This window comes from Salvelinus alpinus, chromosome 7, assembly GCF_045679555.1.
Source record: "Salvelinus alpinus chromosome 7, SLU_Salpinus.1, whole genome shotgun sequence".
NCBI classification, from domain to species: domain Eukaryota; kingdom Metazoa; phylum Chordata; class Actinopteri; order Salmoniformes; family Salmonidae; genus Salvelinus; species Salvelinus alpinus.
In genome coordinates this window covers 86,736,696-86,808,784 of record NC_092092.1, presented here as the reverse complement: position 1 = coordinate 86,808,784, position 72,089 = coordinate 86,736,696, and the positions used below count along the sequence as shown (strand labels likewise).

The 72,089-nt window shown below is 47.7% G+C and overlaps 1 protein-coding gene across 2 annotated transcripts; it reads left to right on the top strand.

Annotated features, from left to right (window-relative positions):
• The first annotated feature begins 21,313 nt into the window (after nucleotides 1-21,313).
• LOC139581804 (calnexin) lies at nucleotides 21,314-65,819 on the top strand. Of its 2 annotated transcripts, none has more exons than XM_071411985.1 (12): nucleotides 21,314-21,440; nucleotides 21,769-21,830; nucleotides 22,437-22,489; nucleotides 23,631-23,689; nucleotides 50,305-50,446; nucleotides 51,670-51,751; nucleotides 52,035-52,227; nucleotides 61,712-61,977; nucleotides 62,505-62,624; nucleotides 62,743-62,935; nucleotides 63,019-63,092; nucleotides 63,180-65,819. In XM_071411985.1, the coding sequence occupies exons 2-12, from the start codon at nucleotides 21,771-21,773 to the stop codon at nucleotides 63,186-63,188; spliced, it is 1,251 nt and encodes a 416-aa protein (XP_071268086.1). In that variant the 5' UTR covers nucleotides 21,314-21,440; nucleotides 21,769-21,770; the 3' UTR covers nucleotides 63,189-65,819. The 2 variants fall into 2 exon arrangements, with proteins under 2 accessions (XP_071268086.1, XP_071268085.1); XM_071411984.1 differs by having other exon boundaries at nucleotides 22,416-22,489.
• The last annotated feature ends 6,270 nt before the right edge of the window (nucleotides 65,820-72,089 follow it).

The window sequence follows — 72,089 nt, the reverse complement described above, 5'->3', positions numbered from 1 at the left end:
ATGCACCTGTACTGACCTCGCCTTCTGGATGATAGCGGGGTGAACAGGCAGTGGCTCGGGTGGTTGTTATCCTTGATGATCTTTATGGCCTTCCTGTGACATCGGGTGGTGTAGGTGTCCTGGAGGGCAGGTAGTTTGCCCCCAGTGATGCGTTGTGCAGACCTGTTAGGTGAGAATTATCTGTTAATTGAATGATTAGAATATTCCGCCCTGAAACATATAATTGTATGGATTAGAATGTATAAATCATAATCAATAAATGTGTAGTCAGAATTAGGGTAAAGACAACATGTCTTTATGGTATTTTAAACACAGACTCTCTGAGCCGACCTGACTAGAGAGAGAACGGGGACAAGGTCACTGGCGGCTGGGTAGCAGGACATGTGTGTGCGTCTGTTTGTATGCATTTGTGTGTGTGTGTGTGTGTGTGTGTGTGTGTGTGTGTGTGTGTGTGTGTGTGTGTGTGTGTGTGTGTGTGTGTGTGTGTGTGTGTGTGTGTGTGTGTGTGTGTGCGTATGGTTGTGTGAATGGTTGTGTGAATGTGTGGGCGTGAGAAGGCAGTATAAAATGAATTGTTTTGTATTCCTGACTTTAGAACGTTCCGTGAATAAACCTTTTTGACTATTTTAGCTGGGCCTCCGTCTGTTTCATTCAACCAGGATCTTACAAATTCTGGTTTGCAGACTGAGGAATATAATTAAATTGGGTTATGTACCTGGAGAACATAATTCTCGTATAAAGACCCCCCCGGTGACGCGTTGTGCAGACCTCACTACCCTCTGGAGAGCCTTCCGGTTGTGGGCGGAGCAGTTGCCGTACCAGGCGGTGATACAGCCCGACAGGATGCTCTCGATTGTGCATCTGTAGAAGTTTGTGAGTGCTTTTGGTGACAAGCCTAATTTCTTCAGCCTCCTGAGGTTGAAGAGGCGCTGCTGCGCCTTCTTCACAACGCTGTCTGTGTGGGTGGACCAATTCAGTTTGTCCGTGATGTGTACACCGAGGAACTTAAAACTTTCCACCTTCTCCACTACTGTCCCGTCGATGTGGATAGGGGGGTGCTCCCTCTGCTGTTTCCTGAAGTCCACAATCATCTCCTTTGTTTTGTTGATGTTGAGTGTGAGGTTATTTTCCTGACACCACACTCCGAGGGCCCTCACCTCCTCCCTGTAGGCCGTCTCGTTGTTGTTGGTAATCAAGCCTACCACTGTAGTGTCGTCCGCAAACTTGATGATTGAGTTGGAGACGTGCATGGCCACGCAGTTGTGGGTGAACAGGGAGTACAGGAGAGGGCTCAGAACGCACTCTTGTGGGGCCCCAGTGTTGAGGATCAGCGGAGCGGAGATGTTGTTACCTACCCTCACCACCTGGGGGCGGCCCGTCAGGAAGTCCAGTACCCAGTTGCACAGGGCGGGGTCGAGACCCAGGGTCTCGAGCTTGATGACGAGTTTGGAGGGTACTATGGTGTTAAATGCTGAGCTGTAGTCGATGAACAGCATTCTCACATAGGTATTCCTCTTGTCCAGATGGGTTAGGGCAGTGTGCAGTGTGGTTGCGATTGCGTCGTCTGTGGACCTATTGGGTCGGTAAGCAAATTGGAGTGGGTCTAGGGTGTCAGGTAGGGTGGAGGTGATATGGTCCTTGACTAGTCTCTCAAAGCACTTCATGATGACGGAAGTGAGTGCTACGGGGCAGTAGTCGTTTAGCTCAGTTACCTTAGCTTTCTTGGGAACAGGAACAATGGTGGCCCTCTGGACTGGGATAAGGATTGATTGAATATGTCCGTAAACACACCAGCCAGCTGGTCTGCGCATGCTCTGAGGACGCGACTGGGGATGCCGTCTGGGCCTGCAGCCTTGCGAGGGTTAACACATTTAAATGTTTTACTCACGTCGGCTGCAGTGAAGGAGAGTCCGCAGGTTTTGGTAGCGGGCCGTGTCAGTGGCACTGTATTGTCCTCAAAGCGAGCAAAGAAGTTATTTAGTCTGTCTGGGAGCAAGACATCCTGGTCCGCGACGGGGCTGGTTTTCTTTTTGTAATCCGTGATTGACTGTAGACCCTGCCACATACCTCTTGTGTCTGAGCCGTTGAATTGCGACTCTACTTTGTCTCTATACTGACGCTTAGCTTGTTTGATTGCCTTTCGGAGGGAATTTTATTATTTATTTTTATTTCACCTTTATTTAACCAGGTAGGCTAGTTGAGAACAAGTTCTCATTTGCAACTGCGACCTGGCCAAGATAAAGCATAGCAGTGTGAACAGACAACACAGAGTTACACATGGAGTAAACAATAAACAAGTCAATAACATTTCATAATAACATCGGACGACATCCGATCCTCGTTTGCTAAGTCAAACGACACCGCTGGTTCTGCTCACACTGCCCTACCCTGTGCTTTGACCTCTTTCTCCCCTCTCTCTCCAGATGAAATCTCGCGTCTTGTGATGGCCGGCCGCCCAACAACCTGCCCGCTTGACCCTATCCCCTCCTCTCTTCTCCAGACCATTTCCGGAGACCTTCTCCCTTACCTCACCTCGCTCATCAACTCATCCTTGACCGCTGGCTACGTCCCTTCCGTCTTCAAGAGAGCGAGAGTTGCACCCCTTCTGAAAAAACCTACACTCGATCCCTCCGATGTCAACAACTACAGACCAGTATCCCTTCTTTCTTTTCTCTCCAAAACTCTTGAACGTGCCGTCCTTGGCCAGCTCTCCTGCTATCTCTCTCAGAATGACCTTCTTGATCCAAATCAGTCAGGTTTCAAGACTAGTCATTCAACTGAGACTGCTCTTCTCTGTGTCACGGAGGCGCTCCGCACTGCTAAAGCTAACTCTCTCTCCTCTGCTCTCATCCTTCTAGACCTATCGGCTGCCTTTGATACTGTGAACCATCAGATCCTCCTCTCCACCCTCTCCGAGCTGGGCATCTCCGGCGCGGCCCACGCTTGGATTGCGTCCTACCTGACAGGTCGCTCCTACCAGGTGGCGTGGCGAGAATCTGTCTCCGCACCACGTGCTCTCACCACTGGTGTCCCCCAGGGCTCTGTTCTAGGCCCTCTCCTATTCTCGCTATACACCAAGTCACTTGGCTCTGTCATATCCTCACATGGTCTCTCCTATCATTGCTATGCAGACGACACACAATTAATCTTCTCCTTTCCCCCCTCTGATAACCAGGTGGTGAATCGCATCTCTGCATGTCTGGCAGACATATCAGTGTGGATGACGGATCACCACCTCAAGCTGAACCTCGGCAAGACGGAGCTGCTCTTCCTCCCGGGGAAGGACTGCCCGTTCCATGATCTCGCCATCACGGTTGACAACTCCATTGTGTCCTCCTCCCAGAGTGCTAAGAACCTTGGCGTGATCCTGGACAACACCCTGTCGTTCTCAACTAACATCAAGGCGGTGACCCGTTCCTGTAGGTTCATGCTCTACAACATTCGCAGAGTACGACCCTGCCTCACGCAGGAAGCGGCGCAGGTCCTAATCCAGGCACTTGTCATCTCCCGTCTGGATTACTGCAACTCGCTGTTGGCTGGGCTCCCTGCCTGTGCCATTAAACCCCTACAACTCATCCAGAACGCCGCAGCCCGTCTGGTGTTCAACTTTCCCAAGTTCTCTCACGTCACCCCGCTCCTCCGCTCTCTCCACTGGCTTCCAGTTGAAGCTCGCATCCGCTACAAGACCATGGTGCTTGCCTACGGAGCTGTGAGGGGAACGGCACCTCCGTACCTTCAGGCTCTGATCAGGCCCTACACCCAAACAAGGGCACTGCGTTCATCCACCTCTGGCCTGCTCGCCTCCCTACCTCTGAGGAAGTACAGTTCCCGCTCAGCCCAGTCAAAACTGTTCGCTGCTCTGGCACCCCAATGGTGGAACAAACTCCCTCACGACGCCAGGTCAGCGGAGTCAATCACCACCTTCCGGAGACACCTGAAACCCCACCTCTTTAAGGAATACCTAGGATAGGATAAAGTAATCCTTCTAACCCCCCCCCCCCTTAAAAGAGTTAGATGCACTATTGTAAAGTGGTTGTTCCACTGGATATCATAAGGTGAATGCACCAATTTGTAAGTCGCTCTGGATAAGAGCGTCTGCTAAATGACTTAAATGTAAATGTAAATAACATGGTAGAAAAAAAAGAGAATCTATATACAATGTGTGCAAAAGGCATGAGGTAGGCAATAAATCGAATAATTACAATTTAGCAGATTAACACTGGAGTGATAAATCATCAGATGATCATGTGCAAGAAGAGATACTGGTGTGCAAAAGAGCAGAAAAGTAAATAAATAAAAGCAGTATGGGGGGTGAGGTAGGTAAATTGGGTGGGTAGTTTACAGATGGACTATGTACAGCTGCAGCGATCGGTTAGCTGCTCGGATAGCAGATTTTTAAAGTTGTTGAGGGAGATAAAAATACGACATCGCCGATGCACTTTCTAATGAACTCGCTCACTGAATCAGCGTATTCGTCAATGTTGTTGTTGGACGCAATACGGAACATATCCCAATCCACGTGATCGAAGCAGTCTTGAAGCGTGGAATCTGATTGGTCGGACCAGCGTTGAACAGACCTGAGCTCGAGAGCTTCTTGTTTTAGTTTCTGTCTGTAGGCTGGAAGCAACAAAATGGAGTCGTGGTCAGCTTCTCCGAAAGGAGGGCGGGGGAGGGCCTTATATGCGTCGCGGAAGTTAGAATAACAATGATCCAAGGTTTTACCAGCCCTGGTAGCACAATCGATATGCTGATAGAATTTAGGGAGTCTTGTTTTCTGATTAGCCTTGTTAAAATCCCCAGCTACAATGAATGCAGCCTCAGGATATGTGGTTTCCAGTTTACATAGAGTCAAATAAAGTTCGTTCAGGGCCATCGATGTGTCTGCTTGGGGGGGAATTTATACGGCTGTGATTATAATCGAAGAGAATTCCCTTGGTAGATAATGCGGTCGACATTTGATTGTGAGGAATTCTAAGTCAGGTGAACAGAAGGACTTGAGTTCCTGTATGTTGTTATGATCACACCACGTCTCGTTAATCATAAGGCATACCCCCCCCGCCCCTCTTCTTACCAGAAAGATGCTCGTTTCTGTCGGCACGATGCGTGAAGAAACCAGCTGGCTGCACCGACTCCGATAGCGTCTCTCGAGTGAGCCATGTTTCCGTGAAGCAAAGAACGTTACAGTCTCTGATGTCTCTCTGGAAGGCAAACCTTGCTCGGATTTCATCAATCTTGTTGTCAAGAGACTGGACATTGGCGAGTAGTATGCTAGGGAGTGGAGTGCGATGTGCCCGTCTCCGAAGCCTGACCAGAAGACCGCTTCGTTTGCCCCTTTTACGGCGACGTTGGTTAGGTTCGCCAGCTGGGATCAGATCCATTGTCCTGGGTGCAAGGCAAAACACAGGATCCGCTTCGGGAAAGTCATATTCCTGGTTGTAACGATGGTGAGTTGACGTTGCTCTTATATTCAGTAGTTCCTCCCGACTGTATGTAATAAAACCTAAGATTACCTGGGGTACCAATGTAAGAAATAATAGTTTCCTAGGAACGCGAAGCGAGGCGTCCATCTCTTCCGGCGCCAGAAGAGCTCTCTACTAGGTGGTTGAGAAGTCAACAGGAAATAACAGAGCTCTCTCTACCAGGCGGTTGAGAAGTCAACAGGAAATAACAGCTCTCTCTACCAGGCGGTTGAAAAGTCAACAGGAAATAACAGATCTCTCTACCAGGCGGTTGAGAAGTCTAAAGAGGGTCATACCAGCAATGCCATATTAGGATGTCAATTTGCATACCATTTTACTAATTTCAACAATATAGTTTTTAAATACTTTAGATCTGCTATGGGTCAAATAAGGACTGATGTCAAATAAGGACTGATGTCAAATAAGGACTGATGTCACATAAGGACTGATGTCAAATAACGACTGATGTCAAATAACGACTGATGTCAAATAAGGACGGATGTCAAATAACGACTGATGTCAAATAAGGACTGATGTCAAATAAGGACTGATGTCAAATAACGACTGATGTCAAATAAGGACTGATGTCAAATAAGGACTGATGTCAAATAACGACTGATGTCACATAAGGACTGATGTCACATAACGACTGATGTCAAATAACGACTGATGTCAAATAAGGACTGATGTCACATAACGACTGATGTCAAATAACGACTGATGTTAATAAAATATGGTCATCTTATATGTCTAAACATGAATATTCAATTACATTAAAATGTGTGTTTTCAAGTGGTGTCTAGTGCAATGTCCCTCAAAATGGTTTTCTTAAATTTGAAATGATCCAGGTTTCCCAGGTGATTTGATTTATTAGGATCCCCATTAGCCAATGCCAATGGTGACAGCGAGTCTTACTAGGGTCTTACACATAACGAAAAAGTACAGTACAGTACAGACTAAATAATGTATGATTTACATATAGTGTATGCATCTATCAGTTACACATTTATTTGTATTTAACCTTTATTTAACTAGGCAAGTCAGTCGACAGCCAAACCAGGATGACGCTGGGCCAATTGTGCGCCGCCCTATGGGACTCCCAATCACAGCTGGATGTGATACAGCCTGGATTTGAACTGAGATGCAGTGGCTTAGACCGCCGTGCCACTCGGGAGCCACATACATGTCAGTACATACACACAACAAGTAGGTCACATGGAGGAGAGGCGTTGTGCCATGAGGGAAAGGGAAAGGGGGATACCTTGTCAGTTGTACAACTGAATGCATTCAACTGAAATTAGTTGTTGCTTTATTCGTTTTTGAAACCAGGTATGCTGTTCACTATATAAGATGGAAGGGAGTCCCATGTACTCATGGCTCTGTATAATACTGTGAAAGGACCCCTGGTGGCATGTCTGGTGGGGTAAGTGTGTGTGTCAGAGCTGTGTGGAAGTTGACTATGCAAACCATTTTGAATTTCCTTCACATGAATGTTTCTTATACAAAGAAGAAGAGACGCAGGCAGTCATCCTCGACTCTTAGCCAAGAGAGACTGGCATGCACGGTGTTGATACAATATAGCCCTCTGATTACCATGAAGAGCAAGACGTGCGGCTCTGTTCTGGGCCATTTGCAGCTTAACTAGGTCTTTCCTTGCAGCACTTGACCATATGACTGGACAATAATCAAGATTAGACAAAACTAGAGCCTGCAGGACTTGCTTTGTGGAGTGTGGTGTCAAAAAAGCAAAGCATATCTTTATTACGGCCAGACCTCTCCCCATCTGTACAACCATTTAAACTATATGTTTTGACCATGACGGTTTACAATCTAAGGTAATATCAAGTAATTTAGTCTTCTCAACTTGTTCAACAGCCATTCATTACCAGATTCAGCTGAGGTCAAATAGCTCTTAGTTTTAGAGATGTTCAGGACCAGTTCATTCCAAAACAGACTGTAACTCTTTGTTAAGGGTTTCAGTGACTTCATCTGTGGTTGCTGATGGTTGAATTACCAGTATACATGGACACACATGCTTTGTTTAATGCCAAAGGCAGGTCATTGGTAAAAATAGAAAAGAGTAGAGGGCCTAGAGAGCTGCTCTGCGGTACACCACACTTTACATGTTTGACATTAGAGAAGCTTCCATGAATGAAAACCCTCTGTTCTATTAGATAGATGGCTCTCAATCCACGATATGGCAGAGGTTGAAAACCCATAACACACGTTTTCTCAACAACAGGTTATGGTCAATAATAACAAAGGTTGCAATGAAATCTAACAGTACAGCTGTTAGAACAACAACAACAGCTCCTACAACCTTCCTATTATCAATTTTCTTTCAAGAACAATGGCTAACCGTTTTGTGGGCTGCGTTTAAGCTCTCAAGAAAACCCTGCTAGCTTGATAGGCAGCTAGCTGGCAGCTAGTCTAGCTACTATGCCACGCAGCTCCTCAGACCTGGTCGGCAGGATCACTGGACAGATAGTAGCTGTCCCAGCAACTGATGCCAACCTGGATCCAAACTCAAAAGGTAGCTAGCTAGTAACCAAACTTTTTCAAAAGACTTTCAAAACTTTCCAGAACAACAAACTTTCCAAAGCAACAAACCGAGTTCTCCCTCATCCCACATTCCGTGTCCAACAGCATTAACTTTTGAGATAATATAAAGTTCCATCTTTTATTACAATTATAGTCATTATTGTATAGGTGACCTTATTAAGTCCTTATTGTATAGGTGACCTTAAGTCTGAATATTTACTAATTGACCCCATTGGTCAGGAAATGTGGTTTAACCAATTGATGTGTTCTAATATAGTATGTTGTCGACAATTAAATAATAATTTTCACCAAAAATAAGTATATAAAAAAATGAAAGTACCTTATTCTTAGTCTACCTTGTTTGAGCACAGATTATGTTTTATCTAGCTTTTTAGCCTTTTAAATTTTAACTATTTATTTTAATATTCCTACTCTTCAAGGTCTCTACTAACAGGAATGGTTTTGCTAGCACAGACTGGAATATGTTCCGGGATTCTTCAAATGGCATTGAGGAGCACATCACATCAAACACTGGCTTCATCAATAAGTGCATCGACAACTTTGCACACAGTGACTGTACGTATATACCCCAACCAGAAGCCATGGATTACAGGCAACATTCGCACTGAGCTAAAGGGTAGAGCTGCCGCTTTCAAGGAGCGGGACTCTAACCTGGAAGATTATAAGAAATCCCGCTATGCCCACCGACAAACCATCAAACAGACAAAGTGTCAATACAGAACTAAGATCGAATCGTACTACACCGGCTCCTACTCTCGTTGGATGTGGCAGGGCTTGCAAACCATTACAGACTACAAAGGGAAGCACAGACGAGAGCTGCCCAGTGACACGAGCCTACCAGACGAGCTAAATAACTTCTATGCTCGCTTCGAGGCAAGTAACACTGAAACATGCATGAGAGCATCAGCTGTTCCGGATGACTGTGTGATCCTGCTCACCGCAGCCGATGTGAGTAAGACCTTTCTCTTTTTCTCTTCTTAAGATTAGGGGGCGATATTTTCGTTTTTGGCTAAAAAACGTACCCATTTGAAACTGCCTATTTCTCAGCCCTCGAAACTAGAATATGGATATGGCCAGATGGATTACCAGGACGTGTACTCCGAGAATGCGCTGACCAACTGGGAAGTGTCTTCACTGACTGAGTCTGTAATACCAACATGCTTCAAGTAGACCATCATAGTATTCTTTGGCACAGGGACTAAGGTACCCTGCCTAAATGACTACCGACCCATAGCCATGAAATGCTTTGAAAGGCTGGTCATGGCTCACATCAACACCATTATCCCAGAAACCCTAGACTCGCCCCAACAGATCCACAGATTATGCATTCTCTATTGCGCTCCACACTGCCCTTTCACACCTGAGAATGCTATTAATTGACTACAGCTCAGCGTTCAAAACCATAGTGCCCTCAAAGCTCATCACTAAGCTAAGGACCCTGGGACTAAACACCTCCCTCTGCAACTGGATCCTGGACTTCCTGACGGACCGCCCCCCCAGGTGGTAAGGGTAGGGAACAACACGTCCGCCACGCTGATCCTCAACACGGGGGCCCCTCAGGGGTGCGTGCTCAGTCCCCTCCTGTACTCCCTGTTCACTCATGACTGTATGGCCAAGCACGACTCCAACACCCTCATTAAGTTTGCCAATGACACAATAGTGGTAGGACTGATCACCGACAATGATGAGACAGCCTATAGGGAGGAGGTCAGAGACCTGACCATGTGGTGCAAGGACAACTACCTCTCCCTCAACGTGATCAAGACAAAGGAGATGATTTTGGACTACAGGAAGAAGTTCATAGTTATATAAAAACAATTGAGTTTACATTGACGCGTTAGATTCACTAGTTGCAAAAACATCAAGTGACTTTGCATAGCCACATCGTTTCAACAGAAATACTCATCATAAATATAGATGACAATACAAGTTATACACATGGAATTATAGATATACCTCTCCTTAATGCAACCGCTGTGTCAGATTTCAAAAGAACTTTACGGAAAAATAAACCATGCAATAATCTGAGACGGAGCTCAGAACAATAGCCAAATTAGCCGCCATGTTGGACTCAACAGAAACCAGAAAATACATGCTAAATGTTTCCTTACCTTTGATGAATTCATCAGAATGCAGTCCTAGGAATCCCAGGTCCACAATAAATGCTTGATTTGTTCGTTAATGTCTGTTATTTATGTCAAATTAGCTACTTTGGTTCGCGCCTTCGGTAAACAATTCCAAAGTCAGAAAGCGCCTCCACTATAACGTGACGAAATGTCCAAAAGTTCCGTAACAGTCAGTAGAAACATGTCAAACGATGTATTGAATCAATCTTTAGAATGTTGTTAACATACATCTTGAATAACGTTCCAACCGGAAAATTAAATTGACTTCAGAAGAGCGGTGGAACGGAGGTCCTCCTCATGTGAAGGCGCATGGTGAATGCGTGATCAGCTCGTGGAAGTGATTACTCATTCCTGTCTCCTTCGGCCCCCCTTCACATTAGAGTCATCAGACAAAGTTCTATTGACTGCTGACATCTAGTGGAAGCCGTAGGAAGAGAAAATTCATCAATATCTCTCTGTGATTTCAATGAGAGCTTGGTTGAAAATTGGCACCCCCAGAAAAAATACAAACAGGAAGTGGAACTTCTCAGGTTTTTGCCTGCCATGTGAGTTCTGTTATAATCACAGACATAATTCAAACAGTTTTAGAAACTTCATAGTGTTTTCTATCCAATATGAATAATAATATGCATATATTAGCAACTGGGAATGAGGAGCAGGCTGTTTAATATGGGCACCTCTGTGCACCTTTCATCCAAGCTACTCAATACTGTCCCTTCAGCCATAAGAAGTTAAGTCACGTTCATTGAAAGGATCGGACCAAGGTGCAGCATGCATAGAGTTCCACATTCTTTATTAGTGAAACTTACAACAAAAACAACAAAGAATATAAAAAATGTTGCACAAGGCAACTATACAAAAACAAGATCCCACAACACAAATGAGGAAAATGGCTACCTAAATATGATCCCCAATCAGAGACAACGATAAACAGCTGTCTCTGAATGGGGCCCATATCAGGCCACCATAGACATACAAAAACCCCTAGACATACCAAAACCCCTAGACATACAAAAAACCCTAGACATACCAAAACCCCATGACATACAAAAACCCCTAGACATACAAAACCCCCTAGACATACCAAAACCCCTAGACATACCAAAACCCCTAGACATACCAAAACCTCTAGACATACAAAAAACCCTAGACATACCAAAACCCCTAGACATACCAAAACCCCTAGACATACCAAAACCCCTAGACATACAAAAACTCTAGACATACAAAAACTAGCGTACCCTAGTCACACCAAAATATATAAAAAAACAGAGATATCTAAGGTCATGGCGTGACAGCTTGTAAGGAAGCATTTCACTGTTGTATTCAGCGCATGTGACAAATACAATTTGATTTGATTTGATTAATCCCTCAACAACTGAAAAGCCTTTTATGTGATTTAGAGTTTTCTTGCCCTCTGAGTGGGCTTAGAGTGCCACAATACTGAACTGCAGCAACCCAAAAGGATACCAATTATGTCAATTGCAGCAGGAGGGCTGGGGGAGTTGACCAATCAGTTCAACTGAAGATTATTTTCATATCCACTTCTTTTGTCAAACCTCTACCAGACGGTTGAGAATGGGGTTAAAGCACTGGTCACATCACGATCCACTGGTTGATCTTCAAGGCCTTCCTAGTCCATCACGACCCACTGGTTGATCTCCAAGGCCTTCCTAGTCCATCACGACCCACTGGTTGATCTCCAAGGCATTCCTAGTCCATCACGACCCACTGGTTGATCTCCAAGGCCTTCCTAGTCCATCACGACCCACTGGTTGATCTTCAAGGCCTTCCTAGTCCATCACGATCCACTGGTTGATCTCCAAGGCCTTCCTAGTCCATCACGACCCACTGGTTGATCTCCAAGGCCTTCCTAGTCCATCACGACCCACTGGTTGATCTCCAAGGCCTTCCTAGTCCATCACGACCCACTGGTTGATCTCCAAGGCCTTCCTAGTCCATCACGACCCACTGGTTGATCTCCAAGGCCTTCCTAGTCCATCACGACCCACTGGTTGATCTCCAAGGCATTCCTAGTCCATCACGACCCACTGGTTGATCTCCAAAGCCTTCCTAGTCCATCACGACCCACTGGTTGATCTCCAAGGCCTTCCTAGTCCATCACGACCCACTGGTTGATCTCCAAGGCCTTCCTAGTCCATCACGATCCACTGGTTGATCTCCAAGGCCTTCCTAGTCCATCACGACCCACTGGTTGATCTCCAAGGCCTTCCTAGTCCATCACGACCCACTGGTTGATCTCCAAGGCATTCCTAGTCCATCACGACCCACTGGTTGATCTCCAAGGCCTTCCTAGTCCATCACGACCCACTGGTTGATCTCCAAGGCATTCCTAGTCCATCACGACCCACTGGTTGATCTCCAAGGCCTTCCTAGTCCATCACGACCCACTGGTTGATCTCCAAGGCCTTCCTAGTCCATCACGACCCACTGGTTGATCTCCAAGGCCTTCCTAGTCCATCACGACCCACTGGTTGATCTCCAAGGCCTTCCTAGTCCATCACGACCCACTGATTGATCTCCAAGGCCTTCCTAGTCCATCACGACCCACTGGTTGATCTCCAAGGCATTCCTAGTCCATCACGACCCACTGGTTGATCTCCAAGGCCTTCCTAGTCCATCACGACCCACTGGTTGATCTCCAAGGCCTTCCTAGTCCATCACGACCCACTGGTTGATCTCCAAGGCATTCCTAGTCCATCACGACCCACTGGTTGATCTCCAAGGCCTTCCTAGTCCATCACGACCCACTGGTTGATCTCCAAGGCCTTCCTAGTCCATCACGACCCACTGGTTGATCTCCAAGGCCTTCCTAGTCCATCACGACCCACTGGTTGATCTCCAAGGCCTTCCTAGTCCATCACGATCCACTGGTTGATCTCCAAGGCCTTCCTAGTCCATCACGACCCACTGGTTGATCTCCAAGGCCTTCCTAGTCCATCACGACCCACTGGTTGATCTCCAAGGCATTCCTAGTCCATCACGACCCACTGGTTGATCTCCAAGGCCTTCCTAGTCCATCACGACCCACTGGTTGATCTCCAAGGCCTTCCTAGTCCATCACGACCCACTGGTTGATCTCCAAGGCATTCCTAGTCCATCACGACCCACTGGTTGATCTCCAAGGCCTTCCTAGTCCATCACGACCCACTGGTTGATCTCCAAGGCCTTCCTAGTCCATCACGACCCACTGGTTGATCTCCAAGGCCTTCCTAGTCCATCACGATCCACTGGTCGATCACCAAACATTTCAGTAAAAAAAATAAAACGATAAAGCCTTGCGTTCGTATTTTTTATTTGTCTCGGGCTGGTGGCGGTAGGTGCACCCGATTCAGCTGCCCTGCTGGCCGAATAGGCAAACTGTTCCCATTTTGAACCATTTCAAGTGTCTGGAGGTACAAATTCTGCCTTCCCTGTGGGCCCGGAGAGCAAATCAAGTGCACTATAGGCCTACCGCTGGCCAATCAGATGGCTCAGATTATTGTGTCTGCTGTAACCTAGCAGGCTTAAAAGAAAGCTACAGCCAATTTGATACTGTGAGATTTGTAAAACAAAAAACTTGTAAAACAATGATTAGAGACTGTCCACAAATACAGAAAATATTTTACAATGCATCTGAAAAGTATTCAGACCCCTTGACTTTTATACATTTTGTTACGTTGCAGCCTTATTCTAAAATATATGTTTTTAAATCCTCGTCAATCTACAGTGGGGAGAACAAGTATTTGATACACTGCCGATTTTGCAGGTTTTCCTACTTACAAAGCATGTAGAGGTCTGTAATTTTTATCATAGGTACACTTCAACTGTGAGAGAAGGAATCTAAAACAAAAATCCAGAAAATCACATTGTATGATTTTTAAGTAATTAATTTGCATTTTATTGCATGACATAAGTATTTGATACATCAGAAAAGCAGAACTGAATATTTGGTACAGAAACCTTAGTTTGCAATTACAGAGATCATACGTTTCCTGTAGTTCTTGACCAGGTTTGCACACACTGCAGCAGGGATTTTGGCCCACTCCTCCATACAGACCTTCTCCAGATCCTTCAGGTTTCGGGGCTGTCGCTGGGCAATACGGACTTTCGGCTCCCTCCAAAGATTTTCTATTGGGTTCAGGTCTGGAGACTGGCTAGGCCACTCCAGGACCTTGAGATGCTTCTTACGGAGCCACTCCTTAGTTGCCCTGGCTGTGTGTTTCGGGTCGTTGTCATGCTGGAAGACCCAGCCACGACCCATCTTCAATGCTCTTACTGAGGGAAGGAGGTTGTTGGTCAAGATCTCGCGATACATGGCCCCATCCATCCTCCCCTCAATACGGTGCAGTCGTCCTGTCCCCTTTGCAGAAAAGCATCCCCAAAGAATGATGTTTCCACCTCCATGCTTCACGGTTGGGATGGTGTTCTTGGGGTTGTACTCATCCTTCTATTCCTCCAAACACGGCGAGTGGAGTTTAGAGCAAAAAGCTCTATTTTTGTCTCATCAGACCACATGACCTTCTCCCATTCCTCCTCTGGATCATCCAGATGGTCATTGGCAAACTTCAGACGGGCCTGGACATGCGCTGGCTTGAGCAGGGGGACCTTGCGTGCGCTGCAGGATTTTAATCCATGACGGCGTAGTGTGTTACTAATGGTTTTCTTTGAGACTGTGGTCCCAGCTCTCTTCAGGTCATTGACCAGGTCCTGCCGTGTAGTTCTGGGCTGATCCCTCACATTCCTCATGATCATTGATGCCCCACGAGGTGAGATCTTGCATGGAGCCCCAGACCGAGGGTGATTGACCGTCATCTTGAACTTCTTCCATTTTCTAATAATTGTGCCAACAGTTGTTGCCTTCTCACCAAGCTGCTTGGCTATTGTCCTGTAGGCCATCCCAGCCTTGTACAGGTCTACAATTTATCCCTGATGTCCTTACACAGCTCTCTGGTCTTGGCCATTGTGGAGAGGTTGGAGTCTGTTTGATTGAGTGTGTGGACAGGTGTCTTTTATACAGGTAACGAGTTCAAACAGGTGCAGTTAATACAGGTAATGAGTGGAGAACAGGAGGGCTTCTTAAAGAAAAACTAACAGGTCTGTGAGAGCCGGAATTCTTACTGGTTGGTAGGTGATCAAATACTTATGTCATGCAATAAAATGCAAATTAATTACTTAAAAATCATACAATGTGATTTTCTGGATTTTTGTTTTAGATTCCGTCTCTCACAGTTGAAGTGTACCTATGATAAAAATGACAGACCTCTACATGCTTTGTAAGTAGGAAAACCTGCAAAATCGGCAGTGTATCAAATACTTGTTCTCCCCACTGTATATACAATACCCCATGAAGTGAAAACAGGTTTTTAGACATTTTTGCAAAAGTATTAAAAATAAAAAACAGAAATACCTTATTTATATAAGTATTCAGACCCTTTGCTATGAGACTCAACATTGAGCTCAGGTGCATCCTGTTTCCATTGATCATCCTTGAGATGTTTCTGCAACTTGATTGGAATCACCTGTGGTAAATTTAATTGATTGGAAAGGCTGTCTATATAAGGTCCCACGGTTGAACGTGCATGTCAGAGCAAAAAACCAAGCCATGAGGTCGAAGGAATTGTCCGTAGAGCTCCGAGTTAGGATTGTGTTGTGGCACAGATCTGGGGAAGGGTACCAAAAAATGGTCAGGAAGGTGATCAAGAACCCAATGGCCACTCTAACAGAGACCCAGATTTCCTCTGTAGAGATGGGAGAACCTTCCAGAAGGACAATCATCTCGGCCACACTCCACCAATCAGGCATATATGGTAAAGCGGTCAGACGGGAGCCACTCCTCAGTAAAAGGCACATGAAGGATTCTCAGAAACAAGATTCTCTGGTCTGATGAAACCAAGATTGAACACTTTGGCCTGAATGCCAAGCGTCACGTCTAGAGGAACCCTCCCTACGGTGAAGCATGGTGGTGGCAGTATCATGCTGTGGGGATGTTTTTCAGCGAAAGGGACTGGGAGACTAGTCAGGAACGAGGAAAAGATGAACGGAGCAAAGTACAGAGAGATACTTGAGGAAAACCTGCTCCAGAGCGCTCAGGACCTCAGACTGGGGCGAAGATTCACCTTCCAACAGGACAGCAACCCTAAGCACACAGCCAAGACAACTCAAAAGTGGCTTCGGGACAAGCCCGGACTTGAACCAGATCTAACATCTCTGGAGAGACCTGAAAATAGCTGCGCAGTGACGCTCCCCATCCAACCTGACAGAGCTTTAGAGGATATGCAGAGAATAATGGGAGAAACTCCCCAAATACAGGTGTGCCAAGCTTGTACCGTCATACCCAGACTCAAGGCTGTAATCGTTGTCAAACGTGCTTCAACAAAGTACTGAGTAAAGGGTCTGAATCTTTATGTAAATGTAAAATTTCAGTTGTTGCTCTGCAGCAGTAATGTATGAGTAGGAAAGTGTATCTATAGGCGTCGTTATTATTAGCGTCTTGGGTCTTTTTTAATATTGAGGAATATTTCATTTTCTCTGTTCATAGGAGTAACAACATGAATTGGTGCAAGAGGCAGAAATAATGCGGTGCAACTCCCGTTTTGCCATCAGCTGGAAGACGGTGTCCCTTTTTGGCCAGTGTCATCAGAGGAAAGGAGAGCGGAGGGATGTTGAGAGACGGACCCTCAGTCTACTGACCATCAGATGCACCAGCAGCCCAGTAAAATAAAATAAAAATATTTAAATGTATGCTCACTCAGCTGTGCCTCACAAGTAATACAGCAATGGATCTATTACCGGTGTGATCATATAGTCTACGTCAAATTAGTGGTTTGTGGAGCTAGACCTGAGGGATGTGTACTTCCATGTTCCTGTTCACCCAGCTCATTGGCAGTACCTCCGATTCACCTTCGTACGGACGGCTTACGAATTCTTGGTTCTTCCCTTCGGCCTCTCCTTGGCACCCCGCACTTTCACAAAGTGCATAGGTGCTGTCCTGGCACCTCTCACGTCCCGAGGATTGTTGATCCTCAATTATCTGTACAATTGTCTGATTTGTCCCACGACCAGGACCCAGGTCCAGTCAGACAGAGACATGCTCCTGACCCACAACGGTGGGCTGGTGCATTACTGTAAATTACAAGAATAATCATCTGATGCCAACCCAGAGGGTGGCCTTCATTGGCATGGAACTGGACTCAGTCCTGATGAGAGCACACCTGCCCACCAGAAGGGTTCAGGTGATCTTATCTTGCATCGACCACTTTCGGCAGGGGTGGGTGGTATCCGCACTGACCTGCCAATGACTGTTGGGCTTGCTGACTGCGGCCTCGTTGCTGATTCCCTTGGGCCTGCTCCGTCTCCTCTTCAACGGTGGTTCAACTCCCACCAGCTGCACCCAAAGCACCACCGTCACCACCAGCTGCGTACAGGGCCTCAGGGTATTGTTGAGGTGGCGCTGTCACTCCTTTCTCTCAGGTGGGGTGGAGATGCTGAGGATGTGCCGCTGGGAGCTGGTCAGCACAGACACCTCTCAGATCGGCTGAGGGGTGTGACCAAGGGCAGGTTGGCCAGCAGCTGTTGGCTACCCCCTTGGAGTGGCAGGCACATCAATACACTAGAGCTCCCAGCTTTACTGCTGGTCCTGCGGTCTTTCTTCCACATCTGAAGAGAAGACATGTCCTAGTGAGATAACACCACAGTGGTGGCTTACATCAACCATCAGCGTGGACTGACCGCCTCAATCTTATAGCCCTCTGGGCTCAGGGCTGTCTAGCGTCTCTACGCGCAGTGCACGTACCTGGCATCCTGAATGTGGCATCGGATATGCTCTCGAGGGAGGGTCTGCCACCTTGGAACTGGAGCCTACATCCCCAGGTGGTGCAGCACCTGTGGGACAATTTCAGGAGGGTGCAGTTGGACCTGTTTGCCTCCCTGGACAATGCACACTGCCCCCTGTGGTCCATGTCGGAGCCACCAGGGCCTCTGGGCTTGGTTGCTCTGGCTCACGATTGGCCAGGGCTGGAGCTTTATGCATTCCCCCCTTTTCCCCTGATGCAGGGCAGAACCAGGATGGCAGAGCATCGTATGCTTCTGGTGGCCCCATACTGGCCCAGATGACCCTGGTTCAGCCTTCTCCTGTCCCTGTTGTCTGGGACATCTTTGCAACTTCCCCTGAGACTGGACTTGCTGTCTCAGGCTGGGGGAACTCTGTGGCATCCGAGGCCGATCCGCCTCAGTCTGTGGGCTTGGCCACTGAACGACACCAATGATCCATGTTAGGACTACAGGAGGGTGTAATTAACACCATGCAGAGCACAAGGGCACCGGCTACAACCACGGCATACCAGTTGCTCTGGCGGTTGTTCTGCTTGGTGCTCTGGTATTGAGGTTGTGCCCGAGTCATGCGGGGTGCAGTATGTACTCCATTACCTGCAGTCTCGCTTGGATGAGGGCTTGGCATCCTCTACACTGAGAGGGTATTTGGCCGCTATATCTGCCTGCTAGGCCAGAGGGGCGCCATCCCATGGTCTCCAGGTTTATGAAGGGGGTTCGTCGCCTGCGTCCAGCTAAGACCCGCTCAATGGCGAGCTGGGATCTGGATGTGGTCTTGGCAGCTTTGGCAAAGCCGCCTTTCGTTGGAGTCTTTGGCAAAGCCGCCTTTCATTGGAGTCTTTGGCAAAGCCGCCTTTCGTTGGAGTCTGCCTCGCTGAAACCCCTCTCTATGAAGGTGGCTTTCTTGAAGAGGGTGGGTGAGCTCCATCCTCTTTCGGTAAGTTCTGAGTGCTGCCAGGTGGACCCCGGGGGGAGGAATATATCTCTCCGCCCCAACCCTTCATTTCCCCCCAACCCTTCATTTCTCCCCAACCCTTCATTTCCCCCCAACCCTTCATTTCTCCCCAACCCTTAATTTCCCCCCAACCCTTAATTTCTCCCCAACCCTTCATTTCTCCCCAACCCTTCATTTCTCCCCAACCCTTCATTTCCTCCCAACCCTTTCAACCCTTCATTTCCCCCCAACCCTTCATTTCTCCCCAACCCTTCATTTCTCCCCAACCCTTCATTTCTCCCCAACCCTTCATTTCCCCCCAACCCTTCATTTCCCCCCAACCCTTCATTTCTCCCCAACCCTTCATTTCTCCCCAACCCTTCATTTCCCCCCAACCCTTCATTTCTCCCCAACCCTTCATTTCCCCCCAACTCTTCATTTCCCCCCAACCCTTCATTTCTCCCCAACCCTTCATTTCTCCCCAACCCTTCATTTCCCCCCAACTCTTCATTTCTCCCCAACCCTTCATTTCTCCCCAACCCTTCATTTCTCCCCAACCCTTCATTTCTCCCCAACCCTTCATTTCTCCCCAACCCTTAATTTCTCCCCAACCCTTAATTTCTCCCCAACCCTTAATTTCCCCCCAACTCTTAATTTCTCCCCAACCCTTCATTTCTCCCCAACCCTTCATTTCCCCCCAACCCTTCATTTCCCCCCAACCCTTCATTTCTCCCCAACCCTTCATTTCTCCCCAACCCTTCATTTCTTCTGACGGCATGTGAACATCCCTTTTATCCTGTCTACTTACGACCCCCCGGCGGGGGAGGGGGAGTCTGGGCCTCCCTCTGGCATGCTGTGCCCTGTGAGGGCACTGGCTGCCTATGTGGAGCGGACACGGTCAGTGAGAACAACAGACCAGGTCTTTGCCTGTTATGGTGAGAGAGTCCTGGGGGCTGGGCTATCAAAGCAGAGGCTCTCTCACTGGATCGTGGACAAGATTACGACAGCATACCGCCTGGCTGGCAGGCCAGTGCTGGGATCTGTGGTGGAACATTCAACACGAGGTGTGGCTGCGTCCTGGGCTCCTGAGAGGACTGCCCCCCACTGAGGTGTGGCTGCGTCCTGGGCTCTACTGAGAGGACTGCCCCCCCACTGAGGTGTGGCTGCGTCCTGGGCTCCTGAGAGGACTGCCCCTCGCTGATATCGTTGCTGCGGCCAGCTGGGCTTCCTCTTGCACCTTTGTTAGGTATCAGGTAAATGTGGCACCTCCCTCTGTGGTTGGTTCAGCGGTCCTGGGCATCGCCTCCCCTTCTGGGGAATGTGCCGGGACCCCCTTCCACATTGACGGCCCCTGCGTCTCAGTCCCGCGCTGGGACTTCACCGCTGGCTGACCAGGTCCCTGTAGCACCAACTAATCTGGTACGGGTAAACCAATATATTGGAGTGATCCAATATAGTGAAACATAATGAAGGTTACGTATGTAACCATGGTTATGTGAGCTATATGGATCACTACAATCCTCTACGGTGCTAGAGGAGCCTCCAAAATGATGTAGAGAACGTGTGTCGCGGCCATGGGGTCTATATATAGGGGCGGACCCTAACCGTGACACAGGGGTACACGGGAGTAAAACTGTAAATCCTCACCTCGGACGTATCCCTCCGCCGCGGAGTGATACCAATATATTGGAGTGATCCATATAGCTCACATTGTAACGGTTTTCTTCCAGGGGTGAAGGAGAGGACCAAAGTGCAGCGCGGCTAGTGTTAAACATGTTTAATAAAGAACAAGTGAAACACTACAAACAACAATACAAAATAACAAATGTGCAAAAACCGAGACAGACCTATCTGGTGCAGACAATCACAGAGACAGGAAACAAACACCCACAAAATCCCAACACAAAACAAGCCTCCTATATATGATTCTCAATCAGGGACAACGATTACCATCTGCCTCTGATTGAGAACCATATTAGGCTGGACATAGAAACAGACAAACTAGACACACAACATAGAATTCCCACCCAGCTCACGTCCTGACCAACACTAAACAAGCAAAACACATAATAACTCTGGTCAGGACGTTACACACATAACCTTGGTTACATACGCAACCTTTGTTTTATATCACTAAATAATGATGACCAACACAGATTAAATTGGATTTATATCACTAAATAATGATGACCAACACAGATTAAACTGGATTTATATCACTAAATAATGATGACCAACACAGATTAAACTGGATTTATATCACTAAATAATGATGACCAACACAGATTAAACTGGATTTATATCACTAAATAATGATGACCAATACAGATGAAACTGCAGTACCTGATGTAAATCCCACAGTGCATTGCTGCTATTAATGCCTTAGTGAAGTAATGGTGACTAAGCTCCTTGGTTGCTAAGAGATGGCTGACTGAAGAGGGGTCAGAGTCCAGCTGTAATTACCATGAACACGTTGAGGAAGTCTGCTTCACACCGAGCCACCTGTCTCTGAGAACCTCGTCTGACCAGGTAAACACTCACAACTATTATAAGTATGTTTTTTTACACACGTGGTGATTACGTACTGTATCTTGTTGGAGTGGCGGTGTTTGTAGGTTATAGGACTCTGTTGTGTTGATACAGTATCTGTTATCTAGTAGCTAGCGACGTAACCCTTGACGAGAGTGAAACATGGTTATGTATTGTGTGTGTGTGTGTGTGTGTGTGTGTGTGTGTGTGTGTGTGTGTGTGTGTGTGTGTGTGTGTGTGTGTGTGTGTGTGTGTGTGTGTGTGTGTGTGTGTGTGTGTGTGTGTGTGTGTGTGTGTGTGTGTGTGTGTGTGTGTGTGTGTGAAACAGACATGATGTTCGGCCGCCTGCTGCTTGCCTGTGTGATGTTAACCCCGGCGGATCCAGTTCAGGTCAGGCTCTGCTAATATCATTCATACTAGATATATGACCTGGATTACTATAATTCATACTAGATATATGACCTGGATTACTACCATTCATACTAGATATAGGACCTGGATTACTACCATTCATACTAGACATATGACCTGGATTACTACCATTCATACTAGATATATGACCTGGATTACTACCATTCATACTAGATATATGACCTGGATTACTACCATTCATACTAGATATAGGACCTGGATTACTACCATTCATACTAGATATATGACCTGGATTACTACCATTCATACTAGATTACTGTAATGTCTACTAGATGTGCCATGATATAGGACCTGGATTACTGTAATGTCTACTAGATGTGCCATGATATAGGAGTTATTGAGTGCTGTTCTGCTGTCGGTGTTTTATTAACTGATGTGACACTGACCTCTTTACTCTTTAACTACCCTGTTAACCTATAAACTGTTGTTTACCTCTCTCTCTCTCTCTCTCTCTCTCTCTCTCTCTCTCTCTCTCTCTCTCTCTCTCTCTCTCTCTCTCTCTCTCTCTTTCTCTCTTTCTTTCTTTCTTTCTTTCTCTTTCAGGCTACCTACAGACTTTTTCAGGTTCCAGAAGAAGCACATTTTGCAGAGACGTTTGACTCAGATCCTCTAGACAGGTGACATGATCTGTTTAAATCTGTATTCTACATTCACCATATAGTAGTTAGTCATAGTAATATATTAGTAATGTAATATTAGTTAGTAATAGTAGTTTCTTAGTAATAGTAGTTAGTAATAGTAGTTTCTTAGTAATAGTAGTTAGTAAAAGTAATATCTTAGTAATAGTAGTTAGTAATTAGTTAGTAATATTATTGTCTTAGTAATAGTAGTTAATAATAATAATATCTTGGTAAAAGTAGTTAGTAATAGTAGTTAGTAATAGTAATATATTAGTAATATATTAGTAATAGTAGTTAGTAATAGTACTATCTTAGTAATAGTAGTTAGTAATAGTAATATATTAGTAATATTAGTTAGTAATAGTAGTGTCTTAGTAATAGTAGTTAGTAATAGTAATGTCTTAGTAATAGTAGTTAGTAATAGTAATATATTAGTAATAGTAGTTAGTAATAGTAATGTCTTATTAATAGTAATATATTAGTAATAGTAGTTAGTAATAGTAATATATTAGTAATAGTAGTTAGTAATAGTAATATATTAGTAATAGTAGTTAGTAATAGTAATATATTAGTAATAGTAGTTAGTAATAGTAATGTCTTAGTAATAGTAGTTAGTAATGTCTTAGTAATAGTAATATATTAGTAATAGTAATATATTAGTAATAGTAGTTAGTAATAGTAATATATTAGTAATAGTAGTTAGTAATAGTAATATATTAGTAATAGTAGTTAGTAATAGTAATGTCTTAGTAATAGTAGTTAGTAATAGTACTATCTTAGTAATAGTAGTTAGTAATAGTAATATATTAGTAATATTAATATATTAGTAATAGTAATATATTAGTAATAGTAATATATTAGTAATAGTAGTTAGTACTATTACTATCTTAGTAATAGTAGTTAGTAATAGTAATATATTAGTAATAGTAATATATTAGTAATAGTAATATATTAGTAATAGTAATATATTAGTAATAGTAGTTAGTAATAGCAATGTCTTTGTAATAGTAATATATTAGAATTAGTAGTTAGTAATAGTAATATATTAGTAATAGTAATATATTAGAATTAGTAGTTAGTAATATTATTGTCTTAGTAATAATAGTATCAGTAAGACAATGTGTCATGTGTTTTACAGGAGATGGGTCCAGTCCAAGGCTGTGAAAGAGACAAATGCTGAGGCTCTCAAATATGATGGTATGTAGAATACACTGTGACAGTTTGATGATAGGTAGACTGAGTACTGACAGTATGATGGGAGGTAGACAGAGTACTGACAGTATGATGGGAGGTAGACATAGTACTGACAGTGTGATGGGAGGTAGACTACACTATGACAGTATGATGGGAGGTATGCAGAGTACTGACAGTATGATGGGAGGTAGACTGAGTACTGACAGTATGATGGGAGGTAGACTGAGTACTGACCGTATGATGGGAGGTAGACAGAGTACTGACAGTATGATGGGAGGTAGACAGAGTACTGAGAGTATGATGGGAGGTAGACATAGTACTGACAGTGTGATTGGAGGTAGACTACACTATGAGAGTATGATGGGAGGTATGCAGAGTACTGACAGTATGATGGGAGGTAGACTGAGTACTGACAGTATGATGGGAGGTAGACTGAGTACTGACAGTATGATGGGAGGTAGACTGAGTACTGACAGTATGATGGGAGGTAGACTGAGTACTGACAGTATGATGGGAGGTAGACTGAGTACTGACAGTATGATGGGAGGTAGACTGAGTACTGACAGTGTGATGGGAGGTAGACAGAGTACTGGCAGTATGATGGGAGGTAGACTGAGTACTGACAGTATGATGGGAGGTAGAGTACTGACAGTATGATGGGAGGTAGACTGAGTACTGACAGTATGATGGGAGGTAGACTGAGTACTGACAGTATGATGGGAGGTAGACTGAGTACTGACACTGTGATGGGAGGTAGACTGAGTACTGACAGTATGATGGGAGGTAGACAGAGTACTGACAGTATGATGGGAGGTAGACTGAGTACTGACAGTATGATGGGAGGTAGACTGAGTACTGACATTATGATGGGAGGTAGACATAGTACTGACAGTGTGATGGGAGGTAGACTACACTATGAGAGTATGATGGGAGGTATGCAGAGTACTGACAGTATGATGGGAGGTAGACTGAGTCCTGACAGTATGATGGGAGGTAGACAGAGTACTGACAGTATGATCGGAGGTAGACAGAGTACTGACAGTATGATGGGAGGTAGACATAGTACTGACAGTGTGATGGGAGGTAGACTACACTATGACAGTATGATGGGAGGTATGCAGAGTACTGACAGTATGATGGGAGGTAGACAGAGTACTGACAGTGTGATGGGAGGTAGACTGAGTACTGACAGTATGATGGGAGGTAGACTGAGTACTGACAGTGTGATGGGAGGTAGACTGAGTACTGACAGTATGATGGGAGGTAGACTGAGTACTGACAGTGTGATGGGAGGTAGACAGAGTACTGGCAGTATGATGGGAGGTAGACTGAGTACTGACAGTATGATGGGAGGTAGAGTACTGACAGTATGATGGGAGGTAGACTGAGTACTGACAGTATGATGGGAGGTAGACTGAGTATTGACAGTATGATGGGAGGTAGACAGAGTACTGACAGTATGATGGGAGGTAGACTGAGTACTGACAGTATGATGGGAGGTAGACTGAGTACTGACAGTGTGATGGGAGGTAGACAGAGTACTGGCAGTATGATGGGAGGTAGACTGAGTACTGACAGTATGATGGGAGGTAGACAGAGTACTGACAGTATGATGGGAGGTAGACAGAGTACTGACAGTATGATGGGAGGTTGACAGAGTACTGACAGTATGATGGGGAGGTAGAGACAGAATACTGACAGTATGATGGGAGGTAGGACTTGAGTACTAGACAGTGTGATGGGGAGGTAGAGGACAGGGTACTGACAGTATGGTGGGAGGTTGACAGAGTACTGACAGTATGATGGGAGGTAGACTGAGTACTGACAGTATGATGGGAGGTAGACTGAGTACTGACAGTATGATGGGAGGTAGACAGAGTACTAACAGTATGATTGGAGGTAGACAGAGTACTGGCAGTATGATGGGAGGTAGACAGAGTACTGACAGTGTGATGGGAGGTAGACTACACTATGACAGTATGATGGGAGGTAGAAAGAGTACTGACAGTATGATGGGAGGTAGACTACACTATGACAGTGTGATGGGAGGTAGACAGAGTACTGACAGTATGATGGGAGGTAGACTGAGTACTGATAGTATGATGGGAGGTAGACTACACTATGACAGTATGATGGGAGGTAGACAGAGTACTGACAGTATGATGGGAGGTAGACAGAGTACTGACAGTATGATGGGAGGTAGACAGAGTACTGACAGTATGATGGGAGGTAGACTACACTATGACAGTATGATGGGAGGTAGACTGAGCATACTGACAGTATGATGGGAAGTAGACTGAGTACTGACAGTATGATGGGAGGTAGACAGAGTACTGACAGTATGATGGGAGGTAGACAGAGTACTGACAGTATGATGGGAGGTAGACAGAGTACTGACAGTGTGATGGGTGGTAGACTGAGTACTGACAGTATGATGGGAGGTAGACTACACTATGACAATATGATGGGAGGTAGACTGAGTACTGACAGTATGATGGGAGGTAGACAGAGTACTGACAGTATGAAGGGAGGTAGACAGAGTACTGCCAGTATGATGGGAGGTAGACAGAGTACTGACAGTATGATGGGAGGTAGAGTACTGACAGTATGATGGGAGGTATACTGAGTACTGACAGTATGATGGGAGGTAGACTGAGTACTGACAGTATGATGGGAGGTAGACTGAGTACTGACAGTATGATGGGAGGTAGACTAAACTATGACAATATGATGGGAGGTAGACTGAGTACTGACAGTATGATGGGAGGTAGACAGAGTACTGACAGTATGAAGGGAGGTAGACAGAGTACTGCCAGTATGATGGGAGGTAGACAGAGTACTGACAGTATGATGGGAGGTAGAGTACTGACAGTATGATGGGAGGTATACTGAGTACTGACAGTATGATGGGAGGTATACTGAGTACTGACAGTATGATGGGAGGTAGACTGAGTACTGACACTGTGATGGGAGGTAGACTGAGTACTGACACTGTGATGGGAGGTAGACTGAGTACTGAAAGTATGATGGGAGGTAGACTGAGTACTGACACTGTGATGGGAGGTAGTCAGAGTACTGACAGTATGATGGGAGGTTGACAGAGTACTGACAGTATGATGGGAGGTAGACCGAGTACTGACAGTATGATGGGAGGTAGACTGAGTACTGACAGTATGATGGGAGGTAGACAGAGTACTGACAGTATGATGGGAGGTAGACAGAGTACTGACAGTATGATGGGAGGTAGACAGAGTACTGACAGTGTGATGGGAGGTAGACTACACTATGACAGTATGATGGGAGGTAGACAGAGTACTGACAGTATGATGGGAGGTAGACTGAGCATACTGGCAGTATGATGGGAGGTAGACAGAGTACTGACAGTATGATGGGAGGTAGACAGAGTACTGACAGTATGATGGGAGGTAGACAGAGTACTGACAGTATGATGGGAGGTAGACAAAGTACTGACAGTATGATGGGAGGTAGACAGAGTACTGACAGTGTGATGGGAGGTAGACTGAGTACTGACAGTAAGATGGGAGGTAGACAGAGTACTGACAGTATGATGGGAGGTAGACAGAGTACAGGCAGTATGATGGGAGGTAGACAGAGTACTGACAGTATGATGGGAGGTAGACAGAGTACTGACAGTATGATGGGAGGTAGACAGAGTACTGACAGTATGATGGGAGGTAGACTACACTATGACAGAATGATGGGAGGTAGACTGAGTACTTACAGTATGAAGGGAGGTAGACTGAGTACTGACAGTATGATGGGAGGTAGACAGAGTACTAACAGTATGATTGGAGGTAGACAGAGTACTGGCAGTATGATGGGAGGTAGACAGAATACTGACAGTATGATGGGAGGTAGACAGAGTACTGACAGTATGATGGGAGGTAGACAGAGTACTGACAGTATGATGGGAGGTAGACTACACTATGACAGAATGATGGGAGGTAGACTGAGTACTTACAGTATGAAGGGAGGTAGACTGAGTACTGACAGTATGATGGGAGGTAGACAGAGTACTAACAGTATGATTGGAGGTAGACAGAGTACTGGCAGTATGATGGGAGGTTGACAGAGTACTGACAGTATGATGGGAGGTAGACAGAATACTGACAGTATGATGGGAGGTAGACTGAGTACTGACAGTATGATGGGAGGTAGACAGAGTACTGACAGTATGATGGGAGGTAGACAGGGTACTGACAGTATGGTGGGAGGTTGACAGAGTACTGACAGTATGATGGGAGGTAGACTGAGTACTGACAGTATGATGGGAGGTAGACCGAGTACTGACAGTATGATGGGAGGTAGACAGAGTACTGACAGTATGATGGGAGGTAGACAGAGTACTGGCAGTATGATGGGAGGTAGACAGAGTACTGACAGTGTGATGGGAGGTAGACTACACTATGACAGTATGATGGGAGGTAGAAAGAGTACTGACAGTATGATGGGAGGTAGACTACACTATGACAGTGTGATGGGAGGTAGACAGAGTACTGACAGTATGATGGGAGGTAGACTGAGTACTGATAGTATGATGGGAGGTAGACTACACTATGACAGTATGATGGGAGGTAGACAGAGTACTGACAGTATGATGGGAGGTAGACAGAGTACTGACAGTATGATGGGAGGTAGACAGAGTACTGACAGTATGATGGGAGGTAGACTACACTATGACAGTATGATGGGAGGTAGACTGAGCATACTGACAGTATGATGGGAAGTAGACTGAGTACTGACAGTATGATGGGAGGTAGACAGAGTACTGACAGTATGATGGGAGGTAGACAGAGTACTGACAGTATGATGGGAGGTAGACAGAGTACTGACAGTGTGATGGGAGGTAGACTGAGTACTGACAGTATGATGGGAGGTAGACTGAGTACTGACAGTATGATGGGAGGTAGACTGAGTACTGACAGTATGATGGGAGGTAGACTACACTATGACAATATGATGGGAGGTAGACTGAGTACTGACAGTATGATGGGAGGTAGACAGAGTACTGACAGTATGAAGGGAGGTAGACAGAGTACTGCCAGTATGATGGGAGGTAGACAGAGTACTGACAGTATGATGGGAGGTAGAGTACTGACAGTATGATGGGAGGTATACTGAGTACTGACAGTATGATGGGAGGTAGACTGAGTACTGACAGTATGATGGGAGGTAGACTGAGTACTGACAGTATGATGGGAGGTAGACTACACTATGACAATATGATGGGAGGTAGACTGAGTACTGACAGTATGATGGGAGGTAGACAGAGTACTGACAGTATGAAGGGAGGTAGACAGAGTACTGCCAGTATGATGGGAGGTAGACAGAGTACTGACAGTATGATGGGAGGTAGAGTACTGACAGTATGATGGGAGGTATACTGAGTACTGACAGTATGATGGGAGGTATACTGAGTACTGACAGTATGATGGGAGGTAGACTGAGTACTGACACTGTGATGGGAGGTAGACTGAGTACTGACACTGTGATGGGAGGTAGACTGAGTACTGAAAGTATGATGGGAGGTAGACTGAGTACTGACACTGTGATGGGAGGTAGACAGAGTACTGACAGTATGATGGGAGGTTGACAGAGTACTGACAGTTGGTTGGGAGGTAGACCGAGTACTGACAGTATGATGGGAGGTAGACTGAGTACTGACAGTATGATGGGAGGTAGACAGAGTACTGACAGTATGATGGGAGGTAGACAGAGTACTGACAGTATGATGGGAGGTAGACAGAGTACTGACAGTGTGATGGGAGGTAGACTACACTATGACAGTATGATGGGAGGTAGACAGAGTACTGACAGTATGATGGGAGGTAGACTGAGCATACTGGCAGTATGATGGGAGGTAGACAGAGTACTGACAGTATGATGGGAGGTAGACAGAGTACTGACAGTATGATGGGAGGTAGACAGAGTACTGACAGTATGATGGGAGGTAGACAAAGTACTGACAGTATGATGGGAGGTAGACAGAGTACTGACAGTATGATGGGAGGTAGACAGAGTACAGGCAGTATGATGGGAGGTAGACAGAGTACTGACAGTATGATGGGAGGTAGACAGAGTACTGACAGTATGATGGGAGGTAGACAGAGTACTGACAGTATGATGGGAGGTAGACAGAGTACTGACAGTATGATGGGAGGTAGACAGAGTACTGACAGTATGATGGGAGGTAGACCGAGTACTGACAGTATGATGGGAGGTAGACTGAGTACTGACAGTATGATGGGAGGTAGACTGAGTACTGACAGTATGATGGGAGGTAGACTACACTATGACAATATGATGGGAGGTAGACTGAGTACTGACAGTATGATGGGAGGTAGACAGAGTACTGACAGTATGAAGGGAGGTAGACAGAGTACTGCCAGTATGATGGGAGGTAGACTACACTATGACAGTATGATGGGAGGTAGACTGAGTACTGACAGTAGGATGGGAGGTAGACTGAGTACTGACAGTAGGATGGGAGGTAGACAGAGTACTGACAGTATGAAGGGAGGTAGACAGAGTACTGCCAGTATGATGGGAGGTAGACAGAGTACTGCCAGTATGATGGGAGGTAGACAGAGTACTGACAGTATGATGGGAGGTAGACAGAGTACTGACAGTATGATGGGAGGTAGACAGAGTACTGACAGTATGATGGGAGGTAGACAGAGTACTGACAGTATGATGGGAGGTAGACTGAGTACTGACAGTGTGATGGGAGGTAGACTGAGTACTGACAGTATGATGGGAGGTAGACTACACTATGACAGTATGATGGGAGGTAGACTGAGTACTGACAGTATGATGGGAGGTAGACAGAGTACTGACAGTATGAAGGGAGGTAGACAGAGTACTGCCAGTATGATGGGAGGTAGACAGAGTACTGCGAGTATGATGGGAGGTAGACAGAGTACTGACAGTATGATGGGAGGTAGACTACACTATGACAGTATGATGGGAGGTAGACTGAGTACTGACAGTATGATGGGAGGTAGACAGAGTACTGACAGTATGATGGGAGGTAGACAGAGTACTGACAGTATGATGGGAGGTAGACAAAGTACTGACAGTATGATGGGAGGTAGACAGAGTACTGACAGTATGATGGGAGGTAGACTGAGTACTGACAGTATGATGGGAGGTAGACTGAGTACTGACAGTATGATGGGAGGTAGACAGAGTACTGACAGTATGATGGGAGGTAGACAGAGTACAGGCAGTATGATGGGAGGTAGACAGAGTGCTGACAGTATGATGGGAGGTAGACAGAGTACTGACAGTATGATGGGAGGTAGACAGAGTACTGACAGTATGAAGGGAGGTAGACAGAGTCCTGCCAGTATGATGGGAGGTAGACAGAGTACTGACAGTATGATGGGAGGTAGACTACACTATGACAGTATGATGGGAGATAGACAGAGTACTGACAGTATGAAGGGAGGTAGACAGAGTACTGCCAGTATGATGGGAGGTAGACAGATTACTGCCAGTATGATGGGAGGTAGACAGAGTACTGACAGTATGATGGGAGGTAGACAGAGTACTGACAGTATGATGGGAGGTAGACAGAGTACTGACAGTATGATGGGAGATAGACAGAGTACTGACAGTGTGATGGGAGGTAGACTGAGTACTGACAGTATGATGGGAGGTAGACTACACTATGACAGTATGATGGGAGGTAGACTGAGTACTGACAGTATGATGGGAGGTAGACAGAGTACTGACAGTATGAAGGGAGGTAGACAGAGTACTGCCAGTATGATGGGAGGTAGACAGAGTACTGCCAGTATGATGGGAGGTAGACAGAGTACTGACAGTATGATGGGAGGTAGACAGAGTACTGACAGTATGATGGGAGGTAGACAGAGTACTGACAGTATGATGGGAGGTAGACAGAGTACTGACAGTGTGATGGGAGGTAGACTGAGTACTGACAGTATGATGAGAGGTAGACAGAATACTGACAGTATGATGGGAGGTAGACAGAGTACTGACAGTGTGATGGGAGGTAGACTGAGTACTGACAGTATGATGGGAGGTAGACTGAGTACTGACAGTATGATGGGAGGTAGACTGAGTACTGACAGTATGATGGGAGGTAGACTACACTATGACAGTATGATGGGAGGTAGACTGAGTACTGACAGTATGATGGGAGATAGACAGAGTACTGACAGTATGAAGGGAGGTAGACAGAGTACTGCCAGTATGATGGGAGGTTGACTACACTATGACAGTATGATGGGAGGTAGACTGAGTACTGACAGTAGGATGGGAGGTAGACTGAGTACTGACAGTAGGATGGGAGGTAGACAGAGTACTGACAGTATGAAGGGAGGTAGACAGAGTACTGCCAGTATGATGGGAGGTAGACAGAGTACTGCCAGTATGATGGGAGGTAGACAGAGTACTGACAGTATGATGGGAGGTAGACAGAGTACTGACAGTATGATGGGAGGTAGACAGAGTACTGACAGTATGATGGGAGGTAGACAGAGTACTGACAGTATGATGGGAGGTAGACTGAGTACTGACAGTGTGATGGGAGGTAGACTGAGTACTGACAGTATAATGGGAGGTAGACTACACTATGACAGTATGATGGGAGGTAGACTGAGTACTGACAGTATGATGGGAGGTAGACAGAGTACTGACAGTATGAAGGGAGGTAGACAGAGTACTGCCAGTATGATGGGAGGTAGACAGAGTACTGCGAGTATGATGGGAGGTAGACAGAGTACTGACAGTATGATGGGAGGTAGACTACACTATGACAGTATGATGGGAGGTAGACTGAGTACTGACAGTATGATGGGAGGTAGACAGAGTACTGACAGTATGATGGGAGGTAGACAGAGTACTGACAGTATGATGGGAGGTAGACAAAGTACTGACAGTATGATGGGAGGTAGACAGAGTACTGACAGTGTGATGGGAGGTAGACTGAGTACTGACAGTATGATGGGAGGTAGACAGAGTACTGACAGTATGATGGGAGGTAGACAGAGTACAGGCAGTATGATGGGAGGTAGACAGAGTGCTGACAGTATGATGGGAGGTAGACAGAGTACTGACAGTATGATGGGAGGTAGACAGAGTACTGACAGTATGATGGGAGGTACACAGAGTACTGACAGTATGATGGGAGGTAGACAGAGTACTGACAGTATGAAGGGAGGTAGACAGAGTCCTGCCAGTATGATGGGAGGTAGACAGAGTACTGACAGTATGATGGGAGGTAGACTACACTATGACAGTATGATGGGAGGTAGACTGAGTACTGACAGTATGATGGGAGATAGACAGAGTACTGACAGTATGAAGGGAGGTAGACAGAGTACTGCCAGTATGATGGGAGGTAGACAGATTACTGCCAGTATGATGGGAGGTAGACAGAGTACTGACAGTATGATGGGAGGTAGACAGAGTACTGACAGTATGATGGGAGGTAGACAGAGTACTGACAGTATGATGGGAGATAGACAGAGTACTGACAGTGTGATGGGAGGTAGACTGAGTACTGACAGTATGATGGGAGGTAGACTACACAATGATAGTATGATGGGAGGTAGACTGAGTACTGACAGTATGATGGGAGGTAGACAGAGTACTGACAGTATGAAGGGAGGTAGACAGAGTACTGCCAGTATGATGGGAGGTAGACAGAGTACTGCCAGTATGATGGGAGGTAGACAGAGTACTGACAGTATGATGGGAGGTAGACAGAGTACTGACAGTATGATGGGAGGTAGACAGAGTACTGACAGTATGATGGGAGGTAGACAGAGTACTGACAGTATGATGGGAGGTAGACAGAGTACTGACAGTGTGATGGGAGGTAGACTGAGTACTGACAGTATGATGAGAGGTAGACAGAATACTGACAGTATGATGGGAGGTAGACAGAGTACTGACAGTGTGATGGGAGGTAGACTGAGTACTGACAGTATGATGGGAGGTAGACTGAGTACTGACAGTATGATGGGAGGTAGACTGAGTACTGACAGTATGATGGGAGGTAGACTACACTATGACAGTATGATGGGAGGTAGACTGAGTACTGACAGTATGATGGGAGATAGACAGAGTACTGACAGTATGAAGGGAGGTAGACAGAGTACTGACAGTATGATGGGAGGTTGACAGAGTACTGACAGTATGATGGGAGGTAGACCGAGTACTGACAGTATGATGGGAGGTAGACTGAGTACTGACAGTATGATGGGAGGTAGACAGAGTACTGACAGTATGATGGGAGGTAGACAGAGTACTGACAGTATGATGGGAGGTAGACAGAGTACTGACAGTGTGATGGGAGGTAGACTACACTATGACAGTATGATGGGAGGTAGACAGAGTACTGACAGTATGATGGGAGGTAGACTGAGCATACTGGCAGTATGATGGGAGGTAGACAGAGTACTGACAGTATGATGGGAGGTAGACAGAGTACTGACAGTATGATGGGAGGTAGACAGAGTACTGACAGTATGATGGGAGGTAGACAAAGTACTGACAGTATGATGGGAGGTAGACAGAGTACTGACAGTGTGATGGGAGGTAGACTGAGTACTGACAGTAAGATGGGAGGTAGACAGAGTACTGACAGTATGATGGGAGGTAGACAGAGTACAGGCAGTATGATGGGAGGTAGACAGAGTACTGACAGTATGATGGGAGGTAGACAGAGTACTGACAGTATGATGGGAGGTAGACAGAGTACTGACAGTATGATGGGAGGTAGACAGAGTACTGACAGTATGATGGGAGGTAGACAGAGTACTGACAGTATGATGGGAGGTAGACCGAGTACTGACAGTATGATGGGAGGTAGACTGAGTACTGACAGTATGATGGGAGGTAGACTGAGTACTGACAGTATGATGGGAGGTAGACTACACTATGACAATATGATGGGAGGTAGACTGAGTACTGACAGTATGATGGGAGGTAGACAGAGTACTGACAGTATGAAGGGAGGTAGACAGAGTACTGCCAGTATGATGGGAGGTAGACAGAGTACTGACAGTATGATGGGAGGTAGACTACACTATGACAGTATGATGGGAGGTAGACTGAGTACTGACAGTAGGTAGACAGAGTACTGACAGTATGAAGGGAGGTAGACAGAGTACTGCCAGTATGATGGGAGGTAGACAGAGTACTGCCAGTATGATGGGAGGTAGACAGAGTACTGACAGTATGATGGGAGGTAGACAGAGTACTGACAGTATGATGGGAGGTAGACAGAGTACTGACAGTATGATGGGAGGTAGACAGAGTACTGACAGTATGATGGGAGGTAGACAGAGTACTGACAGTGTGATGGGAGGTAGACTGAGTACTGACAGTATGATGGGAGGTAGACTACACTATGACAGTATGATGGGAGGTAGACTGAGTACTGACAGTATGATGGGAGGTAGACAGAGTACTGCGAGTATGATGGGAGGTAGACAGAGTACTGACAGTATGATGGGAGGTAGACTACACTATGACAGTATGATGGGAGGTAGACTGAGTACTGACAGTAGGATGGGAGGTAGACAGAGTACTGACAGTATGAAGGGAGGTAGACAGAGTACTGCCAGTATGATGGGAGGTAGACAGAGTACTGACAGTATGATGGGAGGTAGACAGAGTACTGACAGTATGATGGGAGGTAGACAGAGTACTGACAGTATGATGGGAGGTAGACAGAGTACTGACAGTATGATGGGAGGTAGACCGAGTACTGACAGTATGATGGGAGGTAGACTGAGTACTGACAGTATGATGGGAGGTAGACTGAGTACTGACAGTATGATGGGAGGTAGACTACACTATGACAATATGATGGGAGGTAGACTGAGTACTGACAGTATGATGGGAGGTAGACAGAGTACTGACAGTATGAAGGGAGGTAGACAGAGTACTGCCAGTATGATGGGAGGTAGACAGAGTACTGACAGTATGATGGGAGGTAGACTACACTATGACAGTATGATGGGAGGTAGACTGAGTACTGACAGTAGGATGGGAGGTAGACAGAGTACTGACAGTATGAAGGGAGGTAGACAGAGTACTGCCAGTATGATGGGAGGTAGACAGAGTACTGCCAGTATGATGGGAGGTAGACAGAGTACTGACAGTATGATGGGAGGTAGACAGAGTACTGACAGTATGATGGGAGGTAGACAGAGTACTGACAGTATGATGGGAGGTAGACAGAGTACTGACAGTATGATGGGAGGTAGACAGAGTACTGACAGTGTGATGGGAGGTAGACTGAGTACTGACAGTATGATGGGAGGTAGACTACACTATGACAGTATGATGGGAGGTAGACTGAGTACTGACAGTATGATGGGAGGTAGACAGAGTACTGACAGTATGAAGGGAGGTAGACAGAGTACTGCCAGTATGATGGGAGGTAGACAGAGTACTGCGAGTATGATGGGAGGTAGACAGAGTACTGCCAGTATGATGGGAGGTAGACAGAGTACTGACAGTATGATGGGAGGTAGACAGAGTACTGACAGTATGATGGGAGGTAGACAGAGTACTGACAGTATGATGGGAGGTAGACAGAGTACTGACAGTGTGATGGGAGGTAGACTGAGTACTGACAGTATGATGAGAGGTAGACAGAGTACTGACAGTATGATGGGAGGTAGACTGAGTACTGACAGTATGATGGGAGGTAGACAGAGTACTGACAGTATGATGGGAGTTAGACAGAGTACTGACAGTATGATGGGAGGTAGACTACACTATGACAGTATGATGGGAGGTAGACTGAGTACTGACAGTATGATGGGAGATAGACAGAGTACTGACAGTATGAAGGGAGGTAGACAGAGTACTGACAGTATGATGGGAGGTTGACAGAGTACTGACAGTATGATGGGAGGTAGACCGAGTACTGACAGTATGATGGGAGGTAGACTGAGTACTGACAGTATGATGGGAGGTAGACAGAGTACTGACAGTATGATGGGAGGTAGACAGAGTACTGACAGTATGATGGGAGGTAGACTGAGCATACTGGCAGTATGATGGGAGGTAGACAGAGTACTGACAGTATGATGGGAGGTAGACAGAGTACTGACAGTATGATGGGAGGTAGACAGAGTACTGACAGTATGATGGGAGGTAGACAAAGTACTGACAGTATGATGGGAGGTAGACAGAGTACTGACAGTGTGATGGGAGGTAGACTGAGTACTGACAGTAAGATGGGAGGTAGACAGAGTACTGACAGTATGATGGGAGGTAGACAGAGTACAGGCAGTATGATGGGAGGTAGACAGAGTACTGACAGTATGATGGGAGGTAGACAGAGTACTGACAGTATGATGGGAGGTAGACAGAGTACTGACAGTATGATGGGAGGTAGACAGAGTACTGACAGTATGATGGGAGGTAGACAGAGTACTGACAGTATGATGGGAGGTAGACCGAGTACTGACAGTATGATGGGAGGTAGACTGAGTACTGACAGTATGATGGGAGGTAGACTGAGTACTGACAGTATGATGGGAGGTAGACTACACTATGACAATATGATGGGAGGTAGACTGAGTACTGACAGTATGATGGGAGGTAGACAGAGTACTGACAGTATGAAGGGAGGTAGACAGAGTACTGCCAGTATGATGGGAGGTAGACAGAGTACTGACAGTATGATGGGAGGTAGACTACACTATGACAGTATGATGGGAGGTAGACTGAGTACTGACAGTAGGATGGGAGGTAGACAGAGTACTGACAGTATGAAGGGAGGTAGACAGAGTACTGCCAGTATGATGGGAGGTAGACAGAGTACTGCCAGTATGATGGGAGGTAGACAGAGTACTGACAGTATGATGGGAGGTAGACAGAGTACTGACAGTATGATGGGAGGTAGACAGAGTACTGACAGTATGATGGGAGGTAGACAGAGTACTGACAGTATGATGGGAGGTAGACAGAGTACTGACAGTGTGATGGGAGGTAGACTGAGTACTGACAGTATGATGGGAGGTAGACTACACTATGACAGTATGATGGGAGGTAGACTGAGTACTGACAGTATGATGGGAGGTAGACAGAGTACTGCGAGTATGATGGGAGGTAGACAGAGTACTGACAGTATGATGGGAGGTAGACTACACTATGACAGTATGATGGGAGGTAGACTGAGTACTGACAGTAGGATGGGAGGTAGACAGAGTACTGACAGTATGAAGGGAGGTAGACAGAGTACTGCCAGTATGATGGGAGGTAGACAGAGTACTGACAGTATGATGGGAGGTAGACAGAGTACTGACAGTATGATGGGAGGTAGACAGAGTACTGACAGTATGATGGGAGGTAGACAGAGTACTGACAGTATGATGGGAGGTAGACCGAGTACTGACAGTATGATGGGAGGTAGACTGAGTACTGACAGTATGATGGGAGGTAGACTGAGTACTGACAGTATGATGGGAGGTAGACTACACTATGACAATATGATGGGAGGTAGACTGAGTACTGACAGTATGATGGGAGGTAGACAGAGTACTGACAGTATGAAGGGAGGTAGACAGAGTACTGCCAGTATGATGGGAGGTAGACAGAGTACTGACAGTATGATGGGAGGTAGACTACACTATGACAGTATGATGGGAGGTAGACTGAGTACTGACAGTAGGATGGGAGGTAGACAGAGTACTGACAGTATGAAGGGAGGTAGACAGAGTACTGCCAGTATGATGGGAGGTAGACAGAGTACTGCCAGTATGATGGGAGGTAGACAGAGTACTGACAGTATGATGGGAGGTAGACAGAGTACTGACAGTATGATGGGAGGTAGACAGAGTACTGACAGTATGATGGGAGGTAGACAGAGTACTGACAGTATGATGGGAGGTAGACAGAGTACTGACAGTGTGATGGGAGGTAGACTGAGTACTGACAGTATGATGGGAGGTAGACTACACTATGACAGTATGATGGGAGGTAGACTGAGTACTGACAGTATGATGGGAGGTAGACAGAGTACTGACAGTATGAAGGGAGGTAGACAGAGTACTGCCAGTATGATGGGAGGTAGACAGAGTACTGCGAGTATGATGGGAGGTAGACAGAGTACTGACAGTATGATGGGAGGTAGACAGAGTACTGACAGTATGATGGGAGGTAGACAGAGTACTGACAGTATGATGGGAGGTAGACAGAGTACTGACAGTATGATGGGAGGTAGACAGAGTGCTGACAGTATGATGGGAGGTAGACAGAGTACTGACAGTATGATGGGAGGTAGACAGAGTACTGACAGTATGATGGGAGGTACACAGAGTACTGACAGTATGATGGGAGGTAGACTGAGTACTGACAGTATGATGGGAGGTAGACAGAGTACTGACAGTATGATGGGAGTTAGACAGAGTACTGACAGTATGATGGGAGGTAGACTACACTATGACAGTATGATGGGAGGTAGACTGAGTACTGACAGTATGATGGGAGGTAGACAGAGTACTGACAGTATGATGGGAGGTAGACAGAGTACTGACAGTGTGATGGGAGGTAGACTGAGTACTGACAGTATGATGGGAGGTAGACAGAGTACTGACAGTATGATGGGAGGTAGACAGAGTACAGGCAGTATGATGGGAGGTAGACAGAGTGCTGACAGTATGATGGGAGGTAGACAGAGTACTGACAGTATGATGGGAGGTAGACAGAGTACTGACAGTATGATGGGAGGTACACAGAGTACTGACAGTATGATGGGAGGTAGACAGAGTACTGACAGTATGAAGGGAGGTAGACAGAGTCCTGCCAGTATGATGGGAGATAGACAGAGTACTGACAGTGTGATGGGAGGTAGACTGAGTACTGACAGTATGATGGGAGGTAGACTACACTATGACAGTATGATGGGAGGTAGACTGAGTACTGACAGTATGATGGGAGGTAGACAGAGTACTGACAGTATGAAGGGAGGTAGACAGAGTACTGCCAGTATGATGGGAGGTAGACAGAGTACTGCCAGTATGATGGGAGGTAGACAGAGTACTGACAGTATGATGGGAGGTAGACAGAGTACTGACAGTATGATGGGAGGTAGACAGAGTACTGACAGTATGATGGGAGGTAGACAGAGTACTGACAGTGTGATGGGAGGTAGACTGAGTACTGACAGTATGATGAGAGGTAGACAGAATACTGACAGTATGATGGGAGGTAGACAGAGTACTGACAGTATGATGGGAGTTAGACAGAGTACTGACAGTATGATGGGAGGTAGACTACACTATGACAGTATGATGGGAGGTAGACTGAGTACTGACAGTATGATGGGAGGTAGACAGAGTACTGACAGTATGATGGGAGGTAGACAGAGTACTGACAGTATGATGGGAGGTAGACAAAGTACTGACAGTATGATGGGAGGTAGACAGAGTACTGACAGTGTGATGGGAGGTAGACTGAGTACTGACAGTATGATGGGAGGTAGACAGAGTACTGACAGTATGATGGGAGGTAGACAGAGTACAGGCAGTATGATGGGAGGTAGACAGAGTGCTGACAGTATGATGGGAGGTAGACAGAGTACTGACAGTATGATGGGAGGTAGACAGAGTACTGACAGTATGATGGGAGGTACACAGAGTACTGACAGTATGATGGGAGGTAGACAGAGTACTGACAGTATGAAGGGAGGTAGACAGAGTCCTGCCAGTATGATGGGAGATAGACAGAGTACTGACAGTGTGATGGGAGGTAGACTGAGTACTGACAGTATGATGGGAGGTAGACTACACTATGACAGTATGATGGGAGGTAGACTGAGTACTGACAGTATGATGGGAGGTAGACAGAGTACTGACAGTATGAAGGGAGGTAGACAGAGTACTGCCAGTATGATGGGAGGTAGACAGAGTACTGCCAGTATGATGGGAGGTAGACAGAGTACTGACAGTATGATGGGAGGTAGACAGAGTACTGACAGTATGATGGGAGGTAGACAGAGTACAGGCAGTATGATGGGAGGTAGACAGAGTACTGACAGTATGATGGGAGGTAGACAGAGTACTGACAGTATGATGGGAGGTAGACAGAGTACTGACAGTATGATGGGAGGTAGACAGAGTACTGACAGTATGATGGGAGGTAGACAGAGTACTGACAGTATGATGGGAGGTAGACCGAGTACTGACAGTATGATGGGAGGTAGACTGAGTACTGACAGTATGATGGGAGGTAGACTGAGTACTGACAGTATGATGGGAGGTAGACTACACTATGACAATATGATGGGAGGTAGACTGAGTACTGACAGTATGATGGGAGGTAGACAGAGTACTGCCAGTATGATGGGAGGTAGACAGAGTACTGCCAGTATGATGGGAGGTAGACAGAGTACTGACAGTATGATGGGAGGTAGACAGAGTACTGACAGTATGATGGGAGGTAGACAGAGTACTGACAGTATGATGGGAGGTAGACAGAGTACTGACAGTATGATGGGAGGTAGACAGAGTACTGACAGTGTGATGGGAGGTAGACTGAGTACTGACAGTATGATGGGAGGTAGACTACACTATGACAGTATGATGGGAGGTAGACTGAGTACTGACAGTATGATGGGAGGTAGACAGAGTACTGACAGTATGAAGGGAGGTAGACAGAGTACTGCCAGTATGATGGGAGGTAGACAGAGTACTGCGAGTATGATGGGAGGTAGACAGAGTACTGCCAGTATGATGGGAGGTAGACAGAGTACTGACAGTATGATGGGAGGTAGACAGAGTACTGACAGTATGATGGGAGGTAGACAGAGTACTGCGAGTATGATGGGAGGTAGACAGAGTACTGCCAGTATGATGGGAGGTAGACAGAGTACTGACAGTATGATGGGAGGTAGACAGAGTACTGACAGTATGATGGGAGGTAGACTGAGTACTGACAGTATGATGGGAGGTAGACAGAGTACTGACAGTATGATGGGAGTTAGACAGAGTACTGACAGTATGATGGGAGGTAGACTACACTATGACAGTATGATGGGAGGTAGACTGAGTACTGACAGTATGATGGGAGGTAGACAGAGTACTGACAGTATGATGGGAGGTAGACAGAGTACTGACAGTATGATGGGAGGTAGACAAAGTACTGACAGTATGATGGGAGGTAGACAGAGTACTGACAGTGTGATGGGAGGTAGACTGAGTACTGACAGTATGATGGGAGGTAGACAGAGTACTGACAGTATGATGGGAGGTAGACAGAGTACAGGCAGTATGATGGGAGGTAGACAGAGTGCTGACAGTATGATGGGAGGTAGACAGAGTACTGACAGTATGATGGGAGGTAGACAGAGTACTGACAGTATGATGGGAGGTACACAGAGTACTGACAGTATGATGGGAGGTAGACAGAGTACTGACAGTATGAAGGGAGGTAGACAGAGTCCTGCCAGTATGATGGGAGATAGACAGAGTACTGACAGTGTGATGGGAGGTAGACTGAGTACTGACAGTATGATGGGAGGTAGACTACACTATGACAGTATGATGGGAGGTAGACTGAGTACTGACAGTATGATGGGAGGTAGACAGAGTACTGACAGTATGAAGGGAGGTAGACAGAGTACTGCCAGTATGATGGGAGGTAGACAGAGTACTGCCAGTATGATGGGAGGTAGACAGAGTACTGACAGTATGATGGGAGGTAGACAGAGTACTGACAGTATGATGGGAGGTAGACAGAGTACTGACAGTATGATGGGAGGTAGACAGAGTACTGACAGTGTGATGGGAGGTAGACTGAGTACTGACAGTATGATGAGAGAGAGACAGAATACTGACAGTATGATGGGAGGTAGACAGAGTACTGACAGTGTGATGGGAGGTAGACTGAGTACTGACAGTATGATGGGAGGTAGACTGAGTACTGACAGTATGATGGGAGGTAGACTGAGTACTGACAGTATGATGGGAGGTAGACTACACTATGACAATATGATGGGAGGTAGACTGAGTACTGACAGTATGATGGGAGGTAGACAGAGTACTGACAGTATGATGGGAGGTAGACTACACTATGACAGTATGATGGGAGGTAGACAGAGTACTGCCAGTATGATGGGAGGTAGACAGAGTACTGCCAGTATGATGGGAGGTAGACAGAGTACTGACAGTATGATGTGAGGTAGACCGAGTACTGACAGTATGATGGGAGGTAGACAGAGTACTGACAGTGTGATGGGAGGTAGACTGAGTACTGACAGTATGATGAGAGGTAGACAGAGTACTGACAGTATGATGGGAGGTAGACTGAGTACTGACAGTATGATGGGAGGTAGACAGAGTACTGACAGTATGATGGGAGGTAGACAGAGTACTGACAGTATGATGGGAGGTAGACTACACTGTGACAGTATGATGGGAGGTAGACAGAGTACTGACAGTGTGATGGGAGGTAGACAGAGTACTGACAGTATGATGGGAGGTAGACAGAGTACTGGCAGTATGATGGGAGTTAGACAGAGTACTGACAGTATGATGGGAGGTAGACTGAGTACTGACAGTATGATGGGAGGTAGACTGAGTACTGACAGTGTGATGGGAGGTAGACAGAGTACTGACAGTGTGATGGGAGGTAGACAGAGTACTGACAGTGTGATGGGAGGTAGACAGAGTACTGACAGAATGATGGGAGGTAGACTGAGAATACTGACAGTATGATGGGAGGTAGACAGAGTACTGACAGTATGATGGGAGGTATGCAGAGTACTGACAGTGTGATGAAAGGTAGACTGACAGTATGATGGGAGGTAGACTGAGTCCTGACAATGTGATGGGAGGTAGACAGAGTACTGACAGTATGAAGGGAGGTAGACAGAGTACTGACAGTGTGATGGGAGGTAGACTGAGTACTGACAGTATGATGGGAGGTAGACTACACTATGACAGTATGATGGGAGGTAGACTGAGTACTGACAGTATGATGGGAGGTAGACATAGTACTGACAGTATGAAGGGAGGTAGACAGAGTACTGCCAGTATGATGGGAGGTAGACAGAGTACTGCGAGTATGATGGGAGGTAGACAGAGTACTGCCAGTATGATGGGAGGTAGACAGAGTACTGACAGTATGATGGGAGGTAGACAGAGTACTGACAGTATGATGGGAGGTAGACAGAGTACTGACAGTATGATGGGAGGTAGACAGAGTACTGACAGTGTGATGGGAGGTAGACTGAGTACTGACAGTATGATGAGAGGTAGACAGAGTACTGACAGTATGATGGGAGGTAGACTGAGTACTGACAGTATGATGGGAGGTAGACAGAGTACTGACAGTATGATGGGAGGTAGACAGAGTACTGACAGTATGATGGGAGGTAGACAGAGTACTGACAGTATGATGGGAGGTAGACTGAGTACTGACAGTATGATGGGAGGTAGACAGAGTACTGACAGTATGATGGGAGGTAGACAGAGTACTGACAGTATGATGGGAGGTAGACAAAGTACTGACAGTATGATGGGAGGTAGACAGAGTACTGACAGTGTGATGGGAGGTAGACTGAGTACTGACAGTATGATGGGAGGTAGACAGAGTACTGACAGTATGATGGGAGGTAGACAGAGTACAGGCAGTATGATGAGAGGTAGACAGAGTGCTGACAGTATGATGGGAGGTAGACAGAGTACTGCCAGTATGATGGGAGGTAGACAGAGTACTGCCAGTATGATGGGAGGTAGACAGAGTACTGACAGTATGATGGGAGGTAGACAGAGTACTGACAGTATGATGGGAGGTAGACAGAGTACTGAAAGTATGATGGGAGGTAGACAGAGTACTGACAGTGTGATGGGAGGTAGACTGAGTACTGACAGTATGATGAGAGGTAGACAGAATACTGACAGTATGATGGGAGGTAGACTGAGTACTGACAGTATGATGGGAGGCAGACAGAGTACTGACAGTATGATGGGAGGTAGACAGAGTACTGACAGTATGATGGGAGGTAGACAGAGTACTGACAGTATGATGGGAGGTAGACAGAGTACTGATAGTATGATGGGAGGTAGACAGAGTACTGACAGTGTGATGGGAGGTAGACTGAGTACTGACAGTATGATGGGAGGTAGACTGAGTACTGACAGTATGATGGGAGGTAGACTGGGTACTGACAGTATGATGGGAGGTAGACTACACTATGACAATATGATGGGAGGTAGACTGAGTACTGACAGTATGATGGGAGGTAGACAGAGTACTGACAGTATGATGGGAGGTAGACAGAGTACTGCCAGTATGATGGGAGGTAGACAGAGTACTGACAGTATGATGGGAGGTAGACTACACTATGACAGTATGATGGGAGGTAGACTGAGTACTGACAGTATGATGGGAGGTAGACAGAGTACTGACAGTATGAAGGGAGGTAGACAGAGTACTGCCAGTATGATGGGAGGTAGACAGAGTACTGACAGTATGATGTGAGGTAGACCGAGTACTGACAGTATGATGGGAGGTAGACAGAGTACTGACAGTGTGATGGGAGGTAGACTGAGTACTGACAGTATGATGAGAGGTAGACAGAGTACTGACAGTATGATGGGAGGTAGACTGAGTACTGACAGTATGATGGGAGGTAGACAGAGTACTGACAGTATGATGGGAGGTAGACAGAGTACTGACAGTATGATGGGAGGTAGACTACACTATGACAGTATGATGGGAGGTAGACAGAGTACTGACAGTGTGATGGGAGGTAGACAGAGTACTGACAGTATGATGGGAGGTAGACAGAGTACTGGCAGTATGATGGGAGGTAGACAGAGTACTGACAGTATGATGGGAGGTAGACTGAGTACTGACAGTATGATGGGAGGTAGACTGAGTACTGACAGTGTGATGGGAGGTAGACAGAGTACTGACAGTGTGATGGGAGGTAGACAGAGTACTGACAGTATGATGGGAGGTAGACAGAGTACTGGCAGTATGATGGGAGGTAGACAGAGTACTGACAGTATGATGGGAGGTAGACTGAGTACTGACAGTATGATGGGAGGTAGACTGAGTACTGACAGTATGATGGGAGGTAGACTGAGTACTGACAGTGTGATGGGAGGTAGACAGAGTACTGACAGTATGATGGGAGGTAGACAGAGTACTGACAGAATGATGGGAGGTAGACTGAGAATATTGACAGTATGATGGGAGGTAGACAGAGTACTGACAGTATGATGGGAGGTATGCAGAGTACTGACAGTGTGATGAAAGGTAGACTGACAGTATGATGGGAGGTAGACTGAGTCCTGACAATGTGATGGGAGGTAGACAGAGTACTGACAGTGTGATGGGAGGTAGACTGAGTACTGACAGTATGATGGGAGGTAGACAGAGTACTGACAGTATGATGGGAGGTAGACAGAGTACAGGCAGTATGATGGGAGGTAGACAGAGTGCTGACAGTATGATGGGAGGTAGACAGAGTACTGACAGTATGATGGGAGGTAGACAGAGTACTGACAGTATGATGGGAGGTAGACAGAGTACTGACAGTATGATGGGAGGTAGACAGAGTACTGACAGTATGATGGGAGGTAGACTGAGTACTGACAGTATGATGGGAGGTAGACTGAGTACTGACAGTATGATGGGAGGTAGACTACACTATGACAATATGATGGGAGGTAGACTGAGTACTGACAGTATGATGGGAGGTAGACAGAGTACTGACAGTATGAAGGGAGGTAGACAGAGTCCTGCCAGTATGATGGGAGGTAGACAGAGTACTGACAGTATGATGGGAGGTAGACTACACTATGACAGTATGATGGGAGGTAGACTGAGTACTGACAGTATGATGGGAGGTAGACAGATTACTGACAGTATGAAGGGAGGTAGACAGAGTACTGGCAGTATGATGGGAGGTAGACAGAGTACTGACAGTATGATGGGAGGTAGACAGAGTACTGACAGTGTGATGGAAGGTAGACAGAGTACTGACAGTGTGATGGGAGGTAGACAGAGTACTGACAGTATGATGGGAGGTAGACTACACTATGACAGTATGATGGGAGGTAGACAGAGTACTGACAGTATGATGGGAGGTAGACAGAGTACTGACAGTATGATGGGAGGTAGACTACACTATGACAGTATGATGGGAGGTAGACAGAGTACTGACAGTGTGATGGGAGGTAGACAGAGTACTGACAGTATGATGGGAGGTAGACAGAGTACTGGCAGTATGATGGGAGGTAGACAGAGTACTGACAGTATGATGGGAGGTAGACTGAGTACTGACAGTATGATGGGAGGTAGACTGAGTACTGACAGTGTGATGGGAGGTAGACAGAGTACTGACAGTGTGATGGGAGGTAGACAGAGTACTGACAGTGTGATGGGAGGTAGACTGAGTACTGACAGTGTGATGGGAGGTAGACAGAGTACTGACAGAATGATGGGAGGTAGACTGAGTACTGACAGTGTGATGGGAGGTAGACAGAGTACTGACAGTATGATGGGAGGTAGACTACACTATGACAATATGATGGGAGGTAGACTGAGTACTGACAGTATGATGGGAGGTAGACAGAGTACTGACAGTATGAAGGGAGGTAGACAGAGTCCTGCCAGTATGATGGGAGGTAGACAGAGTACTGACAGTATGATGGGAGGTAGACTACACTATGACAGTATGATGGGAGGTAGACTGAGTACTGACAGTATGATGGGAGGTAGACAGATTACTGACAGTATGAAGGGAGGTAGACAGAGTACTGGCAGTATGATGGGAGGTAGACAGAGTACTGACAGTATGATGGGAGGTAGACAGAGTACTGAGAGTGTGATGGAAGGTAGACAGAGTACTGACAGTGTGATGGGAGGTAGACAGAGTACTGACAGTATGATGGGAGGTAGACTACACTATGACAGTATGATGGGAGGTAGACAGAGTACTGACAGTGTGATGGGAGGTAGACAGAGTACTGACAGTATGATGGGAGGTAGACAGAGTACTGGCAGTATGATGGGAGGTAGACAGAGTACTGACAGTATGATGGGAGGTAGACTGAGTACTGACAGTATGATGGGAGGTAGACTGAGTACTGACAGTGTGATGGGAGGTAGACAGAGTACTGACAGTGTGATGGGAGGTAGACAGAGTACTGACAGAATGATGGGAGGTAGACTGAGAATACTGACAGTATGATGGGAGGTAGACAGAGTACTGACAGTATGATGGGAGGTAGACTGAGTACTGACAGTGTGATGAAAGGTAGACTGACAGTATGATGGGAGGTAGACTGAGTCCTGACAATGTGATGGGAGGTAGACTGAGTCCTGACAATGTGATGGGAGGTAGACAGAGTACTGACAGTGTGATGGGAGGTAGACTGAGTACTGACAGTATGATGGGAGGTAGACAGAGTACTGACAGTATGATGGGAGGTAGACAGAGTACAGGCAGTATGGTGGGAGGTAGACAGAGTGCTGACAGTATGATGGGAGGTAGACAGAGTACTGACAGTATGATGGGAGGTAGACAGAGTACTGACAGTATGATGGGAGGTACACAGAGTACTGACAGTATGATGGGAGGTAGACAGAGTACTGACAGTATGATGGGAGGTAGACTGAGTACTGACAGTATGATGGGAGGTAGACTGAGTACTGACAGTATGATGGGAGGTAGACTACACTATGACAATATGATGGGAGGTAGACTGAGTACTGACAGTATGATGGGAGGTAGACAGAGTACTGACAGTATGAAGGGAGGTAGACAGAGTCCTGCCAGTATGATGGGAGGTAGACAGAGTACTGACAGTATGATGGGAGGTAGACTACACTATGACAGTATGATGGGAGGTAGACTGAGTACTGACAGTATGATGGGAGGTAGACAGAGTACTGACAGTATGAAGGGAGGTAGACAGAGTACTGCCAGTATGATGGGAGGTAGACAGAGTACTGCCAGTATGATGGGAGGTAGACAGAGTACTGACAGTATGATGCGAGGTAGACAGAGTACTGACAGTGTGATGGGAGGTAGACTGAGTACTGACAGTATGATGGGAGGTAGACTGAGTACTGACAGTATGATGGGAGGTAGACAGAGTACTGACAGTATGAAGGGAGGTAGACAGAGTACTGCCAGTATGATGGGAGGTAGACAGAGTACTGCCAGTATGATGGGAGGTAGACAGAGTACTGACAGTATGATGGGAGGTAGACAGAGTACTGACAGTATGATGGGAGGTAGACAGAGTACTGACAGTATGATGGGAGGTAGACAGAGTACTGACAGTGTGATGGGAGGTAGACTGAGTACTGACAGTATGATGAGAGGTAGACAGAGTACTGACAGTATGATGGGAGGTAGACAGAGTACTGACAGTATGATGGGAGGTAGACAGAGTACTGCCAGTATGATGGGAGGTAGACAGAGTACTGACAGTATGATGGGAGGTAGACTACACTATGACAGTATGATGGGAGGTAGACTGAGTACTGACAGTATGATGGGAGGTAGACAGAGTACTGACAGTATGAAGGGAGGTAGACAGAGTACTGACAGTATGATGGGAGGTAGACAGAGTACTGCCAGTATGATGGGAGGTAGACAGAGTACTGACAGTATGATGTGAGGTAGACCGAGTACTGACAGTATGATGGGAGGTAGACAGAGTACTGACAGTGTGATGGGAGGTAGACTGAGTACTGACAGTATGATGAGAGGTAGACAGAGTACTGACAGTATGATGGGAGGTAGACTGAGTACTGACAGTATGATGGGAGGTAGACAGAGTACTGACAGTATGATGGGAGGTAGACAGAGTACTGACAGTATGATGGGAGGTAGACAGAGTACTGACAGTATGATGGGAGGTAGACTGAGTACTGACAGTATGATGGGAGGTAGACAGAGTACTGACAGTATGATTGGAGGTAGACAGAGTACTGACAGTATGATGGGAGGTAGACTGAGTACTGACAGTATGATGGGAGGTAGACAGAGTACTGACAGTGTGATGGGAGGTAGACTGAGTACTGACAGTATGATGGGAGGTAGACAGAGTACTGACAGTATGATGGGAGGTAGACTGAGTACTGACAGTATGATGGGAGGTAGACTGAGTACTGACAGTATGATGGGAGGTAGACAGAGTACTGACAGTATGATGGGAGGTAGACAGAGTACTGACAGTGTGATGGGAGGTAGACTGAGTACTGACAGTATGATGGGAGGTAGACAGAGTACTGACAGTATGATGGGAGGTAGATTGAGTACTGACAGTATGATGGGAGGTAGACAGAGTACTGACAGTATGATGGGAGGTAGACAGAGTACTGACAGTATGATGGGAGGTAGACTGAGTCCTGACAATGTGATGGGAGGTAGACAGAGTACTGACAGTATGATGGGAGGTATGCAGAGTACTGACAGTATGATGGTAGGTAGACTACACCAGGAGCTGTCACCGACGTTAAGTGTACAATTTCAGGGGTTAAAGGTCATCGGTGTGTTTTCCTACGGGTCAGTAGGCAGTAGAGTATCCAGAGGTTAGCGTTAGAGCCAGGGGTTAAAGGTGTGTTTCCTCCAGGCCAATGGGTGGTGGAAGAGCCAGCGGCTGCAATGTATCCTGGGAACAGAGCACTGGTGATGAAGTCATCCGGACGACACCATGCCATCGCTGCCTACCTACACACACCCTTTACCTTCATACACACACCGCTCTGCCTGCAGTGAGTACACACACCCTTTACCTTCATACACACACCGCTCTGCCTGCAGTGAGTACACACACCCTTTACCTTCATACACACACCGCTCTGCCTGCAGTGAGTACACACACCCTTTACCTTCATACACACACCGCTCTGCCTGCAGTGAGTACACACACCCTTTACCTTCATACACACACCGCTCTGCCTGCAGTGAGTACACACACCCTTTACCTTCATACACACACCGCTCTGCCTGCAGTGAGTACACACACCCTTTACCTTCATACACACACCGCTCTGCCTGCAGTTAGTACACACACCCTTCACCTTCATACACACACCGCTCTGCCTGCAGTGAGTACACACACCCTTTACCTTCATACACACACCGCTCTGCCTGCAGTGAGTACACACACCCTTTACCTTCATACACACACCGCTCTGCCTGCAGTGAGTACACACACCCTTCACCTTCATACACACACCGCTCTGCCTGCAGTGAGTACACACACCCTTTACCTTCATACACACCGCTCTGCCTGCAGTGAGTACACACACCCTTCACCTTCATACACACACCGCTCTGCCTGCAGTGAGTACACACACCCTTTACCTTCATACACACACCGCTCTGCCTGCAGTGAGTACACACACCCTTCACCTTCATACACACACCGCTCTGCCTGCAGTGAGTACACACACCCTTCACCTTCATACACACACCGCTCTGCCTGCAGTGAGTATACACACCCTTCACCTTCATACACACACCGCTCTGCCTGCAGTGAGTACACACACCCTTCACCTTCATACACACACACCGCTCTGCCTGCAGTGAGTACACACACCCTTCACCTTCATACACACACCGCTCTGCCTGCAGTGAGTACACACACCCTTTACCTTCATACACACCGCTCTGCCTGCAGTGAGTACACACACCCTTCACCTTCATACACACACCGCTCTGCCTGCAGTGAGTACACACACCCTTTACCTTCATACACACCGCTCTGCCTGCAGTGAGTACACACACCCTTCACCTTCATACACACACCGCTCTGCCTGCAGTGAGTACACACACCCTTTACCTTCATACACACCGCTCTGCCTGCAGTGAGTACACACACCCTTCACCTTCATACACACACCGCTCTGCCTGCAGTGAGTACACACACACATATGTACGCACGCCCACATCAGTGGAGCCTTTATCAAGCTACTTACTACTGTGTGTACAGGTATGAGGTGATGTTCGGGAGAGATGTAGAGTGCAGTGGAGCCTACATCAAACTCCTGTCTCAGTCCCATCTGCTACGACTGGTGAGTCAACCCAACTGCTGCAACATTCCTCTAGCTATAACGATGCTCCTTGTTGTGTCTTTGTTTGGTTTGGAGGAAGTTGTATGATGTTGTGTGTGTGTGTGTGTGTGTGTGTGTGTGTGTGTGTGTGTGTGTGTGTGTGTGTGTGTGTGTGTGTGTGTGTGTGTGTGTGTGTGTGTGTGTGTGTGTGTGTGTGTGTGTGTGTGTGTGTGTGTGTGTGTGTGTCTGTCTGTGTGTGTCTGTCTGTGTGTATATATTTATATTTATATATCTGTGTGTGTAGAGCCAGTTCAGTGAGTCCACTCCGTACTCTGTGATGTTTGGTCCTGATAAGTGCGGCACCAGCCACCGCATCCATCTCATCGTCAGGGTAACGGACTCCAGCAACGGCCGTAACCAGGAGATACACGCCCCCCAACCCGCCGATGACCTGACGGTGTACTTCACCGATCGACAACCACACCTCTACACACTACGTTAGTATGCACCCTAAACCCTACCTCTACACACTACGTTGGTATGCACCCTAAACCCTACCTCTACACACTACGTTAGTATGCACCCTAAACCCTACCTCTACACACTACGTTAGTATGCACCCTAAACCCTACCTCTACACACTACGTTAGTATGCACCCTAAACCCTACCTCTACACACTACGTTAGTATGCACCCTAAACCCTACCTCTACACACTACGTTAGTATGCACCCTAAACCCTACCTCTACACACTACGTTAGGATGCACCCTAAACCCTACCTCTACACACTACGTTAGTATGCACTCTAAACCCTACCTCTACACACTACGTTAGTATGCACCCTAAACCCTACCTCTACACACTACGTTAGTATGCACCCTAAACCCTACCTCTACACACTACGTTAGTATGCACCCTAAACCCTACCTCTACACACTACGTTAGTATGCGCTCTAACCACTACCTCTACACACTACGTTAGTATGCACCCTAAACCCTACCTCTACACACTACGTTAGTATGCACCCTAACCACTACCTCTACACACTACGTTAGTATGCACCCTAACCACTACCTCTACACACTACGTTAGTATGCACCCTAAACCCTACCTCTACACACTACGTTAGTATGCACCCTAAACCCTACCTCTACACACTACGTTAGTATGCACCCTAAACCCTACCTCTACACACTACGTTAGTATGCACCCTAACCACTACCTCTACACACTACGTTAGTATGCACCCTAACCACTACCTCTACACACTACGTTAGTATGCACCCTAAACCCTACCTCTACACACTACGTTAGTATGCACCCTAAACCCTACCTCTACACACTACGTTAGTATGCACCCTAAACCCTACCTCTACACACTACGTTAGTATGCACCCTAAACCCTACCTCTACACACTACGTTAGTATGCACCCTAAACCCTACCTCTACACACTACGTTAGTATGCACCCTAAACCCTACCTCTACACACTACGTTAGTATGCGCCCTAACCACTACCTCTACACACTACGTTAGTATGCACCCTAAACCCTACCTCTACACACTACGTTAGTATGCACCCTAACCACTACCTCTACACACTACGTTAGTATGCACCCTAACCACTACCTCTACACAATACGTTAGTATGCACCCTAAACCCTACCTCTACACACTACGTTAGTATGCACCCTAAATCCTACCTCTACACACTACGTTAGTATGCACCCTAAACCCTACCTCTACACACTACGTTAGTATGCACCCTAACCACTACCTCTACACACTACGTTAGTATGCACCCTAAACCATACCTCTACACACTACGTTAGTATGCACCCTAAACCCTACCTCTACACACTACGTTAGTATGCACCCTAAACCCTACCTCTACACACTACGTTAGTATGCACCCTAACCACTACCTCTACACACTACGTTAGTATGCACCCTAACCACTACCTCTACACACTACGTTAGTATGCACCCTAAACCCTACCTCTACACACTACGTTAGTATGCACCCTAAACCCTACCTCTACACACTACGTTAGTATGCACCCTAAACCCTACCTCTACACACTACGTTAGTATGCACCCTAAACCCTACCTCTACACACTACGTTAGTATGCGCCCTAACCACTACCTCTACACACTACGTTAGTATGCACCCTAAACCCTACCTCTACACACTACGTTAGTATGCACCCTAACCACTACCTCTACACACTACGTTAGTATGCACCCTAACCACTACCTCTACACACTACGTTAGTATGCACCCTAAACCCTACCTCTACACACTACGTTAGTATGCACCCTAAATCCTACCTCTACACACTACGTTAGTATGCACCCTAAACCCTACCTCTACACACTACGTTAGTATGCACGCTAAATCCTACCTCTACACACTACGTTAGTATGCACCCTAAACCCTACCTCTACACACTACGTTAGTATGCACCCTAACCACTACCTCTACACACTACGTTAGTATGCACCCTAAACCCTACCTCTACACACTACGTTAGTATGCACCCTAAACCCTACCTCTACACACTACGTTAGTATGCACCCTAAACCCTACCTCTACACACTACGTTAGTATGCACCCTAACCACTACCTCTACACACTACGTTAGTATGCACCCTAACCACTACCTCTACACACTACGTTAGTATGCACCCTAAATCCTACCTCTACACACTACGTTAGTATGCACCCTAAACCCTACCTCTACACACTACGTTAGTATGCACCCTAAACCCTACCTCTACACACTACGTTAGTATGCACCCTAAACCCTACCTCTACACACTACGTTAGTATGCACCCTAAACCCTACCTCTACACACTACGTTAGTATGCACCCTAAACCCTACCTCTACACACTACGTTAGTATGCGCCCTAACCACTACCTCTACACACTACGTTAGTATGCACCCTAAACCCTACCTCTACACACTACGTTAGTATGCACCCTAACCACTACCTCTACACACTACGTTAGTATGCACCCTAACCACTACCTCTACACACTACGTTAGTATGCACCCTAAACCCTACCTCTACACACTACGTTAGTATGCACCCTAAACCCTACCTCTACACACTACGTTAGTATGCACCCTAAACCCTACCTCTACACACTACGTTAGTATGCACCCTAACCACTACCTCTACACACTACGTTAGTATGCACCCTAAACCCTACCTCTACACACTACATGGCTTTCCTATAGAAATCTGCCATTGATCTCCGAGGAGATCCGAGGAGGGTTTTCTCCTGGAGCAGTTTGGTGTCCAGGCTTTTTCTGAAGGCTCTCCACGAGTCTGCAATTGTTTCCATTCATGTTGCGATAGTCGATGTTCATACCCAGAGAAATCCGTCCAGGTATCCCTGCCTACCTGATGAACTGGGGATGGGTCGTGAACGCTCCGCCTACCTGATGAACTGGGGATGGGTCGTGAACGCTCCGCCTACCTGATGAACTGGGGATGGGTCGTGAACGCTCCGCCTACCTGATGAACTGGGGATGGGTCGTGAACGCTCCGCCCACCCGATGAACTGGGGATGGGTCGTGAACGCTTCGCCTACCCGATGAACTGGGGATGGGTCGTGAACGCTCCGCCCACCTGATGAACTGGGGATGGGTCGTGAACGCTTCGCCTACCTGATGAACTGGGGATGGGTCGTAAACGCTCCGCCTACCTGATGAACTGGGGATGGGTCGTGAACGCTTCGCCCACCTGATGAACTGGGGATGGGTCGTGAAACGCTCCGCCCACCTGATGAACTGGGGATGGGTCGTGAAACGCTCCGCCCACCTGATGAACTGGGGATGGGTCGTGAAACGCTCCGCCCACCTGATGAACTGGGGATGGGTCGTGAACGCTCCGCCCACCCGATGAACTGGGGATGGGTCGTGAAAACGCTCCGCCCACCCGATGAACTGGGGATGGGTCGTGAACGCTCCGCCCACCTGATGAACTGGGGATGGGTCGTAAAGGCTCCGCCCACCTGATGAACTGGGGATGGGTCGTGAACGCTCCGCCCACCTGATGAACTGGGGATGGGTCGTGAACGCTCCGCCCACCTGATGAACTGGGGATGGGTCGTGAACGCTCCGCCCACCTGATGAACTGGGGATGGGTCGTGAACGCTCCGCCCACCTGATGAACTGGGGATGGGTTGTAAAGGCTCCGCCCACCTGATGAACTGGGGATGGGTTGTAAAGGCTCCGCCCACCTGATGAACTGGGGATGGGTCGTGAACGCTCCGCCCACCTGATGAACTGGGGATGGGTTGTAAAGGCTCCGCCCACCTGATGAACTGGGGATGGGTCGTGAAACGCTCCGCCCACCTGATGAACTGGGGATGGGTTGTAAAGGCTCCGCCCACCTGATGAACTGGGGATGGGTCGTGAAACGCTCCGCCCACCTGATGAACTGGGGATGGGTTGTAAAGGCTCCGCCCACCTGATGAACTGGGGATGGGTTGTAAAGGCTCCGCCCACCTGATGAACTGGGGATGGGTTGTAAAGGCTCCGCCCACCTGATGAACTGGGGATGGGTTGTAAAGGCTCCGCCCACCTGATGAACTGGGGATGGGTTGTAAAGGCTCCGCCCACCTGATGAACTGGGGATGGGTTGTAAAGGCTCCGCCCACCTGATGAACTGGGGATGGGTTGTAAAGGCTCCGCCCACCTGATGAAATGGGGATGGGTCGTGAAACGCTCCGCCCACCTGATGAACTGGGGATGGGTTGTAAAGGCTCCGCCCACCTGATGAACTGGGGATGGGTTGTGAAACGCTCCGCCCACCTGATGAACTGGGGATGGGTTGTAAAGGCTCCGCCCACCTGATGAACTGGGGATGGGTTGTAAAGGCTCCGCCCACCTGATGAACTGGGGATGGGTTGTAAAGGCTCCGCCCACCTGATGAACTGGGGATGGGTCGTGAACGCTCCGCCCACCTGATGAACTGGGGATGGGTCGTGAACGCTCCGCCCACCTGATGAACTGGGGATGGGTTGTAAAGGCTCCGCCCACCTGATGAACTGGGGATGGGTCGTGAACGCTCCGCCCACCTGATGAACTGGGGATGGGTTGTAAAGGCTCCGCCCACCTGATGAACTGGGGATGGGTCGTGAACGCTCCGCCCACCTGATGAACTGGGGATGGGTCGTGAACGCTCCGCCCACCTGATGAACTGGGGATGGGTTGTAAAGGCTCCGCCCACCTGATGAACTGGGGATGGGTTGTAAAGGCTCCGCCCACCTGATGAACTGGGGATGGGTTGTAAAGGCTCCGCCCACCTGATGAACTGGGGATGGGTTGTAAAGGCTCCGCCCACCTGATGAACTGGGGATGGGTTGTAAAGGCTCCGCCCACCTGATGAACTGGGGATGGGTCGTGAACGCTCCGCCCACCTGATGAACTGGGGATGGGTCGTGAACGCTCCGCCCACCTGATGAACTGGGGATGGGTTGTAAAGGCTCCGCCCACCTGATGAACTGGGGATGGGTTGTAAAGGCTCCGCCCACCTGATGAACTGGGGATGGGTTGTAAAGGCTCCGCCCACCTGATGAACTGGGGATGGGTCGTGAAACGCTCCGCCCACCTGATGAACTGGGGATGGGTTGTAAAGGCTCCGCCCACCTGATGAACTGGGGATGGGTTGTAAAGGCTCCGCCCACCTGATGAACTGGGGATGGGTTGTAAAGGCTCCGCCCACCTGATGAACTGGGGATGGGTTGTAAAGGCTCCGCCCACCTGATGAACTGGGGATGGGTCGTGAACGCTCCGCCCACCTGATGAACTGGGGATGGGTCGTGAACGCTCCGCCCACCTGATGAACTGGGGATGGGTTGTAAAGGCTCCGCCCACCTGATGAACTGGGGATGGGTCGTGAACGCTCCGCCCACCTGATGAACTGGGGATGGGTCGTGAACGCTCCGCCCACCTGATGAACTGGGGATGGGTTGTAAATGCTCCGCCCACCTGATGAACTGGGGATGGGTTGTAAAGGCTCCGCCCACCTGATGAACTGGGGATGGGTTGTAAAGGCTCCGCCCACCTGATGAACTGGGGATGGGTTGTAAAGGCTCCGCCCACCTGATGAACTGGGGATGGGTTGTAAAGGCTCCGCCCACCTGATGAACTGGGGATGGGTCGTGAACGCTCCGCCCACCTGATGAACTGGGGATGGGTCGTGAACGCTCCGCCCACCTGATGAACTGGGGATGGGTAGTAAAGGCTCCGCCCACCTGATGAACTGGGGATGGGTCGTGAACGCTCCGCCCACCTGATGAACTGGGGATGGGTCGTGAACGCTCCGCCCACCTGATGAACTGGGGATGGGTTGTAAAGGCTCCGCCCACCTGATGAACTGGGGATGGGTTGTAAAGGCTCCGCCCACCTGATGAACTGGGGATGGGTTGTAAAGGCTCCGCCCACCTGATGAACTGGGGATGGGTTGTAAAGGCTCCGCCCACCTGATGAACTGGGGATGGGTTGTAAAGGCTCCGCCCACCTGATGAACTGGGGATGGGTCGTGAACGCTCCGCCCACCTGATGAACTGGGGATGGGTCGTGAACGCTCCGCCCACCTGATGAACTGGGGATGGGTTGTAAAGGCTCCGCCCACCTGATGAACTGGGGATGGGTCGTGAACGCTCCGCCCACCTGATGAACTGGGGATGGGTCGTGAACGCTCCGCCCACCTGATGAACTGGGGATGGGTTGTAAAGGCTCCGCCCACCTGATGAACTGGGGATGGGTTGTAAAGGCTCCGCCCACCTGATGAACTGGGGATGGGTTGTAAAGGCACCGCCCACCTGATGAACTGGGGATGGGTTGTAAAGGCTCCGCCCACCTGATGAACTGGGGATGGGTTGTAAAGGCTCCGCCCACCTGATGAACTGGGGATGGGTTGTAAAGGCTCCGCCCACCTGATGAACTGGGGATGGGTTGTAAAGGCTCCGCCCACCTGATGAACTGGGGATGGGTTGTAAAGGCTCCGCCCACCTGATGAACTGGGGATGGGTTGTAAAGGCTCCGCCCACCTGATGAACTGGGGATGGGTCGTGAAACATTGGCGAGGACATTCTCACCTTTACTGTTAAGGCGAGGCTTATATGATCCAGCACTCTGGTACCCTACAGACCATGACCCTTTGTGTTTTCTACATCAGTCAAATGTAATGGAGTTCATCGCCCATGTTGTGAATGGGTGTTGGTTCATACATGGTTTTGTACAATGCTAGACATGACTGGCTTGTTGACCTGACAGCCAGTGAGGTGAGACAAGTGGTCTCACCAGCAGCACACATGAACATTGTTGAGTAAGGGGGAAGCTGGTGTGATGTTGATGATGATGTGTTGTTCTGTGAGTCAAATACACCAGATATTGTTGTTGATGGGGGGAGGCCAGGGGGAGGTGCTCATTCTGGAAGTGGGCTGCTCATTGGATGGCTACATGGAGAAGGCCTTGGCAGAGAATGTGCTTAAATACCAGCCCCTCATGGCACGCTGGGACAGCCTCGGGTGGGACAGCCTCGGGTGGAGGTGCAGGCAGGCTGGGACAGCCTCGGGTGGAGGTGCAGACAGGGTGGGACAGCCTCGGGTGGGACAGCCTCGGGTGGAGGTGCAGGCAGGCTGGGACAGCCTCGGGTGGAGGTGCAGACAGGCTGGGACAGCCTCGGGTGGGACAGCCTCGGGTGGAGGTGCAGACAGGCTGGGACAGCCTCGGGTGGAGGTGCAGGCAGGCTGGAACAGCCTCGGGTGGAGGTGCAGGCAGGCTGGAACAGCCTCGGGTGGAGGTGCAGACAGGCTGGGACAGCCTCGGGTGGGACAGCCTCGGGTGGAGGTGCAGGCAGGCTGGGACAGCCTCGGGTGGAGGTGCAGGCAGGCTGGGACAGCCTCGGGTGGAGGTGCAGACAGGCTGGGACAGCCTCGGGTGGGACAGCCTCGGGTGGAGGTGCAGGCAGGCAGGAACAGCCTCGTGGAGGTGTAAGCTGGTGGTGCTGATATGTGGCAGTCTAAGCCAAACTCACAGGCTTGCAGTGCGTGGCCACCAGATTGTGGGCCTGACAACAACTAAGTAAAAGCAGTTGGCTAGGTACTGCTCTGTTTCAGCTGTCATGGGACTAAGACAAAGCAGTTGGCTAGGTACTGCTCTGTTCAGCTGTCATGGGACTAAGGCAAACCAGTTAGCTAGGTACTGCTCTGTTTCAGCTGTCGTGGGACTAAGGAAAAGCAGTTGGCTAGGTACTGCTCTGTTTCAGCTGTCGATGGACTAGGGCAAAGCAGTTGGCTAGGTACTGCTCTGTTTCAGTTGTCGTGGGACTAAGGCAAAGCAGTTGGCTAGGTACTGCTCTGTTTCAGCTGTCGTGGGACTAAGGCAAAGCAGTTGGCTAGGTACTGCTCTGTTTCAGCTGTCGTGGGACTAAGGCAAAGCAGTTGGCTAGGTACTACTCCGTTTCAGCTGTCGTGGGACTAAGGCAAAGCAGTTGGCTGGGTACTGCTCTGTTCAGCTGTCGTTGGACTAAGGCAAAGCAGTTGGCTAGGTAAAGCTCTGTTTCAGCTGTCGTGGGACTAGAGCAAAGCAGTTGGCTAGGTACTGCTCTGTTCAGCTGTCGTGGGACTAAGGCAAAGCAGTTGGCTAGGTACTGCTCTGTTTCAGCTGTCTTGGGACTAAGGCAAAGCAGTTGGCTAGGTACTGCTCTGTTTCAGCTGTCGTGGGACTAACGCAAAGCAGTTGGCTAGGTACTGCTCTGTTTCAGCTGTCGTGGGACTAAGACAAAGCAGTTGGCTAGGTACTGCTCTGTTTCAGCTGTCGATGGATTAGGGCAAAGCAGTTGGCTAGGTACTGCTCTGTTTCAGCTGTCGATGGACTAGGGCAAAGCAGTTGGCTAGGTACTGCTCTGTTTCAGCTGTCGTGGGAAAAAGGCAAAGCAGTTGGCTAGGTACTGCTCTGTTTCAGATGTCGTGGGACTAAGACAAAGCAGTTGGCTAGGTACTGCTCTGTTCAGCTGTCGTGGGACTAGGGCAAAGCAGTTAGCTAGGTACTCCTCTGTTTCAGCTGTCGTGGGACTAAGACAAAGCAGTTGGCTGGGTACTGCTCTGTTTCAGTTGTCGTGGGACTAAGACAAAGCAGTTGGCTAGGTAGTGCTCTGTTTCAGCTGTCGTGGGACTAAGGCAAAGCAGTTGGCTGGGTACTGCTCTGTTTCAGTTGTCGTGGGACTAAGGCAAAGCAGTTGGCTAGGTACTGCTCTGTTCAGCTGTCATGGGACTAAGGCAAAGCAGTTGGCTAGGTACTGCTCTGTTTCAGCTGTCGTGGGACTAAGGCAAAGCAGTTGGCTAGGTACTGCTCTGTTTCAGCTGTAGTGAGACTAGGGCAAAGCAGTTGGCTAGGTACTGCTCTGTTTCAGCTGTCGTGGGACTAAGGCAAAGCAGTTGGCTAGGTACTGCTCTGTTTCAGCTGTCGTGGGACTAAGGCAAAGCAGTTGGCTAGGTACTGCTCTGTTTCAGCTGTCGTGGGACTAAGGCAAAGCAGTTGGCTAGGTACTGCTCTGTTTCAACTGTCGTGGGACTAAGGCAAAGCAGTTGGCTAGGTACTGCTCTGTTTCAGCTGTCGTGGGACTAAGGCAAAGCAGTTGGCTAGGTACTGCTCTGTTTCAGCTGTCGTGGGACTAAGACAAAGCAGTTGGCTAGGTACTGCTCTGTTTCAGCTGTAGTGGGCAGCCTAGCTGCTTAGAGAAGGAGGTGCTTTCTGGACCCTTGAGGGACATGCATACAGGGACCTTTGATTGGTGGCTTCAAATAAATTATTTAACGTGTGTGTGTGTGTGTGTGTGTGTGTGTGTGTGTGTGTGTGTGTGTGTGTGTGTGTGTGTGTGTGTGTGTGTGTGTGTGTGTGTGTGTGTGTGTGTGTGTGTGTGTGTGTGTGTGTGTGTGTGTGTGTGTGTGTAGAATTGTATCAAGACAGCAGGTATGAGATTTTCATTGACCAATCGCTGATCAGTCAAGGCCGCCTGCTGACAGGCGAAGTCCAGTACAGAGAATCCCCTGACAGCCAACCAGAGTCCCCGGTGTCTGGGTTAGGGGTGGGCTCAGTCGCGGCGCTGGGTCTGGAACTGTGGTCATTGTCGGGGGAAGTTATGTTTGACAATTTCCTGTTGACTGATGACCTGAAGCTGGCTGAGAGATGGACACAGGACACCTGGGGACGGAAACAAGTACGTCTCTCTCTCTCTGTTTCACTCATCTCTCTCTCAATCTGTACGTCTCTCTCTCTCAATCTGTACGTCTCTCTCTCTCAATCTGTACGTCTCTCTTTCTGTTTCACTCATCTCTCTCTCAATCTGTACGTCTCTCTCTCTCTCAATCTGTACATCTCTCTTTCTGTTTCACTTATTCTCTCTCTCAATCTGTACGTCTCTCTCTCTGTTTCACTTATTCTCTCTCTCAATCTGTACATCTCTCTTTGTGATACTCCACTCGGAAATAACTGTGTGTGTGTGTGTGTGCGTGCGGTTTGTGTGTGTGCGTGCGGTGTGTGTGTGTGTGTGTGTGTGTGTGTGTGTGTGTGTGTGTGTGTGTGTGTGTGTGTGTGTCTATGTGTGTGTGTGTGTGTGTGTGTGTGTGTGTGTGTGTGTGTGTGTGTGTGTGTGTGTGTGTGTGTGTGTGTGTGTGTGTGTGTGTGTGTGTGTGTGTGTGTGTGCGTGCGTGCGTGCGTGCGTGCGTGCGGTGTGTGTTCTCCCAGCCTGGCCGGTTGGAGCGACTCCTGATAGCAACTAACTCTCGTCCCTGGCTCTGGGGTGTCTACATCTTCACGGTGGGATTACCCATCATCCTCTTTATCAGCTACATGTGGCCGGACAAGGTACACACACACACACACACACACACACACACACACACACACACACACACACACACACACACACACACACACACACATATACACACACACACTAATCCAATAGTACTATGTTTGTCAGAGATTCGGGCCCCCTGACCAGGACTACTACTATAAGAAGTCTGATGAACCTCAACTAGACAGACAACCAGAGAGAGACCTGCCAGACAGACAACCAGAGAGAGACCTGCCAGACAGACAACCAGAGAGAGACCTGCCAGACAGACAACCAGAGAGAGACCAGCCAGAAAGACCAACCAGCCTCTCAGACTATGGTGAGACACACAAACACACACCCACACACTGTATGTGCAGGCACACACATTACACGTCTAAGATGTGCTGTATGTGTTTGTAGGTGCGGTGAGCAGAGAGGGGGCCAGGAAGAGAGAAACTCAGAAGGTTCAGAGGAAGTCAGACCTGGAAGTTGAGGTGAAGACATGACCTTTAACCTCTCATCTTTATGTGTTAGACGTCTTTCTACAGACATCACTGATGTGTCTTTGTGTTTGTCTACAGAATGAGTGACAGGGCCTGGCGAGCCTGAGGACTAACCAACCCTAACCAGCCTGAGGACTAACCAGCCCTAACCAGCCTGAGGACTAACCAGCCTGAGGACTAACCGACCCTAACCAGCCTGAGGACTAACCGACACTAACCAGCCTGAGGACTAACCGACCCTAACCAACCTGAGGACTAACCAACCCTAACCAACCTGAGGACTAACCGACCCTAACCAGCCTGAGGACTAACCAACCCTAACCAGCCTGAGGACTAACCAACCCTAACCAACCCTAACCAACCTGAGGACTAACCGACCCTAACCAACCCTAACCAGCCTGAGGACTAACCGACCCTAACCAACCTGAGGACTAACCGACCCTAACCAACCCTAACCAACCTGAGGACTAACCAACCCTAACCAACCCTAACCAACCTGAGGACTAACCGACCCTAACCAACCCTAACCAGCCTGAGGACTAACCGACCCTAACCAGCCTGAGGACTAACCAACCCTAACCAACCCTAACCAACCTGAGGACTAACCGACCCTAACCAACCCTAACCAGCCTGAGGACTAACCGACCCTAACCAACCTGAGGACTAACCGACCCTAACCAACCTGAGGACTAACCAACCCTAACCAACCCTAACCAGCCTGAGGACTAACCGACCCTAACCAACCTGAGGTCTAACCAACCCTAACCAGCCTGAGGACTAACCGACCCTAACCAGCCTGAGGACTAACCGACCCTAACCAACCTGAGGACTAACCAACCCTAACCAGCCTGAGGACTTATCAACCCTAACCAGCCTGAGGACTAACCGACCCTAACCAACCTGAGGACTAACCGACACTAACCAACCCTAACCAGCCTGACGACTAACCGACCCTAACCAGCCTGAGGACTAACCAACCCTAACCAACCTGAGGACTAACCGACCCTAACCAGCCTGAGGACTAACCGACCCTAACCAACCTGAGGACTAACCGACCCTAACCAGCCTGAGGACTAACCAACCCTAACCAACCTGAGGACTAACCAACCCTAACCAACCCTAACCAACCTGAGGACTAACCGACCCTAACCAACCCTAACCAGCCTGAGGACTAACCGACCCTAACCAGCCTGAGGACTAACCAACCCTAACCAACCCTAACCAACCTGAGGACTAACCGACCCTAACCAACCCTAACCAGCCTGAGGACTAACCGACCCTAACCAACCTGAGGACTAACCGACCCTAACCAACCTGAGGACTAACCAACCCTAACCAACCCTAACCAGCCTGAGGACTAACCGACCCTAACCAACCTGAGGTCTAACCAACCCTAACCAGCCTGAGGACTAACCGACCCTAACCAGCCTGAGGACTAACCGACCCTAACCAACCTGAGGACTAACCAACCCTAACCAGCCTGAGGACTTATCAACCCTAACCAGCCTGAGGACTAACCGACCCTAACCAACCTGAGGACTAACCGACCCTAACCAACCCTAACCAGCCTGACGACTAACCGACCCTAACCAGCCTGAGGACTAACCAACCCTAACCAACCTGAGGACTAACCGACCCTAACCAGCCTGAGGACTAACCGACCCTAACCAACCTGAGGACTAACCGACCCTAACCAGCCTGAGGACTAACCAACCCTAACCAACCTGAGGACTAACCGACCCTAACCAGCCTGAGGACTAACCGACCCTAACCAACCTGAGGACTAACCAACCCTAACCAACCCTAACCAACCTGAGGACTAACCGACCCTAACCAACCCTAACCAGCCTGAGGACTAACCGACCCTAACCAGCCTGAGGACTAACCAACCCTAACCAACCCTAACCAACCTGAGGACTAACCGACCCTAACCAACCCTAACCAGCCTGAGGACTAACCGACCCTAACCAACCTGAGGACTAACCGACCCTAACCAACCTGAGGACTAACCAACCCTAACCAACCCTAACCAGCCTGAGGACTAACCGACCCTAACCAACCTGAGGTCTAACCAACCCTAACCAGCCTGAGGACTAACCGACCCTAACCAGCCTGAGGACTAACCGACCCTAACCAACCTGAGGACTAACCAACCCTAACCAGCCTGAGGACTTATCAACCCTAACCAGCCTGAGGACTAACCGACCCTAACCAACCTGAGGACTAACCGACCCTAACCAACCCTAACCAGCCTGACGACTAACCGACCCTAACCAGCCTGAGGACTAACCAACCCTAACCAACCTGAGGACTAGCCGACCCTAACCAGCCTGAGGACTAACCGACCCTAACCAACCTGAGGACTAACCGACCCTAACCAGCCTGAGGACTAACCAACCCTAACCAACCTGAGGACTAACCGACCCTAACCAGCCTGAGGACTAACCGACCCTAATCAACCTGAGGACTAACCGACCCTAACCAACCTGAGGACTAACCAACCCTAACCAGCCTGAGGACTAACCAACCCTAACCAGCCTGAGGACTAACCGACCCTAACCAGCCTGAGGACTAACTAGAGCTGTGGCGGTCACGAAATTTCATCAGCCAGTGATTGTCAAGCCAATAACTGTCGATCTCACGTTATTGCCACTGATGCAGACCTCTGGAACATCTACATGTAAAGAAGTCTAATAAATCCATGTAATATAACCTACACCACAATAAATCCATCATTTATTTCAGACAGCTCTAAAGAAGCATGATATGAAGAAAATGTAGTCTATTTCAGAAGAAGAGAACAGCATACTCTGAGTTGTCCTTACGTTAGGTCCTGATCTGGCTATGCCATATGGCTGTGGGCTACACTAGTTCATTTAGCAGGTCCTGATCTGGCTATGCCATATGGCTGTGGGCTACACTAGTTCATTTAGCAGGTCCTGATCTGGCTATACCATATGGCTGTGGGCTACACTAGTTCATTTAGCAGGTCCTGATCTGGCTATGCCATATGGCTGTGGGCTACACTAGTTCATTTAGCAGGTCCTGATCTGGCTATGCCATATGGCTGTGGGCTACGCTAGTTCATTTAGCAGGTCCTGATCTGGCTGTGCCATATGGCTGTGGGCTACGCTAGTTCATTTAGCAGGTCCTGATCTGGCTGTGCCATCTGGCTGTGGGCTACACTAGTTCATTTAGCAGGTCCTAATCTGGCTGTGCCATATGGCTGTGGGCTACACTAGTTCATTTAGCAGGTCCTGATCTGGCTGTGCCATCTGGCTGTGGGCTACACTAGTTCATTTAGCAGGTCCTGATCTGGCTGTGCCATCTGGCTGTGGGCTACACTAGTTCATTTAGCAGGTCCTGATCTGGCTGTGCCATATGGCTGTGGGCTACACTAGTTCATTTAGCAGGTCCTGATCTGGCTATGCCATATGGCTGTGGGCTACACTAGTTCATTTAGCAGGTCCTGATCTGGCTATGCCATATGGCTGTGGGCTACACTAGTTCATTTAGCAGGTCCTGATCTGGCTATGCCATATGGCTGTGGGCTACACTAGTTCATTTAGCAGGTCCTGATCTGGCTATGCCATATGGCTGTGGGCTACACTAGTTCATTTAGCAGGTCCTGATCTGGCTATGCCATATGGCTGTGGGCTACGCTAGTTCATTTAGCAGGTCCTGATCTGGCTATGCCATATGGCTGTGGGCTACGCTAGTTCATTTAGCAGGTCCTGATCTGGCTATGCCATATGGCTGTGGGCTACACTAGTTCATTTAGCAGGTCCTGATCTGGCTATGCCATATGGCTGTGGGCTACGCTAGTTCATTTAGCAGGTCCTGATCTGGCTATGCCATATGGCTGTGGGCTACACTAGTTCATTTAGCAGGTCCTGATCTGGCTATGCCATATGGCTGTGGGCTACACTAGTTCATTTAGCAGGTCCTGATCTGACTATGCCATGTGGCTGTGGGCGACACTAGTTCATTTAGCAGGTCCTGATCTGACTATGCCATGTGGCTGTGGGCGACACTAGTTCATTTAGCAGGTCCTGATCTGACTATGCCATGTGGCTGTGGGCGACACTAGTTCATTTAGCAGGTCCTGATCTGGCTGTGCCATATGGCTGTGGGCGACACTAGTTCATTTAGCAGGTCCTGATCTGACTATGCCATGTGGCTGTGGGCGACACTAGTTCATTTAGCAGGTCCTGATCTGACTATGCCATATGGCTGTGGGCGACACTAGTTCATTTAGCAGGTCCTGATCTGGCTGTGCCATATGGCTGTGGGCTACACTAGTTCATTTAGCAGGTCCTGATCTGACTATGGGCTACACTAGTTCATTTAGCAGGTCCTGATCTGGCTATGCCATATGGCTGTGGGCGACACTAGTTCATTTAGCAGGTCCTGATCTGACTATGGGCTACACTAGTTCATTTAGCAGGTCCTGATCTGGCTGTGGGCGACACTAGTTCATTTAGCAGGTCCTGATCTGACTATGCCATATGGCTGTGGGCGACACTAGTTCATTTAGCAGGTCCTGATCTGACTATGGGCTACACTAGTTAATTTAGCAGGTCCTGATCTGGCTGTGCCATATGGCTGTGGGCGACACTAGTTCATTTAGCAGGTCCTGATCTGACTATGGGCTACACTAGTTAATTTAGCAGGTCCTGATCTGGCTGTGCCATATGGCTGTGGGCGACACTAGTTCATTTAGCAGGTCCTGATCTGACTATGGGCTACACTAGTTAATTTAGCAGGTCCTGATCTGGCTGTGCCATATGGCTGTGGGCGACACTAGTTCATTTAGCAGGTCCTGATCTGGCTATGCCATGTGGCTGTGGGCGACACTAGTTCATTTAGCAGACAAGATTTGGTTAGAATTCCGTGGCATCATTTAATATTATTTTATAGTATGAAGAATATAATTGAACAAAGCTGAATAAAACAGAAAGGATATTTTCTCCAAGTGATTTGAGGGAGTGTGAACATACGGCTAATCTGTGTGGAGCAGTTAACAAAGAAACAGGTCCTCCTATATGTTTAATTTAGAGTTATTAATGTAACTTTAGTTGTCCTACAAACGTTGGCCTATATGTTTAGATTTAATACATTGTAAGGCTGCATGATGAGACTCTAATGATGATTTGAAACAAGTTTCTTGAAAGGCATGATCTCTGCTTTGTATTTGGAGAAGGCTGTACACCAGGGGTTCTTCAACTTTTTCAGCCTGGGACCCAAATGAGAAAGTGTTTTCCTGGTACTCAAGCTTAGGAAAATGTGCAACTATACATAAATATCGGAACATTTCATTGCCCTTATGCCTAAAAAAAATGCAACATAGACAAAAACGAATATCAATGAAATACCCATAAATATATTTTCATGTCTATTTTTATTGAGTTTATTCTTACGTTCCTGTCTAGGTTGGAACCGTTTCTGTTAAAATACAAGACATAATGTTCATTCTGAACTGGAATAAACGGATCGATCACATCACACAGATGTATAACAGAACACAGGCTTTTTGATCGTGAACCCCTAAGTAACATTACAGATAAACAATTCAGAACTACTATACATCCTACTGCACACCTCACTCTACATCTTACTGTACATCCTACATAATAAGAATCAAACTTATTACAGCAACCGTTCCAACCTAGACTTGTTTTCAACCATAATTTCTACAGTAAAATGGGCCTGATCATTTTCATCTGTACTGTTACTGAGGGTTGCACTATCAATAGCTAGTTAGCTTGCTGTGGCTAACGTTAGCTATTAGCTGTGTAACGTTACAAGGCCAGGGGATTGTTTGAAAGATAAACTCACATCTAATACTATGAGATAGTACTCCCTTATTTCTGCCTATCATAACCTGATATAAAATGACCACAATGCCTTGCTAGTTGACTTACTGGTCCACTGTCGACGCACTGTTTCCTGAATCATTCTGCCCTGTTCTGAAATAACTCCCTGGGTTTACCATCATGCTGTGGATGTTTGGTCAGGACGTGTCGTTTTATTAATTTGTTCGTTTTGAGAGACTCATTACTAAGCACTTCCCCACACAAAACACATTGTGGGCGCTCCTAGTTATTTCTCAAAGTTTGTATGAAAGAGACAAAAAGTCATCACTGTATTTGCGTTTCAAGCCGATTGAGCTCAGTCAGAACATGTGGCTAGCATGAGTCCATTTCATGACAGCGGTTGTAATGAATGCTGTCTTCATTGACCTTAACACATAGCTATAATACTGTTATAATGCCTTCCTTATTAAAGCAGACTTTGTTGCAAATATCTTGCTACACCCCACAGTTAAACACGTTCTGCCCGTAACAGATACTAACCTCACTCCCACACGCAGGGGAGGATGGCTGACTCAGACCTTTTATGACCACTGATAAGGCAGGCATGCCACTATACGAGCACGCACATGCACACACACACCCTTGTTTCAGGCTGGGTTTCCAAGAACAAAGAACAGTGCCAAGAACCAATGGGACATTGACACCAGCCTGGAGGGGACGATCCTCCACTTACAACGACCAGTCAGGAGCACGAACTACCAGAATCTACCTACGTCATTCACTGTATAAAATGTACTGCACAATATGTTTCGGGACTCTGTTCTGCTAGTTCCTTCTGAGCTAAATGAACGAGCCCGTGCACGCTTTGCTCAGATATCTTTACCTCCGAATAAACTGCCTTACTATACCTTATCCACCTCGTCCAGCGTCTCAACTTGGTCTCATTTCTCAAGTAACGATTCATCAACACGGTGAGTGATGGCGAGTGAGAATAACAAGTCAGCGGCTTGAACGACAGCTCCGCAGCGTACGGGTCGCGGATTTCAAGAAAACTGCCGGTAAACAGCGAAGCACACCGGCATCCCCCCTCCGCAGCTGCCAAACTGAGCAGAGAGCGCTGATAAGCAGCACTGAACCGAGAGCGCAGTTGCACAAATCAATTCCAGTAATTAATGAAATAATTCTACATTTACGTCGCGACCCACCATGAATAGGTCCGTGACCCATACTTTAAGAAATGCTGCTGTACACATTACATCAGTCACTCATTCACAATTTGACAAGCACTTGATTATACCTCGTATTTCAGGGTGGCATCCCTCTTGTGGCAGTAACCTTGGTATGAAACTCTTTAGTAATAAAATGCAATTGCAGACAGACACATACAGAGTAACTCGGTAGTCTATAGTAAAGATCTGTGTGGAGAAACAGGAGACACCACTCTTTATACAACCTACCATCAATCATATCTTAACATTGTTGCATTGGATTAGATACACAGTATCTAAGATGAGTAAAACATGTCTAGACCGTGGTTTCTCACTCTACTACCTCGTCCTTGAGGCTGGGTCACTATCAGTAGGAGCAGACAGTTCTCAGCCTGAGAACTAAAACAGTACATCTCCATTTACCCAGTACTTTTCCCCCATTTGTGCATTGCAAGCATACAGTAATCATGGCATTGGTGTTTATTTACAACATAATCTTGCTGATCATGTAAAACAGTTGGTTCTTCAGGGTTTTGGTCTTCATCTTTTTCAAGTCTTTAGTCTCGAGAGAGCTAACCAATCCATTAAACAAGCCACTCCACCAATACATCTTGGGTGGATTGTTTACCGCTGGTGTTAATAAAGGCCTGGGGTGTTAATAAAGGCCTGAATAAAGGCCTGGGGTGTACACCACATGAAATGTTGACAGGACATTACTCTGGGGGTGGTAGATGGACACAAACTTCTGGTCCACTCCCATCATTATGGCTACCTGCTTCACTACATCACCAGTGGAGTGGGTACCATTGTCTGCAGATAAAACCTCAGGAACACCACATCTAGGTATTATCTCCCTCACTAGTAGCTTTGCTACTGTCTTAGCATCACAGTGTGTGGTGGGCAATGCCTCCATCCACCTGGTGAACCTGTCAGTAAGGAAACTTTTTCTTTTCTTTCTGCAAGATCTATAAAATCCATGGCAAGATGGACAAATGGTCCTCTTGAAGTAGGGAAATGACCTGGTTTCAGAGGAGTTCCTTTGGCAATGTTAAATCGCATGCACGTAGCACATCGAAACAGAAACTGTTACACATGCTGGACAAAACCAATCCAAAGAAATTGCTTCTATCATATCCCCCTTAACAAATGGGCCACACCATGGGCCACTTGGCAAACAGAGGCAATAAGACAAGCTGGCAGACACGATCTGCCAGACAGTCTGTCTCCAAATATTTTGAAGCGGGGTCAAGATTACAACCCGCTGTTGCCATGCCTAATGAGAACCAACATCCAAAGCCTGTTTAGATGCAAAATCATCAGTGTCTTTCCCAACAGTAGCAGAGAAGAACATGGAGTGGCTGTGACACTTTGAAGCAGCCAATTTAGCAGCCTCATCTGCCATGGCGTTACCCATATTCACAAAATCTTTCCCCCAGTGTGAGCAGCAACCTTCACGATAGCCAAAGGAGAGGGCAGCATCATAGCCTCCAATAGATCTGAAACCATAGTTCTATTATGAATAGGACTTCCACAAGCATTGGGAAAACCCCTACTCCTCCACACACCAGGAGAGACAAACCCCTACTCCTCCACACACCAGGAGAGACAAACCCCTACTCCTCCTGACACCACACCAGGAGAGACAAACCCCCTACTCCTCCAGACACCAGGAGAGACAACCCCCTACTCCTCCAGACACCAGGAGAGACAAACCCCTACTCCTCCACACACCAGGAGAGACAAACCCCTACTCCTCCACACACCAGGAGAGACAAACCCCTACTCCTCCTGACACCACACCAGGAGAGACAAACCCCCTACTCCTCCAGACACCAGGAGAGACAACCCCCTACTCCTCCAGACACCAGGAGAGACAAACCCCTACTCCTCCACACACCAGGAGAGACAACCCCCTACTCCTCCTGACACCACACCAGGAGAGACAAACCCCTACTCCTCCTGAC

Excerpts from the sequence above, each read along its gene's own strand:
- LOC139581804 (XM_071411984.1), top strand. The coding sequence starts at position 21,771 with ATGATGTTCGGCCGCCTGCTGCTTGCCTGTGTGATGTTAACCCCGGCG. Across the intron at positions 23,690-50,304 it reads TGAGGCTCTCAAATATGATG|GCCAATGGGTGGTGGAAGAG; the intron begins GTATGTAGAATA and ends TGTTTCCTCCAG. Across the intron at positions 62,936-63,018 it reads AACCAGCCTCTCAGACTATG|GTGCGGTGAGCAGAGAGGGG; the intron begins GTGAGACACACA and ends ATGTGTTTGTAG.